The 72,089-nt window shown below is 35.4% G+C and overlaps 1 protein-coding gene across 1 annotated transcript; it reads left to right on the forward strand.

The window, feature by feature from the left end:
- Positions 1-30,554: 30,554 nt before the first annotated feature.
- Positions 30,555-31,436, forward strand: LOC149240448 (uncharacterized). Its single transcript, XM_089370177.1, has one exon. The coding sequence runs from the start codon at positions 30,555-30,557 to the stop codon at positions 31,434-31,436; it is 882 nt and encodes a 293-aa protein (XP_089226303.1).
- The last annotated feature ends 40,653 nt before the right edge of the window (positions 31,437-72,089 follow it).

The following is a 72,089-nucleotide window of genomic DNA, read 5'->3' on the forward strand; positions in this document are numbered from 1 at the left end:
CAATTTCTTTTTTATATGCAATATTGTGTTGTTTATACAACTCCAAGTATCTTAGGCTTCCCGAAACAAGGATTTGGATCATCTAATGAAGGAGGGTGTTGATACACTTTTGATATACCATTATAGAGTTCTTGGACTTACAGATGAAATGGAGCAACTTGCATCCTTTGAAAACAATTGTGTTGTGGTATGTAACTTTCATTGTAATGTATTATGCTGCTTTAATACATAATATTTTTTCAGGTTAAACTATGTATTCATTTGCACGTTGTCAACAGAGGCCAATGTATGTCATCTTGCATTCTAGTTTCGTAGTCTAGCTTAGTGACTAGAGGCCTTAAGATCATGTGTCCTATGCATACCTTGGAAAGCAGTGGGGTTCTAGAATTTAGAAACCATGCATAATGCAAAGGGATGGAGAGTATTATAATAAGGTTGCAAGAAGGATGACCCTATGGCTTTAATGGACAGTCCAAGAGGAACTAGAAGCTTTGCTAGAAGGGTTTGGGAATTTACGAACAAACAGTAGAATATGCAGCACTCAAAAATTGGAATTGAAAATAGTACACTAGCTTTCCCTAAACTAAAATTGTGTATTCACAAGTGTAGACATTAAATGCTTTCGAAAAACTCAAAACACAAACTGCATTTACTTAAATTTGCATAAAAATAGTAAATTGGAAAATATGACAAGCATATACACCTCACTTAATAACACATCAATCTCTACCATTCAAAAGATGTATCATAAAGCAAGAATTCAAAACTGAATTCTCTCACACTCCTACCTTTCCTTTTCGTTATAGAAAAAGAAAAGGCTAAGGTTTACAAAAGTAACCTATCCCAGTGGTGCACCTAAATTATAGATGAAACCCTACTTCAATCCTTTCCTAGAATAATGTGCCCAATGTTCCTATAAGGAAGAATGTAGGCTAAATCTGGAATTGCCTCTAGGCTTTTGTTAAAAATAAATTTTCACTTAAAATAAAAATGAAAAAACACTTCTAAAATGCAGAAAGAGTGTACTTTTCTCAACTGAAAAACACCTCAAAAAATAAATTGGTAAATATGGCACATGCATGTTAAATCATGCAAAAGCATACATGTGCCTTAATGTTAACACTGCTACCCCTTATCAAACTGCTACAAAGTACAAAGAAGTTATGTCATTGTTGAAGTGCAATAAGGTGAAGGACAATTGATTCTAAGCCACATGTAAAGCTAACATCTATTGATTATCCTGTGTTACACCAACATATCCCTAATATTTTTCTAATTAAAAATTTATTTCATCAAAATTTAAAATTTGTATATTATTTTACTCTTGTAGATGTGGTAAATAACTTTATCACCTTAGGAAGATTTCAACTATTCATACTCAAATGGTAAATGGTGGCTATGTAATTGGTAATCTAATTGATTGCAAATTTTGATCGTTGAGCTAGGAATTGGTTTATAGATATAACATAATGAGCGTCAAGCTCTCCCAATTTTATTTCCCTAGATGTGATAGTGTCATTTTTAAAAAATTTGGTGTCAATTATTTTGGATTGAGAAGGCTGAGTGGGTGTATGAATTGTAGATTATCAACCCAATGGTCAGGCCCCTGTTTCATCAACTGATACAAACTTATCATGACAGACTCTCTTACCCAATAGCAAAGAACATGCTTACTTTTCCACTCAAGCTCTAGAAATTGAGGAGATTCCTCATATTATTAATTGTTGCGAGAAATGTTATCAAAGGAGGTGACAATTCTAAAAGAACTTGTAAATTTTGCATTTAGGTATTAGCACAAGTATCAAATAGGCTACAACAGCTACTTTTTCTAACACAATTTATTTTTTATATGGAATATTGTGTTGTTTATATAACTCTGGGTATCTCAAACTTATCGAAAAAAGTATTCAGATTGTTTAATGAAGGAGGGCCTTAGTACACTTTTGATGTACCTTTACATAGTTCTTAAACTTACAAATGAAATGGAGCAACTTGCATCCTCTGATATCAATGTAAGGCTACTTTTCTTGAGGAACCATCCCCTCTTAACCTCAGGGGAATTAAGGCTTTCCAAACAAGGGCTGACTCCACTTGTTAAGAGAAAAATCTTTCCATAAAGATTTTGAATCCCTTTCTATTAGGGCACAAACTCTTATACTAGCACTTCGGTGTTAATTAGGACAGTATTAGTAATTTCCTTATATTATTATCATTAGATGGTTGTGGCTCCCTTTGATCCATAAAACACTGGATTCTATCAAAATTTACTTGAATTAAGCTAAAAAGAAGCATTGAAATTACAGAGTTGACATTATTATATTCAATATCAAACTTATGTTAATTTATTGAGTAGTGCATCGGGTGAGTGAACCAAAGTGCAGATTGCAATCTGTAAACAGATTTTTAATCATGATTTCAAGTTGAGGTTAACAATTTTTCACCACCACAATATCACATATGACACTCTCCCTCAAGACACGTAGACAATTAGGGACAGCTGCAAATAGTTACAAAACAAAATTCCTCTCTACCTTATTAATTTTATGTGGAAACATCAACGTAATGCTACTTTTCATGAGAAATGATCGCCACTTAGTTCATGAGAAGGCTTTTTAAACATGAAAATTCCTTGTTAAATCCAGATTTAGTTTTTACGGTAAAGATTTTGAATCCCTTCCTCGTGGGGTAGACTCGTATTCTAGCATTTTTCGCTTAATAAATACTCAATAATTTCCTTGTATTCTTGTCATTAGATTATTGTGGCTCTATTTGCTCCATGATGTACTCTTTGTTAGTTGCAATAGTATTTGATTCATTTCTTAAAGAGGACACTTTCCCACAAGATACTTAGATGATTAGGGATAGTTGCAAATAGTTACAAAACACAATTCTGCTCTCCCCTATTAGGTTTCTATGGAAATATCAGTGTAAGGCTATTTTTTATTAGAAACCATCCCCTCTTAGTTCATGAGAAGGCTTATTAAACACAAAAAAAGACCATCCTTATTAAATCAAAATTTAGTTTTTACCATAAAGATTTTGAATCCCTTCTTCGCGGGGTAGACTCATATTCTAGAATTTTTGGCTTAATAAGTACACAGTAATTTCCTTGTATTATTGTCATTAGATTATTGTGGTTGTGTTTGTGCCGTGATGTACTCTTTTTTAGTTGTGATAGTATTTGATTCATTTCTTAAAGAAAATGCAGAACTCTATCAAATTTCAAATAACTTAGGCTTAAAAAAAACACTGAAATAGTGGAGTTTAAATTGCTATATTCAATACCAAACTTATCTTAATTTATTAAACAATGGGTCGAGTGGTTAAACCAAAGCAAAAATTCCCATTTGACAAGACTTTTTGGTCATGGTTTCAAGCTGAGTTCAACAATTTATAACCTCCCAATTACTTAGAAAGGTACTGTCCTTCAACAAATTTGTACAATTAGGGACAAATGCAAATAGTTATGACACAAAGTCCAACTCCCCAAGTCTCTACTATTAGCTTTATGTGGAAATATCCAGTGTTACACAGGGACATACTACCAAGGTTAGGGACATGCTCCTTGCATCCTTAGGACAATAAGCCTCGGGACCACCTAGAAAGACATTAAGTTGTGTCCTCCCTTTTACAAAAAATACATGAAATGCATAGTGAAATGTTTTATTGGTGTGCAGGAACACTTCCTAAAAAGTTGGGTTTATGGGTGCCCCCTCCCAAAAAGGGGTACATATGGACAACCTGCATGCTTTTTTCTAAACACAAAAAGTGAGAAAAAAAGGCTAAAAAATCCTAAATCACCTAACCTAGCCTAGTGTCTCTACACCATTTCCATCTCCATTTGAGATTTACACTTAGCATTCAAAATTATCTTTCAGCTTTCAATTTCTCTTTGCAAAGAGAGTCAAGCTTACAAGGAAGAAGAAGGTGTTGTTTGTAGTTGAGCCATATTCATAATGTTAACACCACGTCTCTTATAATTGCAGGAGGTGAACAATTTTACATCCACGCGAATTGGTTGCATCACAGAGGGATAGAAAAATATGGAAAGCAGCTTTGATATCCAATTTTTTTGGTCAGAAAAAGGAAATGTGTACAATTCGTCTTAGTGATTTTGTTCCAGAACAAAACGGGGGTCATGTTTTGAGGCAAATGGAGATAAGGGGGAAGCGCCATGGTATTCATTTCATATTATTTCCAGTTAGTTCATTATCCAGGTGGATATTGGTGGCCACCCACCTATTCCACTTGGACCTCCCCCATTGTTTCTTTCAGTTTTTTAGTTTCCTTATTTGTAGCACAATTTACTAATTTTGGTAGTTTTTCGGGTCCTGAACTTCCAAAGCTATTTTGAGGCCCTAAACAACGATTTTTGGGAAAACTAGGAGCAACATGGGTCCATGCACTAATATTTCTCACTCAAAATTTGTAGTCCTCAGATAGATATTTCTAACGAGGTATTGCATGTGTCAAACGAAGATTGTATGCCAAAGTTATGACCTTGAGAAGTTGATGTACTAATTTACCCAAAACGAGGCTCATATTTTTTGGATTTTTAGGGTTTTCAATTATTTCTCAACAATAAATAGGCCTTCGAGCCTCATTGTAAGACAATTTACAGGCATGTAGCTGCCACATCTCTTCTCAGAGATAAGCTACCATTGCCTAACCTAGTTTATTTCCATTTCTGTTTATATGCATATTTTAGTATTTTACATCAATGGAATGAAGTATTATTTCTGTTGCATCTCTATATTTATGGTCATAACTATAATTTGTTGCGTTCCTATTTAAATCTGGGTCAGTTCAACACGGACAATTAAATTCTTTTTATTATGGTGTTCAAATGGTTCCATGGTTTTCCATGCTTGAAAAGTTGGAATTGCACTCATAATCAATTTAGGAACTAGTTTACTATAAAATACATAAAATATTGATTATATATGTTGAATTGGCTTGTCAGATTAGTTATGTACTAAACCAACCAGTTTGATATGGAACCAATCACTAAACCAATTAAAGGGCCAGACCATCCTCTTTTAGGGTCAAACTGGCTGAATTGGCTAGTTTTGGTTCTGGTTTGGTTGGTTTTAAAAATCCTTGTCCTTTGAAATAGATTTTATCATTTCAGACAATTTTCTTGGAATTTCTACATGAGATTATGAGAACTTTGAATAGAGTTAAAATTGACATTTTCCAATAGTTATGTCTTATTGTATTTATGTTTGGATTATGTTCCCCTTGTTGGTGAGTGGTCTTGGTGTTTGGAAGAGAGGTCGGCCTTCACATGCAAAATGATAAGAATACAAAGCCCATGTAATACTATGTATTGCAATAGTTTATTTGAGTGCATTCATCAAATTTTAATTTGACTTGTTTATCTGTTGTTCAGGGAAAATTTTAAAGAAGGAAAAGTATCTTGAAGTTTAAAAACATTGGTGAATCTCACTATTCCCTATTATGCAAACTGTAAAATGTTTATTGATGTATCTATAAAATGATTCAAATTTACAATGATTTTATATATACTCTCTATATAATGTTGGTGATTTTTAAGGTAAAATAATTTTATAATGTAAAATTTTGGCAAATCAATTTTATAAAAAATGGAAATTGGAGAATGTTGTTTTTGGAAAAAAGATGGAAAATTAGCCCACCTGCGAATATTAGCCCCTAAAATTTTCCATGCTTATGTTGCAATTCAATTCTTTTCTTTGTCCTTTTTGTTGGGTTGTGTTATATTCTTTCCACGACTACCGCACGTAGTTAACCAAGGGGTTAGAGGGGGCAGAGGATCCCCCCTTTCGTTGTGTCGATTGCATAGCAGGGGGGTTCATAGGGGGTTTGAGGGGTGTAGGTAAATTTTGGTTTTGGAAGCTATGTTAGGTTGGGTGGACCCTCCTATGGTTTTGTGCATGATTTTCGCACATGTTTTTGGATGCGATAGTTTTTGGTCCATGATTTTGGACATGATGGTTTTTGGTCCATGGTTTTGGACGCAATGGTTTTCGGTCCATGGTATTGGATGCTTCGGCATGTATAAATATGTATTATAACATTGAAAGGAACATAATGAAAATCCAAGCTAGTAGTCCCAGTTTTGGGATCCAAGGGAAAATCTTTGTGTATATGTGTTTTATGTGTTATGCTCTCGCATTGTTTATTTAATGTGTTTTAGAATTCGTATGCAGGTAATTTCTGTACGGGGTTAAAACCTACATTTGGTATCAGGGTTGTTTTGGCTTCAAGGGGATGCCTTTGTTGCTGAGGGGTTTCACTCAGGCCTGTGGTAGACCCTATTCAGTGGGAGATTTGTGAGATCGATTCTGGTGGTGAAAGAAGATGGCGAGTAGTGGAAAGATAGAGATTGTGAAATTTAATGGTCAAAGTTTTGAGTTGTGGAAACTCAAGATGAAGGATTTGTTAGTGGATAAAGATCAGTGGATCGTGGTAGATCCAGGTACTAAACCAACAGGAGTGTCTAATGAAGAATGGAAGAAGTTGGATCGGAAGGCAAAGAGCACAATATGATTGTGCGTCTCAGATTCAATATTGTCAAATGTATCAGAGGAAGCTATGGCGAAGGCTTTGTGGGAGAAGTTAGGGACTTTGTACCAATCTAAGTCTCTGGTAAATAAATTGTTCCCGTGGAAAAAACTATATAACCTAAGGATGAAAGATGGAGACTCAGTGACAGAGCATCTGAACGCATTTAATACTGTGGTAAGTCAGTTAGCATCTGTTGATATTAAAATTTCAGATGAAGATAATTGCATCAGTTTGTTGTGTTCTCTACCATATTCGTGGGATAGTATGGCTATTGCAATAGGTAGCAATGCAACAGCCTTGCAGTTTGATGAAATAGTCTCATCCTTGCTGACGAAGGAGATGAGACAGAAAAATATGGACAGCCAAAATGGCCATGCCTTGTCTGTACGAGGACGGTCCCAGAATAGAAACAAAAATAAGTCATCGAGTGGGAGATCTAAATCTAGAGCGAGATCTAAATCTGTATGAAAACCTGTAAAGGTGGTGTGTTGGAAATACGGAAAGGAAGGACACTACAAAAGGGATTGTAAATCTAAAGCTCCTGATAAAGGAAAAGGATCTGATGATGCTCCTTCTGCAGAGGTGAAAACCAACTCAGATGAAGGTGGGGATGTGTACCTAGCTTCTTCAAGTACACATGTAGATCATGAAGCATGGTTTATTGACTCAGGTGCTTCCTTTCACTTCACTCCCCATAGAGAGTGGTTCTGCAAGTATGAGAAATATGATGGTGGTGATGTCTTCTTAGGGGATGATAGGAAGGCTATAATTGTTTTTCATGGAAAAGTAAAGTTGAAGTTGCAAGTTGGAAGGGTTAGAACACTTTCAGGTGTTCTGCATATTCCTACATTGGCTAGAAATCTAATTTCTGTAAGCAAGTTGGATGATGCAGGTGTAAAAACAGTGTTCGAGAAGCATACCTGCAAGATGGTTTAGGGAGCACTGGTATTGATGCAGGGAGTTCAAATTGGAACTCTGTACAAGCTGCAAGATAGCACGGTTGTTGATGGGTGCAACAATTCTGTGGTTCCTAAAAGTGGAGCAGAAAATCTAGCGGTCTCTGGAGAGAAGACCATGTTGTGGCATCAAAGGCTTGGACATATTGGAGAGAAAGGCCTTCAAATACTTCATGGTAAAGGTATGGTAGAAGGTATGAGTAATAGCTCTCTGGATTTTGATTTCTATGAAAATTGTGTATATGGGAAGCAGAATTGGGTGAGTTTCCCCTCTGGTCTTAAGAGGGCGAAACATATATTAGAGCTTGTGCATAGTGATGTGTTTGGACCTATGAAGGTTCCATCACCAGGTAAGCCTATGTACTATGTACCATTTATAGATGACTTCTCAAGGAATACATGGATATATTTCCTTAAGAAGAAATCTGAAGTCTTTTACAGGTTTAAAGAATTCAAGGCTCTGGTGGAAAGCTAGACAGAGAAGAAGATAAAGGTGTTGAGGACAGATAATGGTGGAGAGTTTTGCAGTAAGAAATTTGAAGAATTCTGTAATAAGTGTGGTATAGCACGACAGAAGACTACTCCATATACACCTCAGCAAAATGGAGTTGCGGAAAGAATGAACAAGACATTGATGGAAAGGGCAAGAAGCATGCTTAGTGGTGTCGGGTTAGGACAAGAATTCTGGGCAGAGGCAGTGGAGACAGCATGTTAACTGGTCAATAGATCACCTTCATCAACGTTGGAGGATAAAACTCTACAAGAGATATGGACTAGTAAGAAACCCTCTCTTTCACATCTGAGGGTATTTGGATGTGATGCATATGTACATGTTCCAAAGGAGAAACAAACCAAGTTGGATAGTAAATCTTAAAAGTACATCTTTATTGGGTATAAGGATGGTTTAAAGGGTTATAAGCTTTGGAACCCAGTAACAAGGAAGGTTGTGTACAGCCGATATGTGGTCTTCAGAGAGCTGAAATATGTTATTAAACATGAAGTCAAACCAAAGGAACCTGAGAAGATAGAGTTTGAGCTAAAGGAGGAAGAATCTGACTCTATAGCAGAGGAGGAATCAGAAGATGAAGAGCCACAAACTCCGGGTGTGAGAAGATCAGTTCGAGAAAGAAGGCAGCCAGAAAGGTATAGTCCATATGCTTTCTATTCAAATTTTGCTTTATCTATTAGTGATGATGATCCCATAACTGTGAAGGAAGCAGTAGATTCAGAGGATGGAAAACTCTGGAAAGATGTCATGGTTGATGAAAAGGCATCTTTGCACAAAAATGAGGCTTGGGATCTGATGGATTTGTCGGCTGGAAGGAAACCTAATGGTAGCAAATGGGTGTTCAAGAAGAAGACAAATGCAGAACGAAAGGTGGAGAAATACAAAGCTCGGTTGGTAGCAAAATTTTATTCCCAAGTGCTGGGAATTTATTTTGGTGATATTTTTTATCCTGTTGCGAAGGTTGCTTATATTAGATTACTTTTATTTGTTGTTGTTGCTTTTGATTTTGAGGTAGAACAAATGGATGTGAAGACAGAATTTCTTCACGAGGATCTGGAAGAGGAAATTTTCATGAAGCAACCTGAAGGTTTTGCGGTGAAGGGTAAGAAAGAATTGGTATGAAAGTTAAAGAAGTCTCTATATGGGTTAAAACAATCACCAAGGACATGTTATCATAAATTCGATACATTTATACGGAGACTTGGCTCAACTAGAAGCAAAGCAGATCACTATGTGTATTTTAACATAATTGGTGATTGTGTTATTTATTTGGTCTTGTATGTGTAAAATATGTTGTTGGTTGGAAATGACAAAGAAATTATCCAGGATTTGAATACCCAATTATCCTCCAAATTTGACATGAAAGATATTGGTGTTGCAAACTATATTTTGGGCATGGAAATTAAAAGATATCGAGCAAAGAGGAAGCTCTAGTTAAACTAGAGGAAGTATGTTGAGACTATATTGTAGAGATTTAATATGCAGGATAGTAAACCGATGAAGGTTCCTATTCCTGTATGTGTAAAGTTTTCTGCTGAACAATGTCCCAAGACAAAAGAAGAGGAAGAGGACATGTTCCATGTTCCATATGCAAGTGCAGTCGGTAGCCTAATGTATGCAATGGTCTATACTAGACCAGACATTACACATGTAGTGGGAGTATTGAGCAGGTTTATGTCAAAACCAGGAAAGGAGCATTGGACAAAAGAGAAGCGGGTTTTCAAGTATTTGTGTGGCACTAGTGATTTGGTTTGTGCTACTAAGGAAGACCAATATTAGATAGAGTGTTGGATATTCATGGCTTTGTTGATGCAGACTGGGATGGAGATCTGGATCAGAGAAGATCTACAAGTGGGTATGTGTTTAACCTATTTGGAGGTGTAGTCAATTGGATGAGTAAGAAACAATCTATAGTGGCACTATCAACTACAGAGGCGGAATACATGGCAACCACTCATGCAAGCAAGGAAGCAGTTTGGTCGCAGAGATTGTGTTCAAGTATGGGGTTAATATTGGGAGCTATAAGGATAGACTGTGACAACCAAAATCCAACTTTCTTGGCAAAGAACCATGCATATCATTCAAAGACAAAGCACATTGATGTTCAGTATCACTTTGCGAGGGATATGATAGAAGACAAAAAGGTGTTGCTGGTAAAGGTGGACACTTTGAAGAATACTATAGATGCATTGACAAAATCTATGAGCTCTAAGAAATTCTATTGGTGTAGAGAAACAATGGGCATTGCAGAGTTGGATAAATGACTAAGCTCTCTTGTGTCCCCCTGTGGAAAGAAAACAACAAGTGGGAGAATGTTTGGTTGTGTTATATTCTTTCCATGACTAGCCCACATAGTTAACAGGGGGTTAGAGGGGCTGGCAGAGCCCCCCTTTCGTTGCATTATTGCATAGCGGGCAGGTCATAGGGGGTTTGAGGGGTGCAAGTAACCCCACTCTATGGGGTCTGGGGTAGCGCCCTGGAAAATTTTGGTTTTGGAACCTATGTTAGGTTGGTCGGACCCACTTATGGTTTTGTGCATGATTTTCGCACATGTTTTTTGTCACGATAGTTTTTGGTCCATGGTTTTGGACGCGATGGTTTTTGATCCATGGTTTTGGACGTGATGGTTTTCAGTCCATGGTGTTGGATGCTTCAGCATGTATAAATATGTATTATAACATTAAAAGGAACATAATGAAAAATCAAGTTGGTAGTCCTAGTTTTGGGATCTAGGGGAAAATCTCTGTGTATATGTGTTTTATGTGTTATGCTCTCGCATTGTTTATTTTATGGGTTTTAGAATTTGTATGCAGGTAATTTCTGTACAAGGTTAAAACCTACACTTTGGAGTTATGAAAGTAAATAAATGTTTCCATACAAGTAGTTAGGAGGATTACGAGATCTTGATTTTTGGTATGCAATAACTTGCTTTGTGTGCATTGACAACCTGGCTCCATAATATCACACCAACTTTGGCACACCTATCAGGCCTAGTGCAGCATCGACACATAGGTAAGCAATATGAGATTAAAAATGATCGTAAAAAATTGGAAAATAATTATGATTTTTAGTGAACCATACACTGTTTATTTTACGGGAAATGTCATGATATTTTCAGGACGAAAAAATTGGTTAGATGAAAAATCACAAATTTTTGGCACATTGCCAAAAATCAATGATGTTATCAACACTGCATAAAATTAAAAATAATGTCGAGTGTGGCCAAATGTGGAATTACAACCTTAATTTCATCAAGAAAGAGTAACATTTCAACAGGCCTTGTCATACAATTTTTCTTTTTGTAAAATATTTTTCGCTTTAAATTCATTTCCAAACTCAAGTTCCTCGACAAGTGCAACTGCTTTTGAAAATCATTAGCTCATAATAAAAAATAGGTAGTGATACTGCTTCTTTTTCCCATTTCCTTGTTTGATTTTCTTTCAAGTTTAAAGATATACCAATGAACGATTTAGTGCAACTCAAATCTACTTGAAATCATGATTTTCAACTTAAAACATAGAAGCATGTCAGGTGATTCTGGTGCTTATATCATTTCTACGAGCAGTTAACTAGTGTGTGCTATTCAAGTATGTGTCACTTGAAAGAATAATTGGAAGGAAGAGTTTCTATTGCTAGTCACATTTCATTGCACTGTATTTTTGTATTGTTACTTATTTGGAGAAGGATAGATTAAATCAACAAAGAAGAATTGTTGTGGTGATATACCATAGAGGATGCCCACTAAATATCCCCACATGTGCTCAAAAATTACAAAAGAAGAATGTAGATGAAATAGCTAGATCCATGGCTTCTAAGGACCCAAAACCTACCTACCACAATCATGGACATTAAATATGAAAAATCATGCCTTCTAGATTATGAATTTCCTAAGGTCCCTCCCTTTCATGTAGAGGATACTTTTCCTTTTCCCTAGAAGGACTTGGATTCAAGTTTCAAACACCTTGGTTTATTTCTTAAATCAGATTGTTACAAGTTTTCACATTTGGTATCTTAAATTTTGCTACCTTTAAATTTCAAAAAAGGTTTGGAAATTCGCTTTGGCCTTGACTTCCTAGATTTTTCATGTAGCATTTGAAAATTGTATGGTCTCGTTGTTGTTTTTGGTTGAAGCATCTTTTTGTTAATCCTGATTTTATGTTGTATAATGTAAAGATGTAGAATGGACAATCTCTAAGATAGAAAATTATGAAGGGTTTGTAAAATAAGCTAAACACGGAAATAACAATAGAGCAGAAATTTGTTTTTATGTATTCAACTATGTCAACAGTCAGATAAATATAATATGCATTTGTTGTACATAAGGAAATCATACTCCATAGCTTGTAAAAGTAAATTGAGTTTCTAGCTACAAGTTGTAAGATGCACGATTATATTAGGTGTGTATGTGCATTTCAAAATCTTTGGTTTAATTATTTGTATCTAATTATTGCTTCAAATGCGACCATGCAATGGACATTTGACCCTTTTATTTCTCATGGCAAGAATTCTAGAAAATACTTTTATGGTAAAGATTTTGGAATTTTTGGTGGTAAGTTCTCTCATTTTTTATTTTTATTTTCTTTCATTTTCCTCATGTCAAAGAGGAACTTATTTACTTGTTTTACATACTCTGATTGAACACTTAACTGAAATATCAGTATTTTTATAAAAAGTTGTTATGAAGTGTATGAAGTCCTACCTCAAGCATGAATTTGCATATCTCAACGTTTTCTAATTTGTGTTGTGGAGAATCATTGGAAGAGGTATTTAAGTGGGGCCATTGTATTTATTGTTTTTGTGAACTTTTCATGTGCTGTAAATGAATTTCTATAGCCTCATTATATTACAAATAATGATAAGAGTTTTAATATATATTTTAATTAAAAAAACAGATGAGATCACATTATTAATATTTAAAATAATATCTATTGGTTGCAGATTGAAGACCTTGGATTCATCTTCCAGCCCTGGACTATCCAAAGAATGAAGCTTCTAGTATTTAGTATGACTCTCGATTGGTGGATGTTATCAGTTCCACAGTTTTTAGAGGCAAACTATTGAATGATTTGAAAGGTCGAAAGATGTGCAATGCATTGGCAACACAATGGGGTTGTTTTGAAGTGATTAAACAATATTTCATGTGTAAATTTTAGCCCAATCATTATTTAGTTTAAAACTCAAATTCTAATACTTGCATTTCGTACAATAAATTTGCGGTTTAAATTATTTACAATTTGTATTTGATTTTTATTTTTTGTTGTTATCAACTTATGAAAGTGCATGATTCACATGTTTACATATTAGATGAACATGAATATTGTATGGTAGTCTTTTTAATATAGTTGCAAAATCATAATAATGCATTTATGTTGATTAAAAATGAACTCAAATAAAATGAATATAAAACTACTAAATTAGTAGTTTATATTAATTAATAATGAACATAAATAAAATGAATATACAACCACTAAATTAGTTGTTTATAATGAGTATTAATGAAAGTAAATAAAATCAATATAAACTACTAAATCTGTAATTTATATAATGAATGTGAAATTACCAAAACAAGATAAATGGCTACCGCAAATGATAAATTTGTGATTGCAAATTATGACTAAATTTTGCATATATACAACTATTAGTAGTTAATTTACAGTATCTTGTAACACAACGGTCATTAATTGGTTTCAAATGATGACTAAAATTTGCATATATATCACTATTAGTAGCTAGTATACAATATCTTACAACACGACTACCATTTTGGTCATATTTCTTTGGTCATTAATTGCTTCTCTCAAGTAATCATATAGTAATATATTTTTTTGTATATTTGGTCATTAATTGTGGTAATTTATGACTAAATTAATGACTAAATATACTACTAGACAATAGAATTGGGACAACCAATTAATGACTAAGCTAAAAATGACTAAAATTTGGTCTCATTATAAGATATTGTAAATTAGCTACTATTAGTCATCGATTGAAAAATGGTCGTTTATATGCAATTTTAGTCATTTTTCAGTAACTAATTAGCCATTTTGTACTAGTGCCTAGAATTATGGTCATAGTATCTCTCTTACAAGTACTTCATACTAAAGGGTATTTTGAACTCATGCCAACTCAATTCCTCTATCTTGATGCCTCTAACACACTTTACATATTCCCACGAGATGTGCACTTTTCCCTTGAGATTGAAGATAGTTAGCATGGCCTTCATATTCTCTGTGTAATCATGCAATTTGAAGAAATTTTTCATCCCAAGCATCCATGCTTCTACATCTTCTGGTTTCTTCAGCTCTCCATCAAAGGTGAGGTTTGGCTTTCTTGAACTCATTTGGTAAGCACTTCTTCTTATTCCTCTTGTAAGGATGATAACGATGATGACCATGTTGTCTCTTTGAACCAAAACTAGAATAGAACCCATAATCACTACCTCTCCTATCATGTGTATCCATCCATCTACCACCTCCAATGGTGTCATCCTTATCTGACATGTTCCCTCCATGAGACCTATTACCTTATTCCCCATTATTCCTTTCCTCCTATCCATAACTAATTTGTGGTTCTCCTTGTCTTTTCAAATCTAATAAACTTTGAAGAATCACTACATTGACCTCTGCTTGTTTTTCGTGTACCCTATAAAGTCTTTCCTGTGACTAAGTGAACCTTTCATTGTCCAGCTTACAACTTTTGATCTCTGCCTTTAAACTTCTCAAAGCATCTTCTATGTCGGGAGAGTACTCATCTTTGGGTTGCTCATATGATCTATAAGGAGATGCATGTGAGCTGTAATCCACCATTTTGTTTGTCATCTATGATCTTTTACTTCCTGCAAACATACCATGTCAAATAAACTAAATATAAAAATAATCAACATACCTTAGTGAATATATATATATATATATATATATATATATATATATATATATAGATATATATGTATATGTATATGTATATGTATCGTCTTAATCTGGATTAATTGTGCATATATATCATCTTAATTTAGATTAATTGTGGAGACAATACAATCTCCCCTAAAATTCACTAAGGTATGTTGATTATGTTTATATTTGGTTTATTTGACATGGTATGTTTGCAGGAAGTAAAAGATCGGAGATGACAAACAAAATGGTGGATTACAGCTCACATGAATCTCCTTATAGATCATATGAGCAACACAAATATATATCAATCATTTCAACATACCAACATCATCAACCTCTACATGACCACAAAACTGCAACAATGACAATCACAATATATGCATAATGAACATATGGACAAATAACATGCATGCATGACAAATGCACTCCACCCATATAGTCTAAGTGTTTGAACCTAAAATCTCTGATACCACCCTATAACCACCCCTTCCCAGATTTACCTAATTTCACTGGCTTGCAAAGGTGAACATGAGACGAAGAGTTACTATGACATGACCTGACCTCCAAGCTTCAATTATGAAATTGGGTTCAATAATTGACAACTAAGAAGAATTTCTTAAGGTTTATAGGACACTCAAGGGCCAAAGAACCACCCCAGTTGAACAAAACCTGAGTTGGGGCTACTTTTATCTGACTTAAAACAACCCAACTTCACGTATAATCCTACAAGGGTATGCTTATAGGGCTCCAATAGCATGCATGACATTGCTTCCATGTTGTTATAGCCCAAAACTTCCATTTGAGAGGGTGTGGTCCTGATATCAGAGCTACAATTGCAGGCTCACCTCCAAACCACTATCCAAAACTATCTAAAAGTTTCCATAAACATTATTGACATTAGTACAAAGCTAATCATTAAAAATCGAATCAGGAACTTGACCTATACTTCATAGAAAATATTACACATTTCATCAAACATATGGAAAACATGTAAACTATAGGTCATGAATGCATATCTTATTATAATAGTATAATATTCAACTAAGAACCACCAAGAAGTCTCTATTCCCTCTCCATGTAGTTGCAGCAACACTTATCAGTCGATACGTTCATCAAATAATCATTAAATAAATGATTCATGACAAGAGCCATAAATGGTACACATCATATAACTAGAAAATAACCAGCATAGAGATCATTGAAACTCAGTCATAATATCACCAATATACTACTATAAATTCTCATAGATCACAATGAGGAAATGTCTCATATTAACATAGGAAAATACTAACCAAGTCAGGGACTTCCATGTACCACCCAACCATAGATTTGGTTGAACCATATCTCTCTTTTAACCAAACACCCTCATGCCATATTCCAAGCATTAATATGGGATCTCATGGAATGAACCAAACAAAACCAAACCAGGGCTTCCAGAGGCCAAATCACGTCAACCCTCAACCACAGTAACTCCATATCCAAGGTGTACATCACTAAAACCAACTAGGTCAGTCTCTACCCAAGCTATCTAGGGCTCCAGGAACTAGTAACTCAACCCAGAGCCTTTTAGGCCTCTAGAGCATTTGTCCAACCCAACTCCAAGGACTAGTAACTAAACCCACCAATGACTCCAGAGTGTTTGTCCCACCTAAGCTATAGGACTAGTAACTTAACCTAAGTTTTTCTAGGGTTTCTAGTGTGTTTGTTCCATCCCATAGCCATAAGGAATTTTGAGCACCAATTAGAAACAATCAAGTAGAAAAAACCCACAACACCATGGTTATCCAAGAAATGGAAAGGTAAGGTTAAAACCACTAGGCCACTAAAGCCATTCAAGAAGTGAAGGATCATGCCAATGAAAACACATAACTAGATAATCACATGCATATACCATGCATCATAAAATCGACAAGGAAATAACACATGCAACCGGTTACCTATAGAGAAATCTAGTTCTAGATGCTAATCGACTTTTTCCCTTGTGCTTTCCTGCTTTCCTTTGCCTTCTTTTTCCAAATCCAATGTATGCCAAAGTGCTCCAAGGATTCTCCAAGATTTCTCTAAGTGTGCAAGAGTGTGAGAGAACAGAAGAATAAAAGAGAGCTCCCAAAACTGAACCAATAAAAACTGTGAACTAATCCTCAAAATCTTTTTTATCATTGAGACCTATATTTTCTTCATTTTTCCTTAATTTTCCTTCAATTTACCTCTCATGCAAATATGTGTCTATTTACCTTTTTTTCTCCTATTTTCCTATATTTCATAAATAAAATGTTAATTATTGCAACTTTGCCTTTGACAATTTCCATAGCCATTTATTAATCACTAGTTATACCCATCACTATGTTGTGTCCAACATTCAGCATGGAATGCATGTCCTGTGATCTTGGTCTTATTTTTATTTACATGGAAAATCAACTAGGGGTTTGTACAATTGTTAATCGTGGTTGTCGATATTTAACTATATTGATTATGTTCACTATGGTTGGCAATGTGAACCATGGACGACCCCACTTATCATGGTTGACCATAGCTCAACAAGTTTGCCTGTGATTTAATATGGTTGGGCTATGGAAGAAAATTATAAAATTATTATTATTATTATTATTGAACATTTTTTAAATACTGACCATGTTGGCTATGGTTCACCATGGTGAATTATGGTCAACCATGCAACTAAAGTTGATTGAATATGACTAAGATTAACCATGGTGGATGATGGTTTATTATAAAAGTGAATTGTGTTTGCCTATGTCATCACGTGCCATTCTTATTTTTAAACAAAAAAACAATATCACATTTTGTGTAAATTTATATATTATTATTGTGTTATTATATGTAAATAAATGTATTATTAATGTGTTAATTTATATATTTATATATTAATATATAGTTATTAATGTATTATTATGAAGTTGTCAAAGTGTTAAATAATATTATAAACTATTATTATTATTAAACTTTAAATGTTATTATTAAACCTCATTAGTAAATTTTATTATAAATTTAAATGTGATTGGATTTAAGTATTATAAATAATGCAAGGTTATTCAAAACTTATTATTATTATATTTTCTTAAAAAAAAGTATTATTATTAAATAATATTATTTATAGATCTTAATATTAATGATAAACTTTATTAATAAATTTTCATATTAATATTATTAATAAAACCTTATTATCATTAAATTTTATTAATAAACCTTATTTAAAAATTATTAATAAATCTTCTCAAAATTAAAAGTTAAATTTGTCATTTTTATAAATTTATTGATTTATCATAAATTATTATCGCATTGTCTAATTATTTTAAAGTTTTTATTTTTCACTAAAATCTTTTATATCGTTTTGGGGCATTACAATTGTTTATTATTGAACCGAGAGGCTCATTCTGTTGGGTTGTGTTATATTCTTTCTACGACTAGCCCACGTAGTTAACCAGGGGGTTAGAGGGGGGGCACAGCCCTCCCTTCGTCATGTTGATTGTGTAGCGGGGGGGTCACAGGGGGTTTGAGGGGTGTAGGTAACCCCACTCTATGGGGTCTCGGCTAGCACCCCGAATATTTTATTTTTGGACCCTATATTGGGTTGGGCGGACCTACCTATCGTTTTGTACATGATTTTCGCACATGGTTTTGGACGCGATGGTTTTCGATCCATGGTATTGGATGCTCCATAATGTATAAATATGTATTGTAACATTGAAAGAAATATAATGAAAAATAAAGCTGGTAGTCCTGGTTTTGGGATCCAGGGAAAAATCTCTGTGTATATGTGTTTTATGTGTTATGCTCTCGCATTGTTTATTTTCTGTGTTTTAGAATTTGTATGCAAGTAATTTATGTACATGGTTAAAACCTACACATTATACAACCCAGTATGAGGGGCATGTGTAAGTTTTTCCGTCCATCCATTGAGTTGACATGTGCCCCTTTATTGAGCCAAGAGGCTCATTCTACAGTCCAATATGAGGGGGATCTGTAAGTCTGTATGCCTGTTTGTCCATCGAGTTGACACATGCCCCTTTAGAATAAAAACATATTATGCTCTAAATAGAAAAAGAATGTCCACTATATTAATAAAAAATGTTGAAAAGTAATTATAAGTAAAAATCAAGATCAATAAAAGGCACAGAACTGGAAGAAGGAGTAACAGGAATAGGAGTAATGGGTGGTATTGGTAAATTTATGGTAACATGAGATTCTACAGACTCAAGTGAAGAAGAGACTTCATGAAATTGAACATCCATTATGATTAGGACACTTTGATTAGAAGGATCAAACTACCTGTAAGCCTTGGAATTCTCATCATAACCAATGAAGATACACTTGTGAGATTTGGGTTCTAACTTCTCCACTTTTCATCAGGAATATGAGCCCAACATTCACAACCAAACACCATAAAATTACTAATATCCAGTTTATGTCCATTCCAATTTTCCTCAGGGGTAGCATTCTTAACAGCTTTAGTAGGAACTCTATTTAAAATAAAATTTGCATAACAGATGGCTTCAAGCCAAAATTTCTTATGCACCCCTTTAGAATAAAGCATACATCTAGCCATTTCAACTAAAGTTCTATTTTTCCTTTCATCAACACCATTTTGTTTAGGTGTGTAAGGAACAGTCTTTTGATGTTGAATACCATGTTTAGATAAATATGCATCAAATTTTTTCTTAACAAAATCTCTCTCCCCCCCCCCCCACATTATCATATCGCAAGGTTTTAATACTCTTACCAAACGCATTTTCAACAATGGATTTAAATTCTTGAAAATTTACAAAGGTTTCACTTTTATTTCTCAAAAAATAAACCCAAAATTTTCTACTAAAATTACCAATAAATGTAAGAAAATAAACTGCATGAGATATTGAAAGAACTTCAAGAGCACAACAAATATCATTATGAATTAATTCAAAGGTGCTTTAGTATGCCAGGCTTTACCTTTATCAAACATTTCTCTATGATGTTTACCAAGAACAAATCCTTCACAAAAATCAGTAGTAGAAGAAATATTAGGCAAACCATGAACCATTTTAGTTAGCATTTTCATTTTACCATAATTCAAGTGACTCAATATTTCATGCCATAATTGACTTAGTTCATCCGCATGAGCAACATAGGAATAAAGGGTTATCTCTTAGTTGAATTAAAAACATAAAATTGATATAAACTAGTAGTATCATCAACAGGACTAGAAGATACTACTTTGTAATTTCGGTTGATATCTTTAAGAACATATTTATCAGGCAAAGGTTCAAATTAAAAACCTTTCTAACATGTACGATAAATAGAAAATAAGTTGATGGCCATGTTTTGAACATGAAAAACATATTCCAATTGACCATTAGCAACATTATATTATCAGAACCAACTACAAAAAGTTGCTTACCATCACCAATAAAAACTTTCTAAGATGAGTGATTACTAGTGTCATAAGATGAAATAAAGAAACATTACCAGTCATATGTTTAGAAGCACTAGAATCCATTATCCATTCCACATTAGAAGAAGAATTACTAGATGAAACAATATATTCACATAAAGCTACTTGAGATTCATTAGAGTTTTTCTTGTTAGCTTTAGCCATTAAACATTTAGCTTTAAAGCAATTCGTTTTACCACAATGCTTACAAGGATCATACATTTTCTTCCTCTTACTAGTTTCATGATGTGTATGAGAAGCATGACCATTATTATTAGTATGATTAGAAGTATGCGAATAAGAACCTTTAACATTATTAAAAAAATTCTTTGGGTTCTTATATTTATGTGCCATAAGAGCTTTATTAGGTGAGACTTGTCTTGAAGCAGTCAACATTTCTTTCTCATTTATCAAACCTTTATAGAAATCATCAAAAGTAGGTTTCATGGTAATTTGAGACAATTCAAAAGCCGTATTTCTTGTTTAGATGAACATGTCAAAACAAGATGACACTTTTTGTTCTACAAGAATGATAAGAGCAATGTCTATCTTCTTGTAATCTTTACCACAATTATTTAACTTTTCATTTAAGGTTTTCAATTCAGCAAGATATAATTATACTCTATCAAAATTAGTAGGATCTATCTCATGAATATTCCTTTTAAGGTCACAAGAAGAAACATAATGAGAGTTATCAAATAAAGAAGCAAGAATTATCTATACCTCAACCGAGTTGTCTTCTGCCTCAATACTTACCTGAAGACTATCTGAAACCATTTGACCAATGAGACTTCTTAATTGATCACACTTTTCTTCCCATTTAATCAAGACTTGAGAGTTTGTAGGTTTCTTGTGTTCACTATTAACCAACTTCCATAGATTCTTACTCCTAAGAACATCAATCATTTTCCTTTTCCATGCAAGATAGTTAGAACCGACAAGTTCAGGAACAGAAGCTACTTCTGAAGTCATAATGATAGAAATTTTGACAAGAAATATAAACCCAAATAAAAGAAATGACAAGAGAAAGAGCGGACAAAAGAATGCAAATTTATGCAGTTCGTTCTGTCATCACGAGAAAAATGGAAAAAACTATCAATCTTAAATCAAGGGTAATTTTGCTTCTGGTACTCCATTTGAGCTGATTTATTTTTTGACATTGGGTAGCTCAGCAAGAGGAACCCAAATATCTACTTTTTTCTCGGAAATTATTCATGAAAGGTAATATATATGACAAAAAAATCGAGTGTCAAAACCAAAAACACTCAATAATGCTCCAAATCCTTATTATAACTAGTTTTTTAAAATGGCGTAGACACTATGCATCCACTTATGTGGCCAAAATTCTTATTTGAACCCTCGGTTCGCCAATCTTCCTCCCTGATAAAAAAAAAAAAAAAGGACCAAAAAACTTGACAAAAATTATAGATATTAAAAGTGGAAGATAGATCTCTTTTAGGAGAATCCAAAAACCATATAGATCTTACATAAAAATAATCGAGAGCCCCTTGAAAAAAAAACTACATAACAAAGTCAGAGTTATGAGAAAAAAACTCAAATATGTAGAATCATGCCCAGATCTGAAGAGAAGCCTAATGGCGACTAGATAGAAAGAAAATCTACAAAAAATGAGAGCCCATGTAACAAAAAATGAAGATACACGTTGATGGTTAAATTCAAACAAGGTGCTAGATCATAGTAGCCATGGCTCAAATACCATGTTAAAATATTAGATCTACTAAACTAGATATCTATCTAAGAAACCAACAATATATCAACATATAAATAAGAAGAGAAAGAGAACAAGGAAAAAAAATACAAAATATATACGTGGTTCACCCAATTGGGCTACGCCCACGGGAAGGTTTTCTTCTATTATCTCTTGAAATATCCTTCAATCTTACAAAGATAGCGACTACAAATAACCCAATATAAATAGCATAATGTTGTGAGCACAGGATACGATGTGATAGTATCACAAAATGGTATATACCTTAAAAGGCTCCCTTGACCCTATTATATACCTAGAGATATGGAGGAATTACTCTCGCATATTAAATGTGGGATAATATAATTCTCCAAAATAACACCTCTTTATATAATTAATGGATACAAGAGTATACTAGGACATAATAAATATGGGATATAATTTATTTCTCTTTTACATAAGATTGTGGAAAACTTCCAACATAATACAAAGATATTATTACCTTCCATGGAATATAATATAATCCAACACCATATACTTTTCAGAAATATTTCAAGAGGAAATTTAAATAAACTATTTGAAGATCTATGTTAACTAATTTATGCCGATATCAACTTCATATATATCTATATATAGAAAAATTTGTTAAAATAAAATATTTTAATGTTGTATATAAAAATATTTAAATAAAAAATACAATTTAAATAATGAAAAAATACATAGTGTATTTTACACTTTAAAGAAATTTGACGTGAAGAAATTTGATCACTCTCAGCTCATTTTAAATACGTACTTGAGATGAATCTATACTAGTTTAAATTATATTTTTATTTAAGAATAATAATTTTTTAATTGTGAATTTTTAATCATATTAACTAAATTTTAAATAAAATTAAACAAAAATAGTAGATAAAATTAAATGAAAAAAGCTTATTGAAAAAAGAAAAAACAAACAAAGAGATAAATGTAAAATTGTTAATATATGCTTCGATGGATTTGATGTCAAATATTATGAATGTGTTTTAACATTAAGAGTTGAATGAAATGGCGTAATCTCTATAATTTAATAACAAATTTAAAGAGGAAAATTTTAAGTTTGTGGGGTTTGAGAAGATATATTTCTCAAGAAACTTAATCATAGGCAGTTGAAAAAAAGACAATAAGCTCCTTGTTAATGCCAAATATGTTCTTTTATTTATGTGTTTATGCTCAACTATTTATTGTACTGTCCAACATCCCCCATTTTAATATATTGTAAATTTCCTATCAAATTTATTATATTAAAATAGGGACCCTTCATTTTAAAAATTCTTACAATCAAAGTTTAATCCTTATTCTTAAAAAAAAAAAACCCAAATATTAAACCTTGATTATCCCAAAAAAAAAAAAAGAGCCAAATTTTAATAGCCCCCAAGATCAAAACTATAATTGGGCTTAAAAAACCTTAAGTATTCAAAAATATGGGTTATTGAAACAAAGGTAATCAGAGTTTTTAATCCAATCCCCTAAGGTTGAAATCTTAAACAATCTCTGACTCATCCTGCTTCCCTGCATCGTAACCACACAAAGATTCTAAAGGCCTTAAATCTGAGCCCTAGCCGATTGCGATATGTGATTATCATTCCAAAATGAAACCTATGCAATCGAAATTTAAAGTTAATATCAAAGTGCAAAAATACAAAGGAAATGGGTCGTAGTTCCAAATACTTTGAACAAAGAAAAAATGTATAAAAACATTAATCTGAGGTTGCCGAGACCCACAAGGCCACATCACTACATCGCATCACAAACCACACAAAGTTCCAAAGGCTTGAGACCCCTCTTCCAAACTCCATTACTATTTCGATTAGACTGAACTTGCGGGTATTACACAATCCAATTCATTAATTCCCCATGTCCATGACTATCATAGAAGTTACAAAGGCTTAAGTCTATACCTGATTACCTTAGCCGATTACATTCTGCGATAAGTGTGGACGTGCGGGGATTATCAACTTTATTTCATTTAAATCTTGTGTCTTGAACTATCATGAGAACCATTGCCTTATTTCAATTGTGATATTTACCCCAACGCCGATTGTGATATAACGTCGGCAGTGATGTCAAATCCACGTCTTCCCTGACGTCATCCCAGGATCCTGCAATCGTAAAGTTTAAAGGGACATGGCTTATAATAAGCCTTTCACCCCAACCAATTTGCAATTTACGATTAGACCAGACTCGATGAGATTATTCACTCAAACTCATATATACCCCACGTCCATGGCAATCGTAAATTTTAAAAGAATACGGTTTATAACAAGCCATCCACCTTTACGAACGTCGATTGCGATGTGATTTAATAAAGGCCCCCTTTTTGATTTTATGTGAAATACTCCTGGTCTAAGCCAATTACGATTGTTCTAAAGTTTTTCCCCTAGTTCTATATCGATTGCAACTTTTTTATGATCTACCCCAAACTTTGATAACCGATTTCGATAAGTAGTAAAACTTTGATTTCCTCTCCATGATCTCTGTCACATTTATTGCACTCTACGTCTTCCTGATTTCCTTCAAAAGTGATTTGTTTCAAATAAAATTTGTTTATCATATCATTCATGTTTATCTTATTGATCCTTGTTTGTCGCATTCAGGTCCATAACAAAGAGAAATAGCTATGTTAATCAATGACAAATTAGTTCAAACAAATAGACAGACATACGAAGAATTCGATCAGACAAATGAAGCTGATGATGGCAGAAACTAATTTTCAAGAAACTGATACCAAAATATTGTTTTCTTTAAACATTATTGAAGGGATTTGATTAATGCTTTCAACTCTCTGCACAATAGATTAGAGTTGTTTTTTCTATTTAAGCTTAACTACTGTAGGAAATAAAGGTCCTGAATTTTATGAAGAAAGGCTTATGAAATCTTGCACTACTCTACTTTCATCCTTTTTCAATAGAAAGACTGGAACATGGTTTTATGAATTTTCAATAAATGATTTCGAGAAGTTGCACTACTGTGCTCATGGAATTATTATTGTGAGAAGGATTAAAATGTTGTATTACCTTTGTGAGATATGAAAACATGCATCTGACATTTCTGTCTTTGTAACTATGTTTTGTTCATGAAATAAATAGTGAATTTATCTCTGCAAATTCTTTATTACATGAAATTTCAAACAAAAAAACAGTGTTACATGTATTCACTTCTAATCATGTTGCCATTGATGTTTTTTTTAATACTTGTTAAGTAATTTTCCCTTATTTCTAAATGTGATATGAGCTATACATATTATTCTGATTAACTATTTAATCATAACAATCATATTTAAATATTTTCATTTCCATTGGGGTTTGATCAATCTATATTGTCATTCACTATGGAAAATTATTGTAGATCACATCTAAATGAATGTTAAACAATCATGGGTTATAGAATAGATTAACGTTTATTTCTCCCATTTGATTTATTGCTACAAATCCATCTATCTCACTCAACTATAAACATTATATATCCATTCAATCACCCTCATTAGGAAATTGGTCCCATTGTATCCAGTCAGATCCACTACTTAAACAGAAAAGGAGTTTCCTAAGGTCCAGACCAGGTGGTTTTCCCCATGTGTTGACGCAACGATTTTCAAGTCCTCAACACTTTTTGGCGCTAGAAGGAGGACCTACTGATAATGAATGGAAAGTAAATCTAATCCAAAATCAAAAGGCCATTCCAAGAGTCATTCCCCCTCCAAATCTCATACAACTTCCAGATCCCCTCCAGAATCTCCTACTTTTAGATCAAAAGTTGTACAATCTCCTTCCAAGTCTCCTAAGATACATCCTAAGGTAATCCCTATGGATTATACTCCAAAATCACTTGAAACTATAGCTTTAATAAAGAAAATGGAAGACATCTCCATTTCAGTAGAAAAGCATGAATCATCCAAAGTTTCTGAAGGAAGTATAACTTCTATTTTCAAGGAACTAGTGTTTTAACTCAGTCTCAAAGTGAAAAACTTGGCATCTCTCCAATTTAATTTCCACTTCAATCCCACCAAAAGAAAACTACTACATTAGATTCCCAAACATATACTAGTGATATTACCTCATTCTCTCATTCACCAGCATCTCCATTTATTCCTTTTTCATTTCCTTTCTCTCTATCATTCACTTCATTTATTTCCTTTTCCTCTACATGAACAAATAGTGTTGCCTCAAGTAGTAATATCATAGCTACCAGTTCTTCTATCATCACATCCACCTCTCCAACTGTTACAATGGAAGCAAAACCATGGTCCAATCTGGGAGTTGTTCAATTGCAAGCACCACTTCATCCTCTACCAAAACATCCTGAAAGATGGTGTTTGGTTCCAATTGATGATGTCAATTAGAGCTTGATTTAATGTCAACCTGGGAAGGTAAACTTAGAAGTACCTATCTAAAATATATAGATCTAGAAAGATTCCTAATTTGTCCAAGATCTTAAAGTCCCCTTACAAGAACATATTCATTAAGATCTCTTTCAATAACTAATCATACCTAGATCTAACAATTGTTTGAGATCTATGATTCTCTTACAAGAACATATTCTACAAGATCTCTTCCAAAAACTAGATCATCTAATAAGAACTTAAAAGCTGAAATGAAGTAAACCTAGATCTAATCATTGTATGAGATCTTATGGTTCTTTTACAAAAACACTTTCAAATAAGATCCTTCCAATATTAGAAAATTTAATAAAACTTGAACGCTGAAATCAAACAAAAAATCATAAAACAAATTATACCTAAAATAAGCAAATCAGCATGCAAGTGAGGCCATGGGGGCCCTCCATAACTCCACAAGCACACCACTTCAATGGAGACTCAAATGTAGAAGCAAAATTGAAGTATGATCCTTTATTCCAAAATCTCCATTACAAACCAACTCTAAGATTACAACTCTAAGCTTCTAAGATTACATACTCCAAAATTCTAAGATTACAAAAACTTCAAGATTCTAAGATTACAAATGGAGGAGATTGTACTCCTATTTATACAATGGGATGAGTAACAAACTCATAATGATGATCCACTAATCTCTCTTTAGTTCCATACATCTCTCAACCATCTAGACGCATAACTCCCTTTTGTCCTTGATCTTCTCCATGAGGTTTATCTTATCAAATTCGAATTTGATCATTCAAGGCCACATAAAGGTGTCTTGGAAGCTTCCTTGGCACCTACACATGTCACAAAAACAACCCACTTTCCATATATAAAGTAAAATATACTATTTTCTAATATTTAATCGAGAATTTCTCTTAAAAATGCTTAAAAATAAATAATATTTGGAAAATATAAGTGAGACCCATTAATGGTGAATAATAGGGAAAATGAAGTGACATGGTGGTGAATAATGGGTGATATAATGGAAGCATAGGTGAAAATGCATGGTAATGAGTGACATTTTGAAACCCCAACATACTCCCCAACTGAAGCTCTTGCATGTCCTCATGCAAGCTACTACAATGACTTATTTGATTTATTTCTTAGATGAGCTTCCTTTTACAAGATGTTTGGTTCTTGTGTAACATACATCTTTCAATCATGGAATTCCTTTTAACTTTGCACATCTTTGGATAACTTTTTTATTTTTGCAAAGCATTTACATATTTTAATGATTGGTTCTTTTGTCACAATCATTATTTACTTTGTTGAGATCTCTTTTTAATGATTGGTTCTTGTGTTCCAATCATTATTTACTTTGTTGAGATCAATCATTTTAAGAAGTCATTTAATCTGCTCATCATTTGGTAGTAGTTTTTATTGTGGGAATACTATGTGGGTTAAGATGTAATATGAATGAGGGAAAAAATGAAGTGTGAAATTCCCCCCTCCCCAACTGATGGTTTTTGGCAATTTTTAATGAGAAAGGGAATAGTGAAATAGTGGAATATTTCCCAAATATCATCATTTTAGCATCTAAAAAGAATTTCAAGATTAAAGGTTAGAAAACATTATACCTTACTTACCCACAGAAGTGGATGAATCATGCATGTTCAGCTGCTACAATTATGATCTAAAGCTTCTTCTGCAAGTTGTGGATGAAAAATGGATTTGTATTGTCGTATCTACTGCTGGATAGTCTGATGAATCTGATGAGTCTGCTGAATATGGATGAAAATGTATAAGGCTTGGAAGGTATACAAAATATAGAAGTTACATTTTCCTCCCCCCCAGCCTTATTTATTGACTTGTCCTCAAGTCATGACAGACTGAAAAACAATGAAAGGAAATCTGCTTCATCTGCTACAAAATATGGGTCTTCAAGTATTTAACGTTCAATGGCACAAATCTTACTATGTGATTAAATGTGCTGGTGTCAAACATAGCAAGAATTTGCTGACTTAGTGGCCATTAATGAATGCTACTAGCCAACACGAGAGCTCCCACCATTGATTCCAATGGGAGTCAAGATGCCTAACACATCTTTGTAGGTACGAATAAGTTTGTTGTGGTTGATTCACCTACAAGATCCAACGAACAAGGGATATTAATGTACTCCCATTGTTCATTGGCAAGAGTACTTGCCATTAAGGCATGCAAGCCTCTAGGTGTTTTTACAAATATAAGTAGACTCTACGACTTTGACTCAGTGATATGTAGAAGCAAGATTTTATTGGCGGAAGATGAAAATGGTGGAAAAAGAAGGAAATGGAAATGACAATAAGTGAGCTTTTTGTAAGTGAGCTTCTTGTTTTATTTTGTGGGTTAGGGGTGAATGAAAACAAGTAGATTTGACTGCATGATTGAATCTTGTTGGGAAAAAGGGATTTTGGCTTGCATTGAGGACTCATTGGGATTTACAATTTTACAAAGGGAATAAAAGACTGGTTGTAATGAATATGGACTTATTCACATGATTCATCATAAAATTGATCTGTTGGAAGTCCAACTATCGACAAATTAGACTCCTTGAATGATCATCTGATTAACGTAAACCTGCAAAAACTTGGCATTCACAAAACATAAATATATCCAAGCAAAAGTGATCAATTTCTACTTGGTTTTTTTATGAAAAAATTAAACACCAATGGAACAGATTTAAATAAAATCAAATGTATAAGTTAGCCCAATTCTATGATTTTTTACAAATCCATTTTAAAATATGAAATGAGTATAATTAATTCCCTTCTTATGTAAATAAAATTCAATTTCGTTGCAACTATGCAAATCTCGACCATAGTCAAAATTGTTTCATGATTTGCGTCGATATCTCGAATTTCTGATGTCGTCGTCGCTATTTGCCAAAATCTGCATCATTTAAAAATTGCAAGATGTTAATACAGATTCATCAAATAAAAATAAAAATAAAAATAAATTCAGAAAGAAAACTAATTGTTACTCCTTGTCGAAAGTTTCGCTTTTCAACGCACCAAATAGAATGCATAAGAATATCTGAATTTCAACGCACCAAATTTCACTTACATTTTCAGCAGAGAAAGGAATTTGTTTCCATGGAAATAAAGTTCAAAAGTTTATCCTGATTCTTGGTACCATAAAATTTGTTGGTGGCACCAAAATGTTTGCTTCAAAAGGCCTTTATCTATTCGTGAAAATGATTGGTACAAAATGTTGGGCTAGTTTCCAACAAGAATGCGACTTCTTGCAACAATATATTCTTTCAAATTTGAAAATGAATGGATATCCAATAACCGTTAAAAATGATGCAACTCTATTTCTTACCATTATTTTCCATTGTTGTTATTTACCATGTAATATGCCAGTGATGTCGCATTGTTTTGAAAACAAAATTCAAATTCATATGTTCAACATGCCAAGTGGGAGGACTCAACATGTTTATTACTGTAGCATGGTGTGGTGTGACCGTTTGATTAGATGTGTGTCATGGTGGCATGATGAGATTACAGTCCATTCGGCGCAGAGTGACCGTTGGAGTCAAACAATGCGAGGTTGCATGGAGTAGGTATGACGTTGCATTAATTGGCTGGAAAAATGGCTGACGTTCTGCTTCTGATATAAGAGATTGCAATTTCATTATAATCATCAAATCGCTCCTTCACAAATCACTCTCAACAGATATCGGAAATTATTCTACAAAATCTGCAGATTATCGGTCTCTTCCCCAACAGTTGCACTCAAGCATCCAGTGAGGAGAGGAGAAGTAGCAACATCACCATCGCAGAAGGTGGCGTGGAAAGCATAAGATGGATTTTATGGAAGAAGAAATATCCTGAGCGATTTTCTGCGATATTTTAGCCTCTTTACAGTTTAATGTCACGTAGAAATTGCTCAGTCAACAAACAAGAGATCATGCGTTGCAAAACATGGTCTTCTACCCAAATTACATCTTATCGCTCACAGAATATAAATCTCTGAGTCATATGAATCTTTGTAAAATGCAGAAATGTAGAGATTACCAGCATTCACGTTGTCAATGTTCCTTGGTAATTGCACGGTTGCATTCACTCCTTATCACAAAGATGGGAAGATTTGGGAAGGTGGAGCTGGTCGTAACCCACCTCAGCGAAAATGGGAGGCCAGAGTAGTCTGAACATTCTCCCACAGAAGAGCTGGAATGTCTACAACTACGACAATAGAGAGAAGGTTCGCCGCGACGAAGAAGCTGCTGCCGGAGAGGAGCAGCTCAAGCAGGAGGATGCCAGAAGACGAGACGCCAAATTCCGTATAGAAATTCTCCGTCAGGCCAAGCAAAAAAATCTCCCGCCCAGTTTCGAATCGGCCCCCGATCTAACTCGTCCTAGCAACGATGCCGTCACAACCTTCCCAGAGGAATCTAACCAAACCCAAACCCTGGATCGGGATTCTAATCATATCAATTTATTCGAGGGCTGGAATGGATTTCAGATGGATGGCAATGCGGGGGAAGAATCCGGCCGGAAAGACAGTGACAGGAAACGGAAAGATGATGGCCAGAGAGATAGTGGAAAGAACCAGAAAGATTATGGCTGGAAAGACACTGAAAGGAACCGTAAAGACAACCGTCGACCTGAAAAGAAGAGTAGAAAGGAGGAAAAAGAGAGCGTTAGGGTTCTATTGCTGGAAGACGAAAAATACAGGCTAGGGTATGGCATTGCAGGCAAAGATGTGAAGAATTCGTGGTATCTTTCCAAGAATTGGCTGGATGAGGTAAAGGTATACGTTCCTTCCGAGGAAAGGATATCAAACCATAGGGATTCATCAGGGAAAACTGGTGAAAGCTCACAAAAGAAAAAGTCACTGCAAGAACTCAGGGAAGAATGCTTGAAGAGGGAACAAGAAGAAATGGAACGGGCTAGGAAATTGTTATTCTCAAGTGCAAATGATTCCAGGGGAAAGGCTGATGCATTTCATCAAAGTCGTGCACCATATTACAATTCTGGATATCAGAATCGAAGACGAAGTTTGGATTGAACAGCATAGCATCAGAATTATTTGAATCCTATTTATGTGAATTTATTTTTTTATATAAAACTAAAACATTAAAAAAACTAAGTTTTATCTAAAATGTTTTTTTTTTTAAGATGATTTTTTCTCATTTACAAAATAATTTATTGTCATATCACAAATCAATTTTCCAGCAAAAGTATTTTTATCTGAAATAAATCAATAGATTTTCTGATCTTCCTGATCGCACGAAGCGCAGGAAGAGAGCATACTAATCTCTTGATTTTTTATTTATGCAGGTTAGCAAGGATGGATAAAACACAATTAAGATTTGCAACAAAACCTTGCATTATCTACACTCTTTCTGCAATGTCACGGGGGCGTTTAGACTCTCGGAAGACAAGGCTTTCCGATAATCAAGTTCCTAGCTCACCTGTGATACAGAAACAAGACATAGAGATGCAAAGATGTGCCACTGAATTTATTCATGATGATTTATTTTTTGGAAACAAGACTAAAAAATTCTAATGATAATGACTTCTAATGAGATCTCATTTTTATTTTTCTAATCTATTCCACATTAATTTAAAATATCTTTTATTTTCTAAGTAAAAGAATGATTCCAATGAAGCCATCTATGGACTAAAAATTCGGACATGCTCACATCAAGATTTAAAAATTTTACATTATGTTTTGCAAGTATGTGAGAATCCTATCTTAGAGTAGGCTCAAGGTTATTGTCCTTGCTCTCCAAGAAGTACCTGTTCAACATTATCAGATTCCTCATCCGTAGATGGATTAGTGAGAAATGGGGGGTTTTTAAATAAAAACCAAATTTAAATTAACTATGTGCGAAAATAAATAAATAAATGCTCCAAACTTGGAACTCCTTTATGAACCTGTTGTCACCAAGTTCCACAAATTAGCCCATTAAAAACAAATGCGTAAAATAATTACTAAATCCTTCTAGTTGCACTTCCCCGGCAATGGCGCCAAAATGTTTGGTTCCAATTGATGATGTCAATTAGAGCTTAATTTAATGTCAACCCGGGAAGGTAAACTTAATAGTGCCTATCTAAAATATATAGATCTAGAAAGATTCCTAATTTTTCCAAGATCTTAAAGTCCCCTTATAAGAACATATTCATTAAGGTCTCTTTCAATAACTAATCAAACCTAGATCTAACAATTGTTTGAGATCTATGATTCTCTTACAACATATTCTACAAGATCTATTCCAAAAATTAGATCATCTAATAAGAACTTAAAAGCTGAAATGAAGTAAACCTAGATCTAATCATTATATGATATCTTATGGTTCTTTTACAAAAACACTTTCAAATAAGATCCTTCCAATATTAGAACATTTAATAAAACTTGAAATCTGAAATCAAACAAAAAAACATAAAACAAATTATACCTAAAATAAGCAAATAAGCATGCAAGTGAGGCCATGGGGGCCCTCCATAACTCCACAAGCACACCACTTCAATGGAGACTCAAATGTAGAAGCAAAATTGAAGTATGATCCTTTATTCCAAAATCTCCATTACAAACCAACTCTAAGATTACAACTCTAAGCTTCTAAGATTACAAAAACTTAAAGATTCTAAGATTACAAATTGAGGAGATTGTACTCCTATTTATACAATGGGATGAGTAACAAACTCATAATGATGATCCACTAATCTCTCTTTAGTTCCATACATCTCTCAACCATCTAGACACATAACTCCCTTTTGTCCTTGATCTTCTCCATGAGATCATGATCTTCTCCATGAGGTTTATCTTATCAAATTAGAATTTGATCATTCAAGGCCACATAAAGGTGTCTTGGAAGCTTCCTTGGCACCTACACATGTCACAAAAACAACCCACTTTCCATATATAAAGTAAAATATACTATTTTCTAATATTTAATCAAGAATTTCTCTTAAAAATGCTTAAAAATAAATAATATTTGGAAAATATAAATGAGACCCATTAATGGTGAATAATAGGAAAAATGAAGTGACATGGTGGTGAATAATGGGTGATATAATGGAGCATAGGTGAAAAATGTATGGTAATGGGTGACATTTTGAAACCCCAACAGATGGATTCCCAAATGCAATCCTAATGATGGGTTACCTATTGAAGAGAGCCTTCACAACTATATGTTAGCAATCAATATTAATGGGGTAGATGAAGAAGATGTGGTTGCTAGATTATTCTCATATACTCTTACAGGATCTACAAGGTCTTGGTACTTTTCTTTACCAGTCAATTCTATTACTAGTGGGGATATTTTTTAAGAACATTTTTTGATTAAATTTGGTGATGATCTCTCAACTGCATCTCTTATCAATGACCTTTCCAATTTAGAAACGAATTCAGGGGAAAAGAGAAAATATTTCAATTCCATATTTAACAAATTGTTAAATAAAATCCGAGCTACTTCTAGACCAATAGAATGGTATATTTCATCTCTTCCTTCTAACATAGGAATTTTTGTAGATAGAGATAATAAAATTACCTTGGTAGAAAAAATGAAACAAGTTGTGTCTATAGAGAAGGGAATAAATTCACTAGAAAAGAAAAAATATCACAAAGACAAAAAACTAAAAAAGGTTACATTTAAGGATGAAGCTAAAAAGAAAGCACCTAAAGATCCCTTTGATCTTGAAGGCTTACAACAAGTCCTTAAAACCTTGTCTAACAAGATGGTAGAGATCAAAAAGCAAGTAGTTGAATCTTCTTCTTCCAAAAAACCTTTTAGACCATTCAGAAGAAATCAGCCACCTAATCCACAACCTCCAAACACGATCTCTAATGTAGAAATTGATGATGAAGATGAGGAGGAAGCAACATTTTCTGCTGAAGAATCCCAAGATGAACAAGTAGATGAATTAAATGGAGTGTGGGATTTTCTTCTTCCTATTCCTGATAGTGAAAATGAACATGAAGCATTACCTGTTAGCACAAGAAGCAAAGGTTCAGTTGATCCTATACAACCAACTAAAAAATAGAAACCTTCAACTTCTAGTGCTAAAGATAAAATTGTTGTTAACAAACCCACTTCCACTTCTCCCCAAGAAATTATGTTTTCATCTAATTCTCCATCTTCACCCATAGCTTTAGTAGTTTTAGATACTATGGATTACAACATAGTTGAGGATATGATGAAGATAAAAGCAAACATCTCTCTTTTTGAACTCACTAAACTCAAACAACATTTTTTTACTAAAAGAATTAAACGAGGTACCTACTTCTTCTCTTCCTTTGGTTTTAGTATCCAAAGCTTCTAATGGAATGGGTAAACCTCCTCTTAATTCATTATTAGATTCCTCTGATGCTATTCTGATTGGTGACAATTCTAACTCACATACTCCTCCTTTTATTTTAACTTTTGAAAAATTTAATAAAAACATGCATAACTGCATGGTAGATTCAACGGCTTCTTCAAGTATCATGTCATATTCAGTTTGTCTGAAATTAAACATGTCACCCCAAAAAACTCCAGTTAACATTATACAAATTGATAGGACAAAATTCAAAGTCATAGGAGAAATGAATTCAGTTCTTATTAGATTATATTCAATTCCTGAAGTGTGTCAAGTAATTCATATACTTGTTGCTAATATCTGAGACTTCTTCGATTTAATTCTTAGTAGATATTGGTCAGAAAAATTACATGGTTATTTTTCTACTGATTGGTCTCACCTATGGCTCCCATTTAATGGAAACCTTAATCAAATCAGAATCAACAGAGAGAAACATATGAAACATTCAGTAATAGATTTCGAAGCTCAAAATGAGGCAATAGTATTCAATAACAACATTCTTGCAAACTACACTGAATCATATTTTGAGAATATTAAAGCACAAATGTGACCATTTCTGATTAATTCTATAACTTCTCAAATCAAAAAATTTCACAAACACACTTTTCCATATGTGTAAATATAATAGAAAAAATAGTTGTTTATTCTGGACATTATATTTTGATGGGTCCAAATCAAGTGATGTTTCAGGAGAAAGTTGCATATTGATCAATCCTGAAGGTGTGAAGACAATGTTGACTTGCATATTGGAATTCAAATGCACAAATAATATCGCAGAATATGAGGCATTAGTCCAAGGTATGTATAAAGCAATTAGCCTTGACGTTAAATACTTGCAAGTTTATGGAGATTCAGAAATTGTAGTAAAAGAGTTAAAAAACATGATGCATTGTATCTCTACGCACTTGAAGCATTATCAGTCATTGGTTCAGTCTCTCACTTCAATTTTTTTACCGTTTAACATTTCTGCTATTCCTAGGATTCAAAATGCTAGCATTTACCTTCTTGCTAATGTTACATCAAAATTGATCTCATTCAAAGATTACAGTCTCGAAAGATTTTATAGAATTAATCTTTTATGCCATCCATTACATATAATATCACCAATTAGGGGGTATTTAATGATGATGAAGACATTATAAGATTTTTAACTTCTGAGAAATCATATCATGACCAAATTATTGATGAGGATGACCACGATGATCAATTAAAATAGAAATGTAATGATAATCTCATACCCAAATCTTTAGTAAAACTTGAATATCTCTATGATTCAAAAGAAAAATTTTAAAGAGTTACTCATTCAAAACTACATATTTCAACTCTGATATTTGAATTAATAAATCTTGGGACAGATCTTAAACCCCAAAAAATCAATTTAGGACTTGTTCTTTCATCTGAAGAAATATTATTCTCCATTCATTTATCTAAAAAATATAAGGATGTTTTTTCTTGGAGTTATGAAGATATGAAAACATTTGACGCTTCCATCATTCAATATACAATTCCAATGTTATCAAATGATAAACCTATCCAACAGAAGTTAAGGAAAAATCATCTGAACTTAGAAAATCAAATCAAAATGGAATTGAATAAACTCCTTAAGGCTAAAATTATTTTTCCTGTAAGGCATTCAAGATGGGTTTCCAACTTGGTACCTGTTAGGAAGAAAAATGGTGATATTCGCATTTGTATAGATTTTAGGAATCTTAATAAGGCTAGCCAAAAGGATAATTTCCCTCTACCTACTATGGAACAAATTTTACGTTCAATTGTTGGTTCCGAACTTGTGTATTTCCTTGATGGCTTCTATGGATATAATCAAATTATGGTACACCGAGAAGATAGAATAAAGACTACATTCAGAACCAAATGGGGAACTTATGCCTACCAAAAAATGCCATTCAGTTTAATAAACGTAGGTGCCACTTTCAAACAAGCCATGGACATAGGTTTCAAAGGTCTGTTAAATAAAATAGTTGTTGTTTATCTAGATGATCTTACTGTTTATTTGAAGAACAGAAATAGTCATTTATAGGACTTAAAACATATTTTTGAACACTGTAGAAAATATAGTATCTCATTAAATCCAAAAAAGTCTTTTTCACTCTTACTGAAGGAAAACTTTTAGGATTCATTGTGTCAAAAAATTGAATTTAAATTGACTCTGTAGAACAAAATAAGTTTCTCCACCACATAAAAAAAAAAAAAAATTAAATTAAATTAAATTAAAATTTAAAAAAAAAAAAAAAAAAAAAAAAAAAAAAAAAACATGCAATCATTTTTTGGACAAATCAATTTTGTCAAGAGGTTTGTCCCTGATTTCTCATAGATTATTCTATCATTACAGCAAATGATTAAGAAAAACACAGTTTTTAAATGGGGCCAGCATGAAAAGCAAGCATTCGATTTTATCAAAGAGTCAATTATCAATGCTCCATCTCTAAATACTCTGAATTTCTCCAATCATTTCATCTTATATACCTTTGCTTCTTCAACATCTTATGTTGTTGTTTTGACACAAATTAATAATCATAAAGTTGAAGCACCCATCTCATTTTTCAGCTCAAATTTTCAGGGTGCTGAATTGAATTGTTGAGAAGTAAAAAAACAGGCATTATTGTATATAAATCTGTAAATAATTTCAGACATTTTCTCTTAAGAACACACACAAAATTGATAGTCCCATTCCCAACAATGAGGCAATTACTATTGCAGAAATAATAAGGAGAAAAGAGAGAAAATTGGGTAACAGCTCTGTAGGAATACGATATCGAAATAAAACCAGCCAAAATTGTCAAAGAGCAAGATTTTTGCAAGATTCTTACAGGAGAATCCAGCATACCAGCCAAAGGGGATATCGCTAACAATGAACACATTTTTGAGGTAAGTGTAATTGATGTTGATTCCCAATACGCTAATTTGATTTTTTACTTGAAAAATGGATATGCACCTCCCGAACTCAATTATAAAACAAAAATAGCTTTACGATTAAAAGAAAAAAACCATAAGATTGTTGATAACGTGTTATTTAGGAGAAACTATGATTTCATTTTGTTAAGATGCTTAGAAAATTCTGAATTAGCCCACTCTCTTCAAAGATGCCCACACATATGTGAGGAAATACAAAACGTTGATCATCCATTTGAACAAATGGGGACTGGATATCTTAGGTGAGATCGTTCCTCATTCTTATAAATAGTATATGTATATTCTAACTTCTACAGATTACTTCACTAAGTGGGTGCAAGCAATTCCGCTAAAGGTAGTCAATTCTAAATCTGTTATTGAATTCACTGATCAATTTATCATTACAAGATTTTGTTTGCCTTCCGCACTTGTATTTGACAATGCATATTTGTTCCTGGGTACTAGTATGATTGAATTTACAATTAGGAGAGGATTTAAACTCAAAAATCCTGCCAATTACTATCCTTAGGGAAATGATTTGGCTAAATCCACCAATAAAAATCTCCTTAGAATAATCAAAAGAATTGTTGATCAAAATCAAATAACTTGGCACAAAGCTTTAATATTTTCTCTATGGGATGATAGGATAACTCAGAAGGCCTCCATAGGTACTTATCCATTTAACTTAGCCTATGGGAAGGAAGCCATTATTCCATCACATTTAACTCTTCCTTAATCAGTCTTAGTTCAATTTATTGAAGAAACTTCTTCTTCATTTCAATTAAGAAATTCACAAATACTAAAACTAGAAGAAGAAAGGGAAAAGGCCAAACTCACACACACCAAACATCAACAGATGGTGAAAGCTTCTTTTGATACAAGTTCAGTCACACAAAGATCCTTCCAAGTTGGAGATCTAGTTCTCAAGTGGGACAAAGCACACGAGGAAAAAGGGAAACATACCAAATTTCAAAGATTAGGGCTTGGTCCATTTTATATTGTTGAATAGATAAGCCCATCTACATTTATACTTCAAGATTTATCAGGAAAGAGATATTATCTCCCTGTAAAGGGGCTCATCTTAAAAAAAATCTTTTCTTAAATTAAAATAATAATAATAAAATGAAATCTGTAAAAAATCACTTCCATTTGTACATCCCACTGCAATTTACTTTCCTTTTTACATATTTTGTTAATAAAATGTTAAATAGTATGCTATTGACTTTTCAAACATCTCTTGAAGTTATTTTTATTTTTCATTTTGAAGGTAGGAATTGTTTTTAAGAAGTGGTTACCAAAATTGAAAATTAGATAAAAATTATATAACTCTGAAAATAGTTTTCCATTAAAATGTAAAATCTTTAAAAAACCTCAAAAAATTATATCCTTTTACTCTGGTTTCAGTAAAAAAGGTTATCCTTAAAAAGTAATGACCATCTTATAACTGAAAAGACTTTCAACTCGGATTCGTTATCCAAAACTCTTAAGGAGTCAACGATCCTCCCCATCCATTAAAAAGAGATTTTTTAGAGTGTAATTCTAAAATACAATAAATCTAAAAAGATAAGAGGTCTCATCGCAAGCCTACTCACCATGTTCATAGGGAATCAATTACACTGACATTACCACACTGATTGCCAAATCAGGGTAATGGCTTAGGGTTTTTAATTGTAAGACAAGGGATCTCATCATGAACCATCTTGTTCAGTTTGATTGTTACTAGTGAATGGAATTGTCGTTATCTAGCCACCAAACCAGGACAATGGCTTTTTAGCATAAAAAAATTATAAATAAAATAAATTACTTCTAATTATTGCACTACTAACTGGATGGGATACTAGATTGTTGTTGGTTAAAAGGTAACCCTGTCAAGGCTATAAATGCCCAATGGCAGCAGTGGCTCTACCCGTGACGAACAAGTACATTTTAAATCTAAGTCATAAAAGGCCCCTTACTTTAATTTTTATAAACTGATTAATGACTGATACAAGAAAATAGGTGTTTTTCATTCACAAAAGGTTTTTAAAAGATATTGCAAGTTAATGAGTTTTATAATCAGCGTAATTTTATTTATCTAGATATTTCAAAAAGCATTTTTCACTTCTTATATTATTTTACTAAATTTTGAAAATTTTCATTTATGAGAGGTAACGGTTCTTCCAGTGAATCGCTAATTGTTGTACTGTCCAACATCCCCTATTTTAATATAAATTTCCTATGAAATTTATTACATTAAAATAGGGACCCTTCATTTTAAAATATCTTATAATCAAAGATTAATACTTAGGCTTTAAAAAAAAAATTAAAACCCAAATATTAAACCTTGATTATCCCAAAAAAAAACAAATTTTAATAGCCCTAAGATCAAAACTATACTTAGGCTTAACATACCTTAAGTATTCAAAAATATGGGTTATTGAAACAAAGAAAATCAGAGCTTTTAATCCAATCCCCTAAGGTTGAAATCTTAAACAATATCTGACTCATCTCGCTTCCCCACATCGTAACCACAAAAAGGTTCCAAAGGCCTTAAGTTTGAGCCCTAGCTGATTGTGATATGCGATTATCATTCCAAAACCAAACCTCCACAATCGGAAGTTAAAGTTAAGATCAAAGTGCAAAAAATACAAAGGAGATGGGCCATAGTTCTAGATATTTTTAACAAAGAAAAAATGTGCAAAAACATTAATCTGAGGTTGTTGGGAGCCACAAGGCCACATCACTACATCACATCCCAAACCACACAAAGTTCTAAAGGCTCAAGACCCCTCTGCCAAACTTGATCGTGATTGTGATTAGACCAGACCCGTGAGTATTATACAATCCAATTCATTCATTCTTCGTGTCTGTGACTATCGCTAAAGTTACAAAGGCTTAAGTCTATACCCCATTACCTTAGCCGATTTTGATCTACGATAAGCGCATACCCGTGGGGATTATAAACATCATTTCATTTAAATCCCACATCCGTAACTATTGCAAGAACCATTTCCTTATGTTGATTTCGATATTTACCCCAACACCGATTGGGATATGATGTTAGCAGTGACTTCAAATCCACGTCATTGCCATGTCTTCCACCATGTCAAACCCACATTATCTGCAACGCCATTCCTGACGTCACTATGATATCATCTATGGATCCCATAATTGCAAAATTTAAAGGGACAAGACTTATAATAAACCTTTCACCCCAGTCAATTTGCGATTTGTGATTAGACTGGACTCAACGGGATTATCCACTCAAAATCATATATACCTTGCATCCGTGGCAATCACAAATTTTAAAAAGATATGGTTTATAACAAGTCATCCACCTTTCTGAACATTGATTGCGATGTGATTTAATAAATGCCCCCTTTTTTATTTTATCTTAACTACTCTCGGTCTATGCCAATTACAATTGTTCTAAAGCTTTTCCCATGGTTCTATGCGGATTGCAACTATTTTATGATATGCCCCAAACTCTGGTAACCGATTGTGATAAGTCATAAAATTCCACATTCCTCTCCACGATCTCTGTCAGATTTATTGCGCTCAACGTCTTCCTGATTTCCTGCAAAAGTGATTCCTTTCAAATAAATTTTTTTACCATATCATTCATATCTTATCAATCCTTATCTGTTGTGTCCAGGTCCATAACAAAGAGAAATAGCTATGTTGATCAGTGACAGGTCAATTCAAACAGACAAATATACATCGGAAGAACTCAGTGGAACAAATGAAGTTGATGATGATAGAAAATCATTTGCAAGAAACCTCTACCAAAATATGTTTTCTTTAAACATTGTTGAAGGGATTTGTTTAATTCACTCAACGCTTTGCACAATAGATTAGAGTTGTTTTTTCTATTTAAGCTTAGCTATTGTAGCAAATAAACGTCCTGAATTTTATGAAGAAACACTTACCAAATCTTGCACTATTGTACTTTCATCCTTTTTGAATAGAAAGACTGGAACATGGTTTTATGAATTTTCAATAAAGGATTTCTAGAAGTTTCACTATTGTACTCCTGGAATTGTCTTTGTGAGAAGTATTGAATTACTGTTATTTCCTTTGTGAGCTAAAAAAATGTGCATCTGGTATTTCTATCTTTGTACCTATGTTTTTTTCATGAAATATATACTAAATTTATCTACGCAAATTGTTTATTACAAAATATTTCAAACAAACGAACAAAAATAGTGTTACATGTATTCACTTTTGATCATGTTGCCATTGATGTTTTTTAAATACTTGTTAAGTAATTTTCCCTTTTTTCTAAACGCGATATGAGCTATACATATTATTCTAATTAACTATTTAATCATAATAATCATCTTTAAATATTTTCATTTCCATTGGTGTTTGATCAATCTATATTGTCATTCACTATGGAAAATTATTGTAGATCGCATCTAGATGAATGTTAAACAGTCACGGGTTATAGAATAGATTAACGTATATGTTTCCCATTTGATTCATTGCTGCAAATCGATCTATTTCACTCAACTATAAACATTATATATCTATTCAATCACCCTCATTGGGAAATTGGTCCCGTTATATCCATTCGGAGCCACTACTTAAACAAAAAGGGAGTTGCCTTAAGGTCCGGACTGGGTGGTTTTCCCCTTTTGTTGATACAGTAATTTTTGAGACCTCAACACTATTGTAATAATAGAAATGTTAAGTAGCCTATGCTATTTCACTTTATTGGTTATTTTGATCTAAGGTGAAAGAGATCGAAAGGAGTTGGTGCATTATTCTTAACAACTAACGTGCACACCAAATGGATTACAGAGTTGGTATAATAATGGTGTTGTAATTAACTCCATCGGTGGTTTTACCATTACATTCTATCACTCATTGATTGCTTGAGTCGTTCTTCCAAATCTTGACCTCATATAATCTTCATTAAACAATATATATATATATATATATATATCTAGCATTTTTGTGAGAAAATCTTTGGAATTTAAATTTTCCATAATTGAGCTATATCATTGATTATAATTGCAAGATGGGTTCATTGCTAAAATTACTCTCTATAAAATTAAGAGTGTATTTTATTGAATGTTTCATCTTTCCAATTCGCATTATCTATTTTAAATCTGAATGGTTAATCTCAATATACATTTTGTGGCAAAGTTTTTTTCGTTCCTTAAATGATTGAATAATGAAATTTCTATTGAGTGTAATATCAAAATCAAAACTCATAATGAGATTTAATTTACGTTCGAACTATCTCAATTATAAACCTAAAAGATTTGTATCACAAACACTGATTTACTTAAATATAGCCAAGTAGGTACACCAAGTGAATTTGAACTAGAAAATTCAAAGTTTTAAATGAGGGGAGGATGATGCAGAGTATTCTTGCTAACATATTTCTCCCACGTTCCCTTTAAGATCTTAGATGAAGAATGTCCATTGCTAAATTACTCTCTATAAAATTAAGAGATTATTTTATTGAATGTTTCATCATTTCAATTCACATTATCTATTTTAAATTTGAATGGTTAATCTCAATATACATTTTTTGGAAAAGTTTTTTTCATTCCTTAAATGATTGAATAATGAAATTTCTATTGAGTGTAATATCAAAATTGAAACTCATAATGAGATTTCATTTATGTTCAAACTATCTCAATTATAAACCTACAAGATTTATATCACAAACATTGATTTACTTAAATATAGCCAAGTAGGTACACCAAGTGATTTTGAACTAGCAAATTCAAAGTTTTAAATGAGGGGAGGATGATGCAGAGTATTCTTGCTAACATATTTCTCCCATGTTCCCTTCAAGATATTAGATGAAGAATGTTCATTGCTAAAACTACTCTCTATAAAATTAAGAGGGTATTTTAATGAATGTTTCATCATTTCAATTCACATTATTGATTTCAAATCTGAATGGTTAATCTCAATATACATTTTGTGGCAAAGTTTTTTTCATTCCTTAAATGATTGAATAATGAAATTTCTATTGAGTGTAATATCAAAATCAAAACTCATAATGAGATTTCATTTACGTTCGAACTATCTCAATTATAAACCTACAATATTTGTATCACAAACGTTGATTTACTTAAATATAGCCAAGTAGGTACACCAAGTGATTTTGAACTAGAAATTCAAAGTTTTAAATGAGGGGAGGATGATGCAAAGTATTCTTGCTAACATATTTCTCCCACATTCCCTCCAAGATCTTAGATGAATAATGTGCATAACATTTCTAAATTAGCCCCTTGAAAAATAAAAATATAATAGGAAAATGTCAGTTTTGAAAGGACTCCATAATGGCATCACTTGGAGGTCAAAGTATGATACCCAGATTTTAAGCCTATCTTGGTGAATATAATTGCATCATGCAACTGTAACAATGCATAAATCATTGGAATGTGATATATGTTCTTGATAGTCCTCTTTCTTAGCTCTCAACAATCAATGCACAATCTGAATGAACCATCCTTTCTAATTGACACCATAGGTTATGCAACGTGACCCATCTGTAAGAGTTTAACATTTTTCTTTTCAATTTCATCTTTAAACATGTAGGATATATATAAGGAGGAAGAATTCCCATTTAAGATCATGGTTCTAGTTTAACAACGAGTTAACTAGGTGTGGAATTCTTTGTTGCAAAAGTTTGAAATGGAAAACACTAGATTTCCTCAATACTTATGAGTAGAACCTATATAGTCATCAATATTTTTGGAAGTTAAAGCAAGGATGCAGAAGATATCACCTCATTTCTCTTCCTTCAATTTAAAAGGTTGCACTCTTGATCTGCAAGATTGAAATATACGTGCTTGGTCGCTAATGTGGTAGAGGGTTATGAGATTAATCCCTGGAAGACTTCTCATCTTAATACCACATATCACCATATATACACTAATTGGCATCATAATCCAAGATTCTTAGATTAATAAAAAATAATTGAAAGAATGCAGTGAAATTATAGAAGAAACTGACATGTTGAATATATGTAAGAAGATTAGCATCATTCAGCCAAAAGCAAAGTTGGGCATTCTATTCTCAATGCTTACAAAAGGTAAATCAAACAGCCACAACCAATTTTGAAAATAAAATAAGAAAATTGAATTAGCATGCTACAAAGTAATACTCAAACACATCCAAAGAAAACCAGGAGTTCCCTCCGTATTTCTAGACAACTTACCAAAGAATCATTGAATGGATACCTGAATCGTGAATCCTATTTAAGAGTGGATTATGGCACCCACACCTCTTGCTTTAGCATGATATTGAAATCAATAAAATTAAAGTCGATATTTGTAACCTTTCTATAAGGGAAATAATAAAAAAAATTGATGTTGCCCTATTTCTCATCTCATCATTGGCAATCAGCAAAGAGACATAGCTATCCCATTGAATAATGGATGTAGTGGCTATCATTTGAAACAATTTCCTAATTACGAATCTTGAAGATAAAGTTGATGGAAATATAGCACTCTCAACAAGCATTCATAATGATTGTGATACATGTTCCTAATATTTCAATAAGAAGCCAAAAAGGCAATGACCAACCTTCCATTAGATTGCACAAAAAATATTATTCCTTCCTACTGCTAGGTGTAATGTAGCACAGATTTTGTATGAGGGACATACCCTACTTCCTTTAATTGATGAATTAGTTCCACCAAGTTTTCATAGATTTTCTCTATTTATAGATGTGATCTATTTGTTGTGTTGAATGTATGCACCTCACTCTTAATCTCAATCTAGTTGTGTCCCATTTCCTTCTTCACCCCTTTGTATTTTATCACCTTTCTAATATTGGATTCATCATCCCATCTACCAGCGACAGCATAAATGTTAGAAAAATGAACATATGGTCCACTTCGATGTGGTTCCAACTCAAGCAGATGATTTGCGGCATGTTTTTCTAGATCTATGTTAGCATGGATTCTACAAGAACCAAGTAATATTCCCCAGACCAAAGCACTAGGATTAAATGGAATTTCATTGATAAAGTGCAATGCTTTATCCAAGAGACCATCCCGACTAAGAAGGTCAACCATGCAATTGTAGTGCTCCTCTCTTGGTGTAATTCCATACTCTTAAATCATGGATTTAAAGTATTTAAACCCTTCATCCACTAGGTCTACATGGTTGCAAGAATAAATGAAACCCACAAAGGTAATATAATCAAGCTTCAACCCCATATATTGCATTTTTTTCAAAGAGATGGATTGCTTCCCTACCAAGCCCATGTTGAGAATATCCAGAAATCATTGCAATCCATGTCACCACATCTCGATCAGGCATTATTTCAAACAATTTGCGTGATTCATCTATACTTCCACATTTATCATACATATCCACGAGAGAATTTCCAATAAAGATGTTTGATGCAAACCTAGTTTTCCATATGTAGACATGGACCTATTTCCCTCCTTTCAGGGAGGCTATGATAGCACATGCCATGAAAAAATAGGAAAAGGTGAATTGACTAGGATCGAAGCCTTCCTAACAAAATGATCTGATGACTCATGACTGCACACAGTAACATGTCTGACACCAATGGAACAAATCTCTTGACACAATCATATTTAGGGATCATATTTCTTGTTAAAGGAGGTAGTCACTATTGTGGGATTCAGGACGACATTGTATCGGATTGTTTGGGAAGATATTATTTTGGGGCAGAAAATGTGCCTTCACGTTTACCTTTCAAGTTCGTGAGCCTGGCATTAGGAGAGCGTCACAGTTTTTCTATTTGGCGAGAGAACATGACTGTGATTTGTTGGGAAAATGGGAACCAAATATAGGGTATCCAAGAAAATAGTAGTTCGAGTTTATTGTTTTAGGGGATGGGTATACCTATGGTTTTTTGTCTAGTATTTTCTCATTTTTCTATTTGGGAGGCCACGGGTTCAAATATGGAAGACTGTTATTGCTGCCATAGGTCCTATTAGGTCGGTTCAAATCTGGAAAACTGTTATTACCGCCACAGGTCCTATTAGGTCCCTATAGTATGTACGAATGACATTCTTATCACAAACCCCTATTTTAAGTGCTCTGATACCAAGTCCATCCCCAACTCCAGTTGTGATTTCAGGGTTGACTAGGAAGAGATAAGTTGCGAATTGGGGGTTAGTGGAATTTTTTATGATGGGAGCAATGTGGACTTTTCTGGGCATCTCCACAGTGTTTCGGTGCATCTGGCAGAAAACATGTGGTCGCCAAGGTCGAATCCATAACTCGGTGCAACCCACCATTGCCCAAATCCACTCCACTTTTCCCAAACACCAGAGATCCATAGTAATAAGGCAGAAATGAAGTGGAACATCCTCCACCCACTGCAATCATGCTAACAAAGCCAAGTAATTCACGTTATTTGAGCTTGAAACCATGACCATAGACTTTGCATAATCAAATAGAAATAATGTCGGGAGCTTTAACATAATTTATAGAGGAAAACTCGCAGATGGGCACGAGGTATCTAGAAAATGAGCCAACATGGACATTACAATTGAAGCATTTCAACCGTTGCTCACTCAAGTAAATTAAGCTTGTATAAATACAATTGGTGTTGTGACTGAGAGAAGATGGTCATCTCACTGTTTAAGAAACTGCCAAATCTTTTAAGAAACCGCCCAACACATGTAGCCATTATCCAATGATGAACAATAATTCCATCGTCTAACACCAAAATCAACAGCCCAAGAAGGTATAGAGTGGACATTCTTCCCAAAATAATGTCTTACGGCATAAACATAGGATATTTTATATTTTTTTATATATTTCTAACTCAAACATTAAGGTTACACCATGTTGAAATCCTTAGCAACAAATTGCCAAAAAAATATCTATTCAATAGATCTTAGGATGGAAATCGTTTAATCAATACATCATGTTAATTTTCAATTTCAAATACAACGATCTCCATGGAAACACATCATAAAAGGGCAGGACAATTAAGATGGTTATTCTCCTTTACACGTTCAAAGGGAGACGAAATGTGTAACCCATATATATATAAACTGAAAAAAAGGTAAATAAATATAATTTTTTGGATAAATTAAAATAGAAGAGGCTCTTGAAGGGTTCAAATTAATACTATAAATAATTATAATTATGAAACCACTTAAAATTGTTATTATTATTATTATTATTATGCTTATAAACCACTTTTTGGACATCGGTTTAGTATTTTCATGTCATTACAAAATTATTTTTCCTTGGTTTTCAATTATTTTTTGGATAATTAAAAAGAAAATATTGGAAATAATTATGAAACTACTTAAATGAAAATTATTTTTATGCCTATAAACCATCTATTGGACATCTAATTTAGTATTTTCATGCCATTAAAAAATTATTTTTCTCTAGTTTTCAACTACATTTTGGATAATTAAAACATACCACACTCTTTAAGGGATAAACTAGATATTGGAAATAATTATGATTATGAAACCACTTAAAATGAAAATTATTTTTATTCCTATGCATCACCTATTGGACACTTGTTCTAGATTTTCATGCAATTACACAATTATTTTTCTCTGCTTTTCAATTATGTTTTGATCATTAAAATATAACAGGCTCTTTAAGGGTTATTAAAATATGAAACTGTGGTCAAATTCCACTTTGGATAGCTCATTTTATTAATATTATGATTGTATTGAATTCCTTTTATCGATAGGACCAAAATCTACCGAAAGAACACTCAAATCAGATAAGTGAAAGTGTACTTATGAAGAAAATCCCACATGTGCATATTTGATAAGGTCAGTCCTAAAGCAAATTGGACACCCTTGGAAGGCTATAAATACAAGTCTCATCTACCTCATTTATACATCTTGATGAGACACTCTTCTATCTTGGACTTTGGCTCGCACAAGTTTGAGGCTCATCCACGAAAGAATGGGTTCACTCGAAGACGAAATTGCAAGCTCTGAAGCTTGCATCTCTGTTTTAGGGATTTGGGCCTTAGTTGTAGGCATGACATAGGAATAAATTGACCATTGTCACTCACTAACTTGCTCATCCATGCGATCAAATAATCTTATTCACATGCTCAACTCGTCCTATGTGAGATCAACATCTAGGGTTTCTGAGTCTCAGTTGCAGACTGCAATTGCTAGCTTATAGGATCCAAGGAGTGACTGGAACCTTCCCAGCCGCACGCATGACTCCTTCATGTTACTAGGAACTAAATGATGAAATTTCAGTTGTTTAAATATTTCTCTCAGTGACCGTAGTGTTTGGAAATTGACCGCAAACAGGGACAATTCATTACAGGCTTCAAAATCACAATTCTGAGTATAAGCATTGTTCGATTCATTTCATGGATATTGTGTAGTTTCTTTTGTTGGATAGTTGTATGGATGAAGATTTTGATCATTTTAATCTCTTTGGGTTAATAATTTGATGAAAATCTAATAAGAATAATAATTGAAAGATTCTTCCCCGTAGTGGGTTTTTCCCTGGTCTCTGACCTATCCTAGTGTCTCTATGTGTGAATGTTTTTCTTCTATTGTTCCTTTATGTTCTACTTCATTGATGATGATGATATTGATCTTTCTACATAGGACCATGTGTTGTTGAATAATGATGTAAATATGAATAATGTTATCATTTTATGGGGTGGACTTAATGTGTTAATGAAGAAATGCAATTATCAAAGAAAATAAAAATATAGGCCTACGAAAAATTAACATGGTATCAGTGTTGGGATTACGAAAATTCATGGGGATCACCCCTATGATGACACTATTGATGTATGTAAGAGAATATGGTGGAGACCTGTAAGCCCTGTTGACATGCGATCCAAAAAAGGATCCAAAACACTCTCTAAGTCCTCGAAACCTTCTTTAAATTCATTCAAAAGATCAAAACAACCACATGAGAAGAGCCCTTAGAAGGGCGGAAAAACACTATCGAGAGGCAAAAACCCAAGAAAACAATGAAAAAACAAAGCCATTGGTAGTGGCAACAGTCAATGAACAAGAGCCGTCGGATCTGGCCGATCAACAGTCCAGATCCGATCGGAAAATCACAATTGGCTAAGGCAATTAGAGGATATCAGAGGTGAACACACGATAGGACCGAGTTGATGTGATATTGTGATCTCCTATATCGGTAGATCGTAATCGGCGGGGGAATAGGCCATGTTATATGAAAAGACCTCAGGCTTGGGTGATATGCGATTGCGACAAGTTGCATCTTAATATTGCGTCAGAACATTGCAAAGGAGCATGGTTGTTATACATTTATGCGATCCAATGAACCGGACCCGATGGCCATATAAACCTCATTTCATAGATTTTGGGATCTACAGAAAAGGCATTTTCCTTTGTATTTGTGTATTTCATTTATTAAATGAAATACAAAGGGATGAAGCGTCAATGCGATAAGCCAAACCCGAAAGGGTTCCTTAAGGCTAATGTATATTATTTCATGTCCACATAAAACCATTTTTGTGATATTTTCAATGTTTTTAACATATTTAAAAATACAAAGGGAAGCTTGGAAACAAGACCAAAGCGACTTGCGATAGTGATTGAGGGTGGAACCGACAGAGGAATAGACAATGTTTAAGGACTTTTGAAGTCCGAAATAAATAGGGCTCGGCAGGATTTCACAGCGTTGCAGCATTTTTCTATGTAAAATCAAAAACAATCATTGTTAGCATTTGAAAGGATTTCAAAAGGCCCACAGACCCATTCCATCACATAACAGAGTCCAAGAGACAGAAGGCGGAAAGGGGAAAGGCAACAATGCAACACAACCAAAACCAATAGAAGTGATCATGGAGCATCGTTGGCACAAGAGAGCTCCCTGACAGCGCAACAAACTACCAGAATGCAGTTAATTTACTGTTAGAAGAATAAACCTCTGAGTCCATGTGTGCCTAGTCAGGGCATCAAGTTGTTAAATACATAGGGGATAGATTAAGACCTCTCGAGCCTCAGAAGGCCTGAGATCATTATAAAAGTCCTATAAATATTTGAAAGTTCACAATAACAAGGGTTCAACTTTTGGAGACTGTGGAGACTCTACTCCTCTAGCTTCTCATCTTCATTCCAGCAATATAAGCTTCTTTTGATGTTACATGTTCAATTCTCATTTTCTCTTATATTCTATGCTTGCACTTGAATAGGTTATTCATGTTTTCTGATGTGTCTAATGCTAGATAATTGTCATCTTATCTCTGCATTGATAAATTAGATTTGCAAGCTTCATTTACTTCTTGTAGCTAGCCATTCATATTTGTTTATGTATGCATCTGCTGGTACAGTCAGTATTCTCCATCTATCTATTGAATCAATAAACTATTCAGCATTAGTGGTCTAAATCCTTATAAATCTAAGGGTGTTCATGCATGTCTTGAGTGAAAATAGAATTGAAACAGTCATCTAACTTGATCCAAACCATTATTCATTCCAATAGTTCAAAGAACACTATTAAAGATTATATGTTACCAGGCATCTCCGAGCTACAACCTAGGAGAGCTTCCTCGAGTGATAACATAACTGGTGCCATTGCTGAGGAGAGGAAACTGAAGCTCAGCTTCCTTGGGAGATGACATAGATCCAGCTTTGATGATAGACAAAGTCTGGGAACTTTTTTGGTTGTAAGCATCTATCTGGTGACTCTATTGGAGGATGAACCTCTTGGCGACTCCACTTCATAGTTCTGGCTCAGTTTGTGAGGCATACTCGGAGAAATCCTAGAAGCCACAAGCTGACCCAGTATCTGACCCTGAAAAAATCATCAAAGAAAGAAAGGCATTGCAGAAAGGAGCATCAGGTTCAAGTAGCTATAAAAAATATTCTATATCTCTTCAAGAAAATCCTATAATATAACAAATACATGTTTTGAGTATAGCATCTAACACTAGTAGTGAAGAAAAAATCTCAGAGATTCATAAAGCCCCTTATTCTTTAGGTTCTCCTTTTCTTGCAAGCCCAAAGGAAACCTCACCTCCTATCCATCATACTCCTTTAGTCCTATCAGTCACTCCTCAGGCCTCTGTCATTCAGACTTCCAGTACTCTTATAGCCACCATAGCTATGGCAGGTCCACAAGGACCTACCAAAATGGAAAGAATCATAGCTGCTAGGTATGGGCCTCTAGTACTACCCACTCCTTTGAATTTCATGCCTACTGGAGAATATTAGAATTATAGGCCTAAGTTCACTGGGACTGAAGGTGTTACATTTGAATAACATCTTGAATCATTATATAGCTATGTTGATAACTTGTACATTAGTGAAGATTATGTGTGGATGAGAGTCTTTGTCCAAAGCCTAGATGGAGAGGCTAGAAATGGTTCAGAGAACTGACCCCAAGATCTATAGTAGATATTGAGGCTTTAGATGATGCATTCTTCAATCATTAGGGGGATAAGAAGGATCTACTCTACTACCACACTGAGTTTGGGAACTTAGAGAGGGAAAATGGTGAGTTTTTGTCTGATTTTAATAAGAGGTTTAACCACATGTATAGCAAGATACTAGCTCAAGTAAAACCCACCACTACCTCTGCTAAACTCACCTATGCCAGTGCCTTTGATTCCGACTTGTGTCTACTGTTGAGGGAGAGGCGATGTGCTACTTTGGCTGATATGCAGGATGCAACCTTAGAAGTAGAATCAAACATCATGGCTGCAGAGAAGCTCAAGGGAAATGTTGATAGAAGGAGATAGAGGGGCGAGTCTTCATCATCTTCAGATCCCAAGATAGATAAAATGACCAAGATGATAGAGTCATTAGACTCTAAAATCTCCAAGTTAAAGGTTGAGCAGCACCCTGGGAAAGGAAGAGTTCCTAATACCTTTTCTCCTAAAAATCCAAATCCATATAGAAGAGCTAATGAGCAGTTGTAGATCTTGCAAAGAAGCAAAGATGCCAATGAAGAACAAAGGGTGAAGACCCCTTTCCAGAATGTAGTCATGGAAAAAGAGTGGTTTGAAGAAGATGATGAGATCCATTGTCTGGAAGACAAAGGTAGTGCCTCCTTTTTTACCTCAGCTGCCTATGAAAAGTCATTATTCAATGACAAGATCAACCAAGAATGGGATGGTGAAGCTATTCTGCAAACTGAAGATCAACATAGATATAATCTGAGGTTGAAAATGAATAATGCCAAGGAAATTCCTGTTCAAAGAGCTATTTTCCCTGTAGTAAAGCAAGCTAATAAGCAGAAGCGACTGGTAGTTGATCCCATCATCCTCAAGGCTCCAGCTCACGAGGTAAGAGGCCTTGACAAGTCTCCTTCTCCTTTCAGTTTTCAATCAAAAATTCAGAAGCTAAGAATACCTATACCTCTAATTGAACTAGTGAAGAATGAGTCCTTCAAAAGATCCATTCTCGAGGCCCTTGAGCCTAAAGCCATCCAAGCCTCCACTGACTATGTAAATCTGTAAGATGAAAAACCAGTTGTTATTCTCAACCCAATGATTGAAAATTGTGAAGATAGCTCCCCATCATTCTATGTCTCACTAACTATTCATGACAAAATCCTTCCTAACTACCTTTTGGACACTGGAGCTAGCCACAATATAATGCCCAAGGCTATCATGGATGAGTTGGGTGTTGACATTACCAAGCCTTATCATGACCTGTTTTCTTTTGACTCTAGAAAAGTGAAATGTCTAGGATTAATCAAGGACCTAGCCATAACTTTGTCTCCGCTGCCCATGAAGAGAATGATGATGGATATTGTGATAACAAATGTACCCCCCAAGTTTGGCATGTTGCTTTCCAGAGGTTAGATCAAGAGATTAGGTGGAACATTACAAAATGATCTGTCTTACGCTACTATCCTAGTTTTTGGAGGTGAGGGCAAGAGATTATACAGAGAAGCTCAGTTGTCTTATATCATCAGTGATGAATGGAATCCCACTAATCATCCATCTATGTTATTGACATTGATTTTGGAGCTTGTATTCTTTAGATTGAAGAATCCTAGTTGGCCTCCACGCAGCTTAAGAAACCAGTTTTCCATATCACAGAGGAAGAAGGCCCACAAATTTGGGACATGTTCTCTGATGGAGCTTGCTCTAAGGAAGCTGTAGGGGCAGGTGTAGTCCTTGTGTCCAACACACAAGAATGCAACCAGTGCAAGCTAAAGGACAATATTGGTCAGGATAGCATTGTTCAGCTGCCCAGTAACCATATACCCAAAGGATTGGTGCCCCTAGAGAAGTTGTTTGGCCATAATGATGTACCTTATAAGCCTGCCAAAAAAGAAAAAAATGAGTCTTTTGTTCATAAACATAATGCAAGGAGTCCAGCCCATCCAAAGTACATAAATCTATCCACTAACTTGTCTTCTACCCAAAGTTCTGAGTATTGTACCTTGGTGAAATAATTTGCAGATATTTTTGCTTGGGAATACAGTGATCTTAGGACCTATGACACCAACACCATTCGGCATAAGATTCCACTGGAGAAGAACACCATCCCTTGGAAGCACAAATCAAGACCTATCACCCCTCTCTTATTGCCTTTGATTGTAAGGATAATCAAAAGGAGCTAGGATTCCAAGTTGAAGTTTGCACTATGGGCTGACAGAGTTACCAACAAGAAGTCCATGGGAAATTCTCCATTTAAGCTTGTTTATGGCACTAATGTTGTTTTTCCTATCCAGCTGATTCTCCTCGTGGCCAAATTCTTACAAGAAGAACAGGATGAAGAAAATGACATAGCGAGGAGAATGAGTAACATGGTTGAATTGTAGAATATCAAAGAACAACTGGTTGAGAAGTCAAGAATTCATCAGAAGAAGATCAAAGAAACATTTGATAGAAAGGCAAAAATGGACAGTTTTCAGGTTGGTGACTGGGTTCTCAAATGGAATGCATTTAAGGAAAAGAAACGCAACCATGGTAAATTTGATGCCTTGTGGACAGGACCATTTATCATTGCTCAAGTTCAGATGAACAATACTTTCATTTTGCACAATTTGGAGAGGGAAGGTGTTTTTGATGGCCCAGTCAATGGGCGGTTTTTTGAAACTTTGCTTCGTATAAGGCTTTAAGTCCTTAATATTGTAAATAGGTTTTATTTTCAGTTTTTTTTATGAAAATAAACTCCATGCCCAATGGAACACTAGGAGATGAGTGTTTTGGTTGTTAAAGGAAAGGCAGTGGTCTGCAGTTCTTGAAACCTCACAGGGAGGCTTTTATCCCCAGAAGGAGCTAGTGTTAGCCATGTTGGCATGTTGGCATTATGATACATATGTTGTACTTGATGGCAACCCACTCATCTCAGATGATAAATTATTGTGCAGCAAAGTTCACACACTTTCATAAAGATAAAAGTTTATTTCATGTAGAGAAAACTTCACACACTTTCATGAAGATAAAAGTTTCTTTCATGTAGAGAAGCGTTCACGCACTTTCATGAAGATAAAAGGTTCTTTCATGTATAGAAAATTTCACGCACTTTCATGCAGAGAAACGTTTCTTTCATGTAGAGAAAAGTTCACGCACTTTCATGCAGAGAAAAGTTTCTTTCATATAGAGAAAAGTTCACGCACTTTCATGCAAAGAAAAGTTCCTTTCATGAAGAGAAAAGTTCACGCACTTTCATGGTTGGCTCATGGTATTAGTCTGACAGATTTTGATCCTATGGTTTTGGTCTGTGGTATTTCATCCAAAAGTGTTGACCCCAAGTATTGGGTTCATGGTATTGTGTTATTATGGTTTTGGACCGTGGTATTGTGAAAGGCCTAAGACTATAAAAGAGGAAGGAGATCATTTGGCAAGGCAATCAATCTGAATGAATTGAATATCTAATAAGTGCTAGATCTGAAATATTTGTGATTGGGGTCATGGTACAGATTTGGATCTGAATGAAGGAGGAAACTTAGCGCATAAAGAAGGATAAGTTCTATTGATGGGTCATAATCTTTAAGCTTGAATAATAGTATCTTTGTATGATTTTTATTTGTTATATGAGGTGCATGCTTGATCTATAATCTGACAATCTGGGTTAATTAGTGTCTGAATATTTGAAAGAATGAATTATCCTTTATAGATTTGTACGCAGGTTCAGTGAAGTGAAAGAGCATATACACGCTGGTGCAGTGAATGAAAACGACGTATACGCAGTATTCTGGGTCTAGAATTTGGTGTGTGGTTACTGTTACTATGTTCTGGGTACAACTGTCAGAGAAGTGTTTACTTGATTCAGTGCTAATTGGGGAAAAGGAGATTGTTTGATGCAGATATACTTGATGATTGATTGATGTTCATGGATCCAGTTTGAAAATTTATGAAACGAGGTCCCTGGAAGAAAGAGAAGGTTGTAGCCTTCAGTAGGCTAGCACCTACGTACTAGTATCTTGGCTAGTACAAGAGCTAAGGGGGTTGTAGCTCCCTTGCAGGAGAAGCTAGAGAACGAGAGAGGGTTGTAGCTCTCTGCAGGTTGTAGCTTGCGTACTGGTAAAAGACTGCGCCAGTACATTGTAAAAAGAAGGTTCTAATTAAAAGAATATAGAGACGAATTGCAGCAGGTGTTTTTCACCCACAATGGGTTTCCACCTTATATCTTGTGTTCTTGTGTGTGTGATAGTCTTCAAATCTGTTTTACTGTCTCTGGTTACTAGTTATTTGATTTTGATACACAAATTAATAATCAACTTCTGAACGATAAAGTAAATTATAAGTTTGCATTGTATACGCGGGTTTCCTTCTACATAGTTGCATATATATGTAGTTTTAATTAACTGAAGTAGCGTATATTATCTGGATTTGAAAAAGGGAATATTTGACTTGATAATACTGATTCACCCCCCCTCTCAGTATTATTTCCAACAATTGGTATCAGAGCAGGTCCTTCTAAAGAAGCTTGATCGCTTGGAGGAAGATCCATCATCATGAGCAACTACGAGAGAGAAGCATCTATCAGGCCACCGATTTTTGACGGGACAAACTTCGTATATTTGATGGTAAGAGTTACTGCCTATATTCAATTTCTTGGTACAGAAGTTTGGGATATCATAGATACAGGGTACACTTTTCCATCAACAACTCCTACAGATCCGGCTGAGAAGAAGAAATATGAAACAAATGCAAAGGCTGTCAATACCCTATTAGGATGTGTATCTCAATCAAAATTCGTTAAGGTTATGCAGTATAAATCCGCAAAATAAATATGGGACAAGATTGTTCTGAGATATGAAGGAGATGAACAGGTAAAACGAGAAAAACTTCAAACCCTCATAATTCAGTATGAAAATCTCCAAATGCACAATGATGAAAGTGTGGCTAACTATTTCCTTCGTGTAGATGAGATTGTTAATTGTATGAAAAATTTGGGTGAAGAAATAAAAGAGGTTGTTGTGGTTGAAAAGGTTCTAAGATCTTTGTCCCCTAGGTTTGAATCTAAAGTTTATGCAATAGAAGAAAAAGAGAATCTACGAAACCTTACCATGTCTTAGCTGCACGGAATTCTGACTGCTTATGAAATGAGGAAAGGAGGACCATCAGACAGGAGAGAATCTGCTTTCAAGGCTTCATGCAGAGGAGATTACTATGAGTCAAGACAAGTGTCTGAAGAAGAGGAGGAATCAAATTTTGTCAAAAACCTTCAACGGGGTACTGGAAGATTCAGAGGTAAGTTGCCTTTCAAATGCTTTGCTTGTGGAAGAGTCGGTCACTATGCTGCCAAATGTCCTCATAAGGATAAGATTGACAAGGGGAAGGAGCCTGTTAGATGGAACAAGAAACATAATGTAACTAAGAAAAGTTACTACACTCATGAAGACAATGACGGTCTTTCAAATAGTGATGAAGATGAACGAGGTAAGAATTATAAACTTTTAATGGCTTTTGAAGATGATAATTACATGGATGCTATATATGAAGATGGTTTTTATGAAGAGATTTCTAGACTCAAAGTATGTTTAGAAGAGAAGAATGTGATCATTGATACTCTGCAATTCCAACTTGCTGAAAAAGAAAAATTTCTTGAGAAGTTAGAATGTGAAATTGTTGGTCTCAGAAAAGAGATTGAGAAAACAAAGGCTCTTAATCTTAAATTTTTTAAAGTATCTAAAACTCTCGATGAGATTATCAATGTGTAGCGTTCCCCACTAATTAAGACAGGTCTAGGATATAATGAAGAAGCATCTCAAGTGCAGAAACCATCCACCTCAAAAAGTTATCTTGATGCAGCAAGGAGGAATGAGCAAGAGCCCAATGGAGATCACCAGGTAAAACAGGGACGATTTACATCAAGAATAAACAAAGACTACCAGGTAAATCGGGGGCAATCCACCTTAAGGATGAACAAAAGCTACAACTAGCCACAGGTAAAATCTTCTCAATTTGCCTCAAGAATGGATGATAATAGAAACTACAATCATTTGGATGGTCGATTTGATAATCGCAGGAGTTTCTTCAATGGCCAATGTTTCTCTTGCCATAACTTTGGCCACAAAGCAGCTCAATGTGTTGCCTATAAGACAATCATGACTAGAGAAGCTCAAAAACAAAGAAGTATGACTGGAATTATGAAAAGAACCTATAACAACTTTTCCGCCCTTGAAAATGAAATTGAATGTTCTATTTCTAATAATTTCGGTCATGAAGGTTCTGAATGCAGGAGCAGGTTTCCGAAGACAACTCAGAAGGAACAAGCCTCAAGTGCCAGAACATGGAGAATGAAGGAACCACAACCAGAAAGATGTGGGATAGCCTTTTATGCAGAAGGACAAGAAAATCAATGGTACATCAACAGTGGATGTTCAAAGCATATGACATGTGATAAGGAAAAACTTCAATCATATAGTGCTTTAGAAAAGGGAAAGAAAGTTTCTTTTGGAAATGATACCCCTGCAGTCACAAAAGGAAAAGGCACTATTCAGTTGAAAGAAAAAGTCAAAGCTGGAAATGTTCTGTATGTTGATGGCTTGAAGCATAATCTACTAAGTGTCAGTCAAATGTGCGATCAAGGAATTGAGGTAATATTTCGATCAAATGGATGTAGTGTTCGTGATCTTGATACAGGAAAAACAGTGATCAAATGCATAAGAAATCCAAATAATTTATACATATTTGAAGAAGGACAACAACAATGCTATTTGAGCAAGAATGATGAACACTAGTTATGGCACCGGAGGTTGGGGCATCTAAGCTTTTCACATATAAGGAAAGCATGCAAATACCAGGTAGTTCGTGGTCTTCCAAACATCAGAATTCCAAACAATACAATATGAAAATCATGTCAGTTTGGTAAGCAAACCAGAACTAACTTCCCTAAGAAGGAAGGATCAGCGAGTAGGCCTCTTGAACTAGTCCATACAGATATATGTGGTCCATCTAGGACAAAATCACCTCGAGGAGAAGAATACTTTATATTATTCATTGATGACTTCTCCAGGATGGTTTGGATAGGACTTTTGAAGCACAAAGACGAAGCATTCGAAAAATTCAAATCGTTCAAAGCCTTTGCAGAAAACAAATAAGATCGCAAAATTAAGTGCCTCAGGTATGATAGAGGTGGGGAGTTTACCTCAAATGAATTTTTCAACTTTTGTGAAGAACATGGAATAAGAAGGGAATTCTCTACAGCTAGGACTCCTCAGCAAAATGGGGTGGTTGAAAGGATGAACAGAATGGTAATGGCTCGTGCTATGCTTGATGAGTATGGAACAACCACAACCTTCTGGGGTGAAGCTGCATTTGTTGCGGTTGTTATTCTCAACAAAACAAATGTCCGTGTAAACAGCACTCAAACTCCTCATGAGCTCAGGTATGGTGAGACTCCTTCGGTAAAACATTTCAAAATATTTGGAAGCAAATGCTCTATTAAGAATAATTATGAACATCTTGGCAAGTTTGAACCTAGAGCAGATGAAGGCATACTTCTTGGTTATTCTCCCCACAACAAAGCATATAAGTGTTACAATAAAAGACTTGGAAGAATTGTTGACAGCATTGATGTATTGATTGATGAAGAAGGAAACATTCCTAGGCAAGTAAATTATGAAAATATCGAAGAGGATGAAGACTACCCTTCAAATCAGACTGATGATGAAGAAGAACCTCAAGGGGCACCTGAGGAACAGATAAGGATAGAAGAGAAGACTCCATCCAGGTACGTTCAGAAGAATCATCCAGAATCTCAGATTTTGGGGCAGAAAGAGGCAGGTGTACAAACAAGAAGAAAAATTGCAGAAGTCTCAAGCTATTTGGCATTGCTCTCCTCCACTGAACCACAAAATGTAAAAGAGGCATGCAAAGATGAATGCTGGGTCAAGGCAATGGATGAAGAACTTGAGTAGATCGAAAAGAATAACACTTAGGAGTTGGTTCCTAGACCAAAAGATAAGAATGTCATAGGGACAAAATGGGTCTTTAAAAACAAGTTGAATGAAAATGGGGAAGTGATTAGAAAAAAGGCCAGACTTGTTTGTAGAGGGTATGCTCAACAAGAAGGTATAAATTTGAAGAAAATTTTTCTCCCGTTGCTAGACTTGAGGCCATCCGAATGTTCCTTGCTCTCTCAAGATTTCAGAAGTTCAAAGTATTTCAAATGGACATGAAATCAACCTTTCTGAATGGAGACTTAGAAGAAGAAGTGTACATTGAGCAACCAGATGGCTTCATCCTTGGGAATGATCCAAATCTTGTATGCAGACTAAAAAAGGCTCTTTATGGTCTTAAACAGGCTCCAAGGGCTTGGTACTACCGTTTGGACAAATATCTTCATCAACAGGGTTTTTCAAAAGGATTAGCAGATAGCAATCTTTATATAAAAATTGAAAATGACAAATTGCTAATACTTGTTGTGTATGTAGATGATATTATCTTTGGCAGCAATGAAGAAGCTATGAGTCAAAGCTTTGCCTTGGTGATGCAGAAAGAATTCGAAATGTCTTTGCTTGGAGAGCTGACATATTTTCTTGGATTGCAAATCCAACAAAATGAAGGCGGTATCTTTTTGTCTCAAACCAAGTATCTCAAGAAGATCTTGAAGAAATATGGCATGGAAGATGCAAAACCAGTATGTACCCCTATGGTTACAGGATGCAGCCTCAATGAAAATGATGAATCAGCAGCAGTGCATCAACCAACCTATAGATCCATGATTGGAAGTCTTCTTTACTTGACAGGTACTTGACCAGACATCATGCATGCAGTGGGAATAGTTGGAAGATTCCAGGCAAATCCTAAGGAAACCCATCTTCAGGCAGTAAAGAGAATTTTCAAGTATCTTCAAGGAACTCAAAACTATGGCTTAGGGTATCCTAGAGATACAGATCTCACCCTACATGCTTATACAGATGCAGATTGGGCTGGAAGCGTGGATGACAGGAAGAGAACAAGTAGTGGAGCATTCTTTATGGGTTCCAGATTAGTATCTTGGTTCAGCAAGAAACAGAGTTCGATTGCTTTATCTACAGCTGAAGCGGAATATGTTGCATCTTGTTGCACTCAACTCCTTTGGATGATGCAAACCTTGCAGGATTTTCAAATCACTTGTACACCACCTATCTCCATCTTATGTGATAATACAAGTGCAATCAGCATTTCAAAGAACCTAGTTATGCATTCAAAGACCAAGCACATACATATCAAATATCATTTCCTCTGGGAACAAGTGCTGGAACAAAAGGCCAAGCTGGAGTATGTTCCCTCTAAGGAACAAGTTGCTGATATACTCACCAAACCACTGCCCAGGGAAACTTTTGAATACCTCAGACAAAAGCTGGGTGTAGTTGATGCGTCATCTTGCTGTTAAATCTTGTCTGTTTCAGAGAAAATGGGGATATGCGAGTTGCCTAAGGAGGATCCGCGTACATACGCAGGTTTGTGCAAAGACAATCGCGTATATGGAGGTTTGATGGATATCATTACGGACAAGCTCTAGTTCAAGATAATCTGGTATGGGTCTGACAGAGACCATCTAGCACAGGTTCAGGGGGAGCAGATAAACTTCCAATGATGCATTGTTGGCATTATCTCAAAAGCTTTTGGTTCTAGTTCACAATTGTTGTTGGATTCAGGTGGAACAAATGCAGAGGGAGAACAGAAGGAAATCATGGTTGCTTATCTGAATGGTGATTGACAGATGTTGATCCTATCAGTTATTATGACTTTCATAAGCCTTGCTCTAGATATTTCGTCTCTATGTCATGTATCTCTTTTATGGTGTCAAGGTCATGTAACGGCCTATTTTTGGTTCCCCACTATGCCTGGGATGAAGATGTGATGTATTTGGTTGTCACAGGTAATTCTCCAATGTATCCCCACTTGGTTGGGTGGATGATCCCCACTTGGTTGGGTGGATGATCGTTGGGTGATGGATGTATGTATTGAGTCTTTTGGTGATAGGAAGGTCTTTTATGATGTATAAGTCATCGTTCTTCTTGTAAAATATCTTTTTGTAGACCTTGCTTATAGTCAGAGGGAGCATGAACAGCACACTTCAGCAGAGCAGAGACTTCAGCATGTACTCAATGGAAGCATGGACAGAATGGTACACCTTGGCATACACAAAGGGGGAGCTCATTCAGAGATTTCAGCAGGTACTCAAGGGGAGTATGGGCAGCGGAAGGTTTATCTAGGAAAGAGATTATCTTGGTCTACCCTTTGCCCTTGATGACAAAGGGGGAGAGTGATTGGTTGTTGTTGCCATCAAGTCCAAAGGGGGAGATTGTTGGCATTATGATACATATGTGTTATACACATTTTTGTGCCTTACAACTCTAAGCATGAAATGTCCACAATCCAAGGGATCCAAAGTCCCTAAAAGTGTTTTTCCTGCCCCTAAAGGAACAAGGTCAACCAATTACAGCTTCTCCCAGAAGTTCTCCACCAGAAACTACTCAGAAACAGTCAAATCAGGATCATTTCAGCTGCTCCACTTGCTACCTACGTTGCATAGCACCCAACTACACTAGCTAGGTGCGATGCAATGCACCTAAATGCACTACCAGGGTGCGCTGAGCGGGAAATGCCAAATGGCAGTGTCATTCTGCGAGGTGGACAGACCATGGAAGCTTCCAGAATCTTCCTCAATGACACTTGCCTCACTGAGTTCGACCAAGGATGAGTAAGAGGCTCTCAGTCTCCAAGTGGAAGCAAGAACTGACAGAGAGAAGCCACAAGTCAAAACATAAGCTGACTCATCCTCTCTGCTTACATCTATATATGGATCCCTCATCCCAGAGATCCAGAGGCTGGAATTTTGTACTTTGCAGAGAATTGTTGTTGGTTTTGAGATTGAGATTAGTGCATTGGGTGATTTATGCTTTGTTGGAGGTGAGGAAGGGATTCCTTTGCTAGGAGGTAGATGCTGGATCGGGACTCACTTGGTTGTATCTCCTCCTGGATATTCTTGTTTTATCAATAAAACTATTTGAGTTTCTCCTACATGCTTGTGTATCAATGATGTTTTGTTATATTTGCATGTTTAGCTTAAATCGGATCCTAAGCTATTTATGAATGTAAATCTATGTCTTTGTGTAGTTTTCCTCTTCTGTGATCTTGCAGGAACTTGGTGAAGCTGGGCAAGTAAGGGAGCAGGTAGCTGGAAGCTGTCAAAGAGGAGAGCGATTGGATCAACAAACTAGCGCAAGACACAGGTTAGTTCATCCTTCCTCTTCATTTACATTTCATAAAGAAGAATACAAAAGTAGTTTTCCTTGTTTGTTTCTAAGGCACTGTCACACCTGAGAGTGGGATAGGGGCGTTCTGAATAGATACTTTTCCCAACAACAAAATGGCGACTCCACTGGGGAACGTGTCTAGTTAGTTTGTTTGTGTTTCTCTTGTTGTTTGCTTCATAAACACAGAAGTAGCAATCGGACTGCATTTACCTTTATCAAATGCAAAGTAGCTTCTACTTCAATCCACCCACTGGATTTGTTTATTATTCGAACAGCTGATCCAAAAATGCTCTAATTGCCCTTTGTGATAGCTCTTAGTCCTCCTTTAAATCATCCCTCTGATTGTACCTTACTGATTGCTTTTACTCGGCCAAAATCCATAGATTAAACTGCAAACCGTGACCCAGAACCCGGATAGAAGTCTCGTTTCTGCCCCAGCGCAGGCTTTGTGAAGAGGTTATGCATTTCAACGCAGGTCCCGAGAGGGCTACCTGCGCTGCAATTCAGTTTCTCTGTGCAACAGGTGCGCTGATCAACCCTTGCCCTGTGCAGCTGAGGTTCTTTGCTTCATTTTGTTCAGTTTTATCTCTGATTTTTGCAGCCTGTTATCAGTGTGTGTACCTATCTGAAAACCCATTTTCTTTGCCTTAATTCCGCCTCCTTTGTACAAAAAGACTGTAGATGTTCTTTGTGTGTTTGTTACATCATTTACAGTTTTCCATTGAAAAGTAGAATAGTCATACTGTCGTCCTTAGATTTAGATCTGTCGTAAGTGTTGATTTTCATCTTAGGAGAAAGCTTGTTTGCTGTTGATAGTTGATTATACTTTTTACTTTTACCTTTGGTTTGAATTTGTCTCTTTCTAGTGTCGAAACGAGTGTTTATTTCAAAATCATAAAGTGTCGTAATCTTCTCTACCTTTTTTATTTCGAAAAAGAAGCTTGTTTGTGTTTTTTACTTGAAAGAAAATTCAAAATTTGTACATCAACTTTCTTTTTAGGCATCAATATTAAGAAAGTGAAAACAAATACATGCATATGTGCATTTGCATATTGATAGTTTGTATGGTTTGATTTAGGAAAAGTGCATTTACAGTGTGCTCTTTGCTCTTTGAGAAAAGATTGTGTCTTTCTTTTCCCCTTGTAGCTAGGATTTTCATTGTTGAAAAGAGATAAATGCTTGCTTATCATCTTTAGATTGCATTTAGGAATTACATCTACATCTCGTGGTGATCCAAAAAGGCAAACTTCTAAGAAAGATCAACTTAAAATAAATTGAATGAATCTAAAAACGCATTGGAACTTAACGCACAACATAGAGGTCTAGGCTAGAGACGTGTTCCGGCGTCGTAAAGCCTGGTAATTGTTGTCCTCATTGATGGTTGGGTGATTCCTCCACTGTGAGACGATAAGTGCCAGTACGGATTGTGCTCCCACGTACCGTCGAGTATATATTGGGAGACCCCTATAGGCTTAAAACCTTTTATCCATAGGAAGTCGTGTCGCCCACCCTACAGAACGTAATGCACCGAACACAGCATTCGGGAAGATTGACTGTCGTACCGTAAAACGTATTTTGCAGTTTTGTGATTGGTTTGGCACACCCTCTACCTAGATCTCCAGAGCAGTCCCTTTCGTTCCTTTTCAGACTCCTTAACGGAAAAGGTCCATTTGAGCACTTGTCACTTCAAGCTCATTAAAAATCGAAGGAGACTAGAGTCATCTTTTGTTTTTTCTCGACTATTTAAAATTGAAAAAACAAGTTGTGTCCAAGCATCGTAAAATTTATTTTAAACGGAATATTCATACCCTTTTCCTACGTTGATCTTAGGTTGAGAAAATGGAGTCTACCAACCAAGGAATTCCCCTTGGTGGAAATCCTAGTCCCTTCTCCTCTTGGGGAGATGTTGGTGCACCCCATATGGCCACATTGTCGCTTCCAGGATTGACAATTGGCTTGCCGGTCTAGCTCTTCTCAACCAATGTCGTTCAGAACACCACTATTCCTGAACAATCAAATCAGCAGTTAGACTTGTCCAGAGTTACCCACCAACCTTCTACTTCCTCTAATTCTTCCTCTCCTCCTTCCTCTTCGCTTGATGGGGCTGGCAAAGCCAAAAGTCAAGTTCCTAAGGAGAAGAAAGAAAAGAAGAAGAAAGAGAAGAAGAAGAAGGAGCCAAAAGCGAATGGGGGCAAACGAGTGTCGTCTGACGAAAATCCACACACTGCACCGACCAGGCCTAAATCGCCATGTGTCATTTGCAAGGGAGACCACTTTCACAGAGATTGTCCTTGCATCCCTCGGATACTAAGGGACTGGTCTCCCCGTTTGCACAATCCGGTGTCGTCAACCTCTGATTGCCATGTTGAAAGCACACCGTCAACTAGCGAAAGTGAAGTCCCAGGACAAAAAAGGAGAGCTAGATCTCCCTGTAAACTGTGCAAAGGTGATCACGCCATCCACTGTTGTCCCTTCTTAGACGAAGCTAAAAGAGTTTTGGATGATCGTCCGGTTTCACCGTTACGACTTCCTCCTAGATATAAAAAACTCTTGCCGAGTCCTTCGTTAGTTGAGAATCCAGCTGGCCCGCTCAAGTGGTCAACTGAAGCGCCTATCATTAAAGATGAACCAGCTGAATCCATACCCGATGAAAGTCAAAAGGTCGAGGCGGCAGTTGACCCGGTCTTGCCTTCAGAGGTTTTATCTTCGAATCACACAGTCACTAGAGATAACAAGGATGACACCGTCCAAATTCTCTTCATCAACACAGACTCCGACAAACACGGGGGAAACCTACCCATTCCTTTACCGCAGGAAGGAAGTTCGTCAGAGCCATAGCTAGCCGTCTACTCGGTCCCACCTCCAAGCAACCTAGTTTTCTCCTTCGACTGGAATCAACTAAGCAGATCCCGTTTACCAGCAAGCATACCATTCAAAATTATCGTCCAAATATATAGAATGGTCATGGCTGGTACCATCATAGATGAGGGGGCTTCTGTGAGTATCCTTTCCTCTACTGCTTGGAAAGCGCTTAGTTCGCCATCGCTTTTGCCTGAGATGAGAAATCTGACAGGCTTTGATAAAGAAACCAGTCGACCTTTAGGGATCCTCCCCAATGTGCCCATAACATTGAAAGGGAAGACCATTCAAATGAACGTAATGGTCATTCAAGGACCCTTGGAGTATAACCTACTCCTTGGACGAGACTATATTTATTGCATGGGAGCCATCGTCTCCTCACTCTTTAGAGTAATGTGTTTTCCGCACGAAGGAAGAGTGGTCAAGCTCGTGGACCAACTTTCATTTCCTGGATCACGCATCGCAAATAGTCATATACCATCCCTAAATGGTCTCTTCACGCAAGAAATGTCTCAACCCACGGTCCGTCCTCCCGATGAGCGCGAGTAATTCGGAGGGATATGACTGGAACCCAGGGGGCATGCGTCCTGGTCTGCTTCGGCAGGAAAACTTCGGGTATAGGGTAGGTTTCCGCGGGAGAATATGACTAGTCTGTACCCTGTCCGTCAGTGGAAGAGGGGTTATTCTAGAATAAGATTCTCTTGTCAAAGTTATGTGTGTGGCGCTCATTGTCACTCACCTTTCTTTATTTCGGTAGACATCGCCGAGGAAGTGTTTCATTTGTAACGCGAATGAGACAATCTTTGGTAACCTGAAAGAGGTAGGCCTTTCCGATAGAACAAATGTTTTGTCTGCAAATTGAGGGGTAACCTTGAAATCATATTCTATACCTGGGGGCATGCAAACCTTTTGGAGTGCAAGCAAGGGGCGGCTATTTATTTTTTAAATTTTTAGGTCCTCCCTTTAAACCCGTAGGCTAACCCTTTCAACTTGTAGGATTAGTCGTTTCCTAACTTGCATAAAGAAAGGATGTGGGGCAAAAATCTAAATGTTTCCGTTTTATATGAGACATTCTTATCATATGACTGGATTATCGAGTAGTTTTAGCACATAGTTCATGCTCGTTAAAAAATAAACATAAGACCGAGCAAGTGTTTCAATCCGCATTTAAGCTCGTTAAAAAATGAACTATCCTCCGGTAAATAACCGTCGTGAATGTAACATTATCAGCCATTAAAGCCTTGGTCGTGTTTGCACCGTCACCTCCACTTTTCCATTGGCCGATCATTCACCTCCATTTTGATTGTTTACCCATTTTGAGGAACAGCTGCGAAGAGTGATTTCACTAGCCATCCTTGTGACACTGCCGTGCTTGGAAAATTCCAACCCTTACCTGGAATCAGCTGCTACCCATTTTATCACTCGTTCCTCAAAAGACGAGTCTTCTTTAAGCTCTTTTCATCTGACTCGTAAAATATGAAAAGATTGCCGAATTTTGGCCTTCCAGCTTGTTAAAGCGACTGGAAGTGCTATCCCTCCTCTAGATTTTAATCTTTTTGGACCTGAGGGATTATTGCACAAAAAGATTGAGCGCTTGTTTTGTTCGGCTCGTTAAAACTATTGAAAATTCATCCCTTCTATATTGTTTTATACTTTTTCGGACTTAAGGGATTAGATGACGAAAAAGGAATTTCGGAGTTACCTTTACGTACCTTTTCAGACTCTCTAAAAATGAAAAGGACCGAGTTATCTTTGTCGTTAAACTCGTTAAAAACATTAATATCGACAAACTTGTCTTTAGACGAGAACGAGTTTCACTATCGCTAGGCTCGTTAAAACATAGCGATGGGTTTGCCCGAAGGGCAAATTATAGAACAAGCATATGTTATCATCCTCAAGCTTGATAAAAATAAAGAGGTACTGGTCAGCAATGACTGGGGAAAAATTGGGAAGAAACTCAAAGAATCTCTATTGGTAGCAAGTCGCTCTTGAACATGACACTTCCACTCCGTGCCTGAGTCGGGTTGGGTTGTTTCATTCACCAGTCACATCACCATGGTCACGCCATACCCTCCACATTTGGGGTAAATGCTACCAATCCATCACATAAGTGTCGCCGACATGTTCAAGAGAAGTCATCCAGAAAAGTCACCCGTGTCCCATCCACTACCATACATTATACTTCATTCTTTCATGACCGCCACCCTGAACCATATATCATCAGATTGTTTTCACCTCCATCAAAATCATTTGCTCCGTTCCATGTCATTGATGTGGGATTCATTAAGGCCCTCCTTTGACGGATCACTTCTTGTCGACATCATCTCATTATCCAAGAAGTTGATCTAGGAACACCCCATTCAGTACTTTGAAGCTTGCATGCCTCAATGGCAAGTTTCTCACTTCCGGCGACAGGTATACATCAATGACCTTCGACCGAAAGATTTTACGTGGTGTTCAACGCCAAGTCCTTTATTCACACCACATGAATTGTACTGCAGTACCTTGAGGGTCATCTTCCTTATCGGTGATTCCTCTCGCGCTTGTTAACAGTTTACATCATTGACTGGTAATCAAGCGATGTCTTCCCATGTTCGACTTCAAAACATTTTTCACATGGATCGACTTGTACTTCGAGTGAAGAACGGACGAGATTGAAGACCCCGGATCTAGTTTCATCCATCCGGGCTGCGATATATATTCAGGAAAAATAAATACATTGACATGTACAGCATTGCAGCACAGATAATCATCCTACCAAGAGGATGATGACTTCATCAAAATCATCAGTCTACCATCAGACGATTGTCTGTCCTGTGTACATAAAAATGAATTTATAAAGCTGAGCATGGGAATGCCTGCCTCAGCTAGACCATGAAAACAGTATGAAAATAATGTATTGTATTGTATCTTATTACAGGTCTCCTCCCAGCATTGAAAGAACTTCGGATCCTCCTAATAAAGCATTTCACCTGATAAACGGCCTCATACTTTAGGGGGCAACTGTTATAGACATTTTTGTGCCTTACAGCTCTAAGCATGAAATGTCCATAATCCAAGGGATCCAAAGTCCCTAAAAGTTTTGTTCCTACCCCTAAAGGAACAAGGTCAATCAATTACAGCTTCTCCCAGAAGTTCTCCACCAGAAACTACTCAGAAACAGTCAAATCAGCATCATTTCAGCTGCTCCACTAGCTACCTGCGTTGCATAGCACCCAAGTACACTAGCTAGGTGCGTTGCAACGCACCTAAATGCACTACTAGGGTGCGCTAAGCGGGAAATGCCAAATGGCAGTGTCATTCCGCGAGGTGGACAGACCATGGAAGCTTCCAGAATCTTCCTCAATGACACTTGCCTCACTGAGTTCGACCAAGGATGAGTAAGAGGCTCTCAGTCTCCAAGTGGAAGCAAGAACTGACAGAGAGAAGCCACAATTCAAAACATAAGCTGACTCATCCTCTCTGCTTACATCTATATATGGATCCCTCATCTCAGAGATCCAGAGGCTGGAATTTTGTACTTTGCAGAGAATTGCTGTTTGTTTTGAGATTGAGATTAGTGCATTGGGTGATTTATGCTTTGTTGGAGGTGAGGAAGGGATTCCTTTGCTGGGAGGTAGATGCTGGATCGGGACTCACTTGGTTGTATCTCCTCCTGGATATTCTTGTTTTATCAATAAAACTATTTGAGTTTCTCCTACATGCTTGTGTATCAATGATGTTTTGTTATATTTGCATGTTTAGCTTAAATCTGATCCTAAGCTATTTATGAATGTAAATCTATGTCTTTGTGTAGTTTTCCTCTTCTGTGATCTTGCAGGAACTTGGTGAAGCTGGGCAAGTAAGGGAGCAGGTAGCTGGAAGCTGTCAAAGAGGAGAGCGATTGGATCAACAAACTAGCGCAAGACATAGGTTAGTTCATCCTTCCTCTTCGTTTACATTTCATAAAGAAGAATACGAAAGTAGTTTTCCTTGTTTGTTTCTAAGGCACTGTCACACCTTAGAGTGGGATAGGGGCGTTCTGAATAGATACTTTTCCCAACAACAAAATGTTGTACTTGATGGCAACCCACTCATCTCAGATGATAAATTATAGTGCAACAAAGTTCACGCACTTTCATGAGGATAAAAGTTTATTTCATGTAGAGAAAAGTTCACACACTTTCATGAAGATAAAGGTTTCTTTCATGTAGAGAAAAGTTCACGCACTTTCATCAAGATAAAAGGTTCTTTCATGTAAAGAAAATTTCACGCACTTTCATGTAGAGAAAAGTTCACGCACTTTCATGCAGAGAAAAGTTTCTTTCATATAGAGAAAAGTTCACGCACTTTCATGCAAAGAAAAGTTCCTTTCATGAAGAGAAAAGTTCACGCACTTTCATGGTCGGCTCATGGTATTAGTCCGACAATTTTTGATCCTATGGTTTTGGTCCATGGTATTGCATCCAAAATTGTTGACCCCAAGTATTGGGTTCATGGTATTGTGTTATTATGGTTTTGGACCGTGGTATTGTGAAAGGCCTAAGACTATAAAAGAGGAAGGAGATCATTTGGCAAGGTAATCAATCTGAATGAATTGAATATCTAATAACTGCTAGATCTGAAATATTTGTGATTGGGGTTATGGTGCAGATCTGGATCTGAATGAAGGAGGAACCTTAGCGCATAAAGAAGGATAAGTTCTATTGATGGGTCATAATCTTTAATCTTGAATAATAGTATCTTTGTATGATTTGATCTGTTATATGAGGCGCATGCTTGATCTATAAATCTAACAATCTGGGTTAATTAGTGTCTGAATATTTGAAAGAATGAATTATCCTTTCTAGATCTGCATGCAGGTTCAGCGAAGTGAAAGAGTGTATACACGCTAGTGCAGTGAATGAAAACGGCGTATACGCAGTATTCTGGGTCCAGAATTTGGTGTGTGGTTACTGTTACTGTGTTCTGGGTACAGCTGTCAGAGAAGTGTTTACTTGATTCAGTGCTAATTGGGGAAAAGGATATTGTTATTTGCAGATATACTTGGTGATTGATTGATGTTCATGGATCCAGTCTGAAAATTTATGAAACGAGGTCCCTGGAAGAAAGAGAAGGTTGTATCCTTTAGTAGGCCAGCACCTACGTACTAGTATCTTGGCTAGTACAAGAGTTAAGGGGGTTGTAGCTTGCTTGCAAGAGAAGCTGGAGAACGAGAGAGGGTTGTAGCTCTCTACAAGTTGCAGCCTGCGTACTAGTAAAGGACTGCACTAGTACATTGTAAAAAGAAGGTTCTAATTAAAAGAAGATAGAGACGAATTGCAGCAGGTGGTTTTCACCCACATTGGGTTTCCACCTTATATATTGTGTTCTTGTGTGTGTGATAGTCTTCAGATCTATTTTACTGTCTCTGGTTACTGGTTATTTGATTCTGATACACCAATTAATAATCAACTTCTGAAAGATAAAGTAAATTATAAGTTTGCATTGTATACGCGGGTTTCCTTCTACATAGTTGCGTATATACGCAGTTTTAATTAACTGAAGTAGTGTATATTATCTGGATTTGAAAAAGGGAATATTTGACTTGATAATACTGATTCACCCCCCCCCCCCCTCAGTGTTATTTCCAACAATGTGATCCAAAAATGGATCCAAAACACTCTCTAAGTCCTCAAAACCTTCTTAAAAATCATTCAAAAGATCAAAACAACCGCGTGAGAAGAGCCCTTAGAAGGGTAGAAAAACACTATCGGGAGGCAAAAACCCAAGAAAACAGTGAAAAATAAGAGCTATCGCCGGTGGAAATAGTCAATGAACAGGAGTCGTCGAATCTGACCATCAGAGGTGGACACACGATAGGACCGGGCCGATGCGATATTTCGATCTCCGATATCGGTGGATCGCAATCGGCGGGGGCATAGGCCATGTTATATGGAAATACCTTAGGCTTGAACGATATGCGATTGTGACAAGTCGCATCACAATATCACATTGAAACATTGCAAAGGAGCAGGGTTGTTATACA

This window comes from Pinus tabuliformis, chromosome 8 (genome assembly GCF_031772625.1).
Source record: "Pinus tabuliformis cultivar Carrire ecotype Pingquan chromosome 8, CPIR1, whole genome shotgun sequence".
NCBI lineage: Eukaryota > Viridiplantae > Streptophyta > Pinopsida > Pinales > Pinaceae > Pinus > Pinus tabuliformis.

Excerpts from the sequence above, each read along its gene's own strand:
- LOC149240448 (XM_089370177.1), top strand. The coding sequence starts at position 30,555 with ATGGGAGGCCAGAGTAGTCTGAACATTCTCCCACAGAAGAGCTGGAAT.